The sequence below is a fragment of the Buteo buteo genome, chromosome 6 (genome assembly GCF_964188355.1).
Source record: "Buteo buteo chromosome 6, bButBut1.hap1.1, whole genome shotgun sequence".
Lineage (NCBI taxonomy): Eukaryota > Metazoa > Chordata > Aves > Accipitriformes > Accipitridae > Buteo > Buteo buteo.
In genome coordinates, this window is record NC_134176.1 from 7,883,340 (window position 1) to 7,954,826 (window position 71,487).

At 44.6% G+C, this 71,487-nt stretch overlaps 1 protein-coding gene across 2 annotated transcripts; it reads left to right on the plus strand.

The window, feature by feature from the left end:
* Nucleotides 1-9,288: 9,288 nt before the first annotated feature.
* On the plus strand, nucleotides 9,289-47,849 carry SYT16 (synaptotagmin 16). Of its 2 annotated transcripts, XM_075031043.1 has the most exons (6): nucleotides 9,289-9,844; nucleotides 23,074-23,286; nucleotides 28,744-29,000; nucleotides 33,567-34,010; nucleotides 35,085-35,274; nucleotides 47,335-47,849. In XM_075031043.1, the coding sequence occupies exons 1-6, from the start codon at nucleotides 9,289-9,291 to the stop codon at nucleotides 47,646-47,648; spliced, it is 1,974 nt and encodes a 657-aa protein (XP_074887144.1). In that variant the 3' UTR covers nucleotides 47,649-47,849. The 2 variants fall into 2 exon arrangements, with proteins under 2 accessions (XP_074887144.1, XP_074887145.1); XM_075031044.1 differs by lacking the exon at nucleotides 23,074-23,286.
* Nucleotides 47,850-71,487: the final 23,638 nt, after the last annotated feature.

Genomic DNA, 71,487 nt, shown 5'->3' on the forward strand with positions numbered 1-71,487 from the left:
TTTTTGCTTCTCCATATCTGGAATTAAGAGTGGTTAGAACATATCTGTCTGCTACGACTATCAGGTTTTAACTGTCTAAATAAATAAGAGAGAAGGCATTGTGCATTTTGATCCCTCTGGCATGACTATAATATCTACAATAGGATAAATCCCAATTTGCAACAGCATAGGTAAATGAAGGCTGTAGCCTGAGAAGGTGTGTGTAGGTTCAGTGCATGAGATGTTTCTCTTGTCTTTGGATCTAGTTGAGTTTTGAGTTATCTACTGATAAAAAAGAGAGTTGGTATAGAAACATAAGCAAATCTGTCTACTTTGCAGGTGCACAGGCTGACATTCAGAACATGTACTGTAAAGTGTCAATGTCTCTTTTTTGTTGTTTTTGCTTTTCTGTAGAGAGCCTGACCTCGGAATGAGGCAAGTGACAGAATGAAATAGGCATTTTCATCATCATGGCTTTAGGATACATCTGGCTGGTTTGTTCCTAATTTAATTTTAATTATACAGTTTGTGTCCTTATGAAAGGAACAAGGTAAGGGAAAGATCTTTGTGGAAATGAAGAATTAATTGAAAACCTTTCAGGAGACTCCAGGACAAAGTTTCTTAATTACTGGGACACAATGGATAACGTTTTTGTTACGTGAGGCTTTTGTGGATCCTATTCTTGACTGCTTCATTGACCTTAGTGAATGAGCCCATCTCTTGAGCAAGGATGTGCTGCTCTGATTGCCTCTCACTCAGCTGCAGGAGTCCATTCACTGGGGGGACTGGAGCTTATCTAGACACAGCCAGCCTGTATTTAGGATGGACTTGGCACTGCAAGGGAGAGCTCAGAGCAGGCTGCAAAGCTCGATAGAGAAGCTGGTAAAAACATAACCAATAGGAGGGTGGCACAGAGTTAACTTCACGCATATCAAGTTTGCTTGGCTATGCCCAAGCATGTGCAGAAGGAAGTGGTGGTGGCATGAAGTAGTCCTGAGCTGACTGGAGTGATGTAGAGCCTTGATGTAGGTCATGTGCAGAATTCCTTAGCAGGGGAAAGATTAACCACCACACCTTTGACCTTAATGGAGTCAGCTGGAGTGGTTCCTCACAGCATTGCTGATCTTTCAGGTGGTGGGGGAGTGTGTGTGGGAGTGAAATTTCCCCTTGGAGCATCCCCACACACAGGGAAGAAGGACTTTCCCTCAAACAAAGGCTTGACAGATGTCAGCGGAGTCTCGTGTGAGACCTTTTGATGCTGAGATGGTTTGGTGTCCCTTCCAGTAGTGTGAATTTCAGGACCAAAAGGTGGTGATGGTCTTCTTACGTATGGTGTTTATAGTGTTGCTGAGCCCTTTGCTTCAAAAGTTCATGGGTGAAATGAACTTCACAGAAACATGTGACAGTGCTGGGCAAACCTTTGTGTAAAGAGCTGTATCTAACCATGCGCTTCAGTGCTGTGACTCAAAAAAGAAAAGGGCCCTCTTTGTTCTATACTGTAATCTTTTTATAATGCTGTGACCTGAGACTGGGAAAGAAATTGTAGTTTCCTGACGGTGCTTTATACATCACATGTTGTGATGTTAAGGATGTACTCCTGGTATGTGAAATCAGCTTAAACATCATGAGGTTTGAAGAAACATTTTTTTTCCATTTTTCCTTTCTGTCTTGTCAGCCTTGAGAGTGCTTTCAGTTCATGTTCTCAACCTGTTCTGCACAGCCAATGCTCTAGCCTCTGGGGCTAGCAGCACACTTAAAATAAATAAACAGAGATGCAGTTCTTATATAAATTACTCATCTCCTGTAGCTGAGGCTTTAAGGAAAGCATCAACACCTGTAACACTCAACAAAGGCAGGAATGTTAACAGTGCTGCCTGGATGTCAACCTTGCTTTATCAGTGCAGCCCTGGGCCCAGCCAGGCACTGGGGACCCATCATGTGCAGCGTGTGGGACCGTCATATGCTAGCAGAGGCTTAGCTTCATGTTTAGAAACAAGTAACGTGGGTGAGTGTGACAGTACCAGTCTGGCGTGCGCAATAGACTGGCTTCCTCCCACGGTGTGGTAAGTCCTGGAAAGCCCAGGAATGTCCTTCTCCAAAGAAATACAATTGTGCTTGGTCTTTGTAACCCTGATGCTGAGTAACCAGTAGGTCTGTCGTCCTCGGTAAGGTGCAGATTGAAAATGAGTCTGGGGTTATTCATGTCATGTAGTTGAGGTATGTAGCATCAGCCAGGGTGTTAGGTTCCTTGACCAGCCAGTGACAGGAGGAAGAGGAGCTCTGGAAAGGGAAGTTTCTCAGTGCTCACCTGAAGCCGCTCTTCTACATTGCTTTTTCTCTCAATTGCTTCTATAGAGGCTCATAGGAAGAGTGGCTGGGCATGGGACAGTGTGACTGTTGCCACTGATGCCTGGCCTTGACATTAGAGAGCCTACTTTGTAATAAGGCTGAATTTAATGAAGGATAAGACTAGCTGAGGGAGCAGTTCCTAAGCTGGTAGGGACAACTGTCTGCTCGGATCTATGGTTCTGAATTCTTTTAAATAATTTGAAACTAGGTCTGGTTTTCCCAGTGACCCCTCAGCCTCCTAGCATGTCCAGCTGGACTGGTGGTTGACTTAGCAGAATTGAAATGAAGTGGGAGCTACAGACTTAGCCATGTGCAGACACAAAGATGGATAGCTAGGAATGGATAATCATCTACTGCATTTGCCACTTAGGGCTGTGGTTCCCAAACAGCACTGTCTGCACTGCTCGATGGTGGTCCATACAGAGCAATTTCCATAGGCTCTGTAACGATGGAGTGTGTGTGGGGGAAGAAAGAGTAACAGTAACTGGGTGACTCCTCAAAATGTTTTTCTAAAATATCTTCATTGTGTTAAACAGCTAGACATACTCTCCCACTGCTGATTTCCATGCAAGTAATTGCTCTGATTGACCCTGGCTTGTTCAGTTGCTGCAGACTGGGTAGCAGGATTGCAGGCGGGGTGGAGACTGGGTCTATTGGGTCTGCTCTATGCAACAGCTTGACAGCACAGGTGGGTGGGTTCGACTGATGGTGTAAATTGGTGTTTCTCCAGCCTTTTGAACTTGTGATTTCCTTTTGGCTCTTCTGTCTTCAGGCAAGCCGACGAACAACAGCAGCTCAATTACAGAATGTGCTGTAATTTCTGACTGCAGTTTTCTTCTTTCATTCCCCTAATCCAGTAATTACAGATGTTTCTCACTCCTTTACCTTGAAAGAGCACAGTTGCCACTACTAACACCACTTTTCTAATACGCCAATGATCTGTGACTTTCTTAATGCCCTTTCTGTAACCCTCAGTTTGAGAAGTATAAATAATTAAACTTATTCATTGCTTTTTTTTGTACTACCACTTGGCACAGAACTGTTACTTTTTTGTGCCTATGGTGACAAGAAGCAGCTCTTTGAATGCAAAGGATCTTATTTTGATTTGAAGGATGTGACTGGCTTCAGTGGAGTGACTCTGGACTTAACACCAGTGCCGAGGCAGAATCTGGCTCTCCAGTATATCCAGGGCAAATATTATGGTCAGGGTAGGTGTTTCCATTTTCTCCCTCCTTAAAATTCCCTCAAGTTTTGTATTAATATGTTGGTGGCAATAGTATCTATCTGTGCAGTCACAGATTCCCTGTTTTGTGAGCGCACTGGACTTAAATGAAATGAACACACTTCTGGGTTCAGGAGGTCTTACGGTCTAATCAAAACCAAAAGGTGTGAAGTGGTCAGCGTAGGAAATCGCCATCAGCTCCTCAGCCCCGTTGCTGGTGGAGCTTCTGAGCGCAACATTTGGATGCTGGTTTTCCAGGAGCATTTTTTTCCCTGAATTTATCACCATATACTCTATATGGTGGAGAGACCGGTTTTTTTTGAAAAAGGCTCCACGGTTTTGAACAATTAATGTCACATTTGCATAATTCCTTTTTTCTTCTATCCCTTTCCTCTTCTCCCCATCCCACTGAAACTGTGAGGATCAGTAACTGTTGCCGTTATTTTTGACAAAAGGAGAGCATGCAACAAAGGAATGGGAAGAAAGGAGGAGGCACCATGGGGCTAAATATCCCGATCAAAACCACTTCCGTCATTTGGGTATCAATTTTTACAACTAATTTGGCACAGCATCAGTAGTAGCAAGCTGCCTGCAAAGACATGAGATGACTTGGGAGTGAGGAATAAGTCTGCAGGCTTCCTCTGCGTAGGCTAAACTCCATGCAGCAGGGTGCATTGCTGTCTGTCTGATCTCATCTTTGTTTTCACTTCACCCTTTTGGGGCTTGCAGGACCAATGAGTTGCAGCAGTGGGTTTATTGGCTTGTTGATTTCTAACCCATGAAAGTTTCCAATGAAATGTGTGTAATTTATTGGCATAAACCATTAGATCTTCCTTGAATGCCCTGGAGTTTCTGAATCATTAGCTGAAAACTATTATTACAGAGCACATAATCACTTGGAAAGTGCCTCTGTCTTTTCTCTTTTTGTGTTAAATTCAGCTACATAAATAGCATTTTTATAGCACGTAGGCCAAAAAGGTACCGAGATGTTCTGTATTTCTGTTTTGTTTTACCTTAGGGAAACTTGGTCAGCAGTGACGCTTACAGCTGATGTGAACCTTGGGCACTGTCTGTGAACTTTCCTCATAACACTTCTGCAAGAGGCTCCAATCAACTGAACAGCTTCAAGTGCACAGGCTGGTTTTGGCACTGTGACAATTTTAACTGGAAATACAGTTTCCTCGTAGCAATGTTTGGTTATCCTTCACTGCAAGGATGGAAGGGCTTTGCTAACATCTTGTTAAACATGATTCTGGCAACTACAGGAGGAGCGAAGAGTCCAGATTTTTCCCATAACTAGGATAGAGGATTTCTTGGCCCAGTGTGGCTGCTGCCTGCCTTCAGCAGAGTACATTTCTAATCTCCCCCCTGCTATTTTACATGTGTGCTATTTGGGCTCCAGTCTAAAAGGAGGATCAGGCTCATTATAGTTTTCATTAGCTTAAAAAGAGTTATTGAATTGTCTTACCCCTCCAAGCCTTCCTTACTTCCTCCTTTCACGAACAGCAGAATGGCCTTGCCTTTTGCACAGACCTTTGAGGTTCTGGGCATCAGCTTCAATTCACACCGTGTTTTAGGTCTTCCCTCCTAAGCTTGGAGCAAGGCTTCATGGTGGATCTGTAACACTGCTTTTCCTAGGTGTCCTCGCAAATAAAGCTCCTGTCCATGGATATGATCCGTGGCATGCCAGCTGGGCATGAGGGGCTGATGGTCTCTGTGTGAGAACAGGCAATAAAGGTAAATCATTATCAGTGTCTTAATTAAAATTTCTGAGAAATGGGGAAGGCAGGAATTGTTCCTCTGAGTGCATGTAGAGTGGCTGTCTAAACTGGTGACCCAGCACAGTGCTCAAGAGTTTCAGTTGTGGACAGATGGATTCAGCAACTTGCCCAAATGGCTAAAAAAGCTTCTCGGTAGTGGCAAAAGAAGTGTATCCTTCTAAAACAGTGATGTGACAAAGATGTATTCTCATCTTTGGAAGCTGGTTTCCTCTTGTGTCTTTACATGGGACAGTATATTTCCAGGCAGAGAGGTGAGGCTGTGGATTTCTTTCTTGTCTAGTGTTTCAGAAATAAGCACTCACTTGAAAATTGTTCCGTTATTATATGCTGGGACACTATTTTCAACCTGTGGTCTACAAGCCTCCCTGCGAGGGAGGAGTTTGGTAGAAAACTTGCAAGGGCCACACAAAAAGTGACTGAAGAAAAGGAAATTTGTGTCTATGTTCTACAACAGCTTGAATAAGGGAAATTGTTGTAAGAAGCGCATGTCTGATGGCAATTTTTTAGGAGCCTGCATATCAAGAAGATTGAAAGACACTTTGCTAATATTACAAACTTCTGCCTTGTGGTAGTGTTTGAAATTCTGCTAATAGCCTTCTTTATTTAGCCATACAGTAATTGCACCTCTCAATGGGAATGCTACTCAGGAATAATGATCCTATCAAGACAAGGGAATATAGATTGTAGTAAAGGTTATGATGGTTTGTGTGAGATGCTTAACATTGATCCTTTTAGCTATCTGATTTTCCAAGAGGAAAAAAAACCAAAACCATCTTTAAGTTAAGCAGGCGATTCAGTGTGAAAATTCTTGTGGTTAGTTTTAGAAGATGGAACTTGAAGTGAATTTGCTAAACTGTTTTTTTTCTCTCTCTTTTTTGATGAATGCTTTTAAAAAGAAATGGATTTTTCTTTCCCACACATTTTAAATGCCCTTCTCGGTTCTTTTTTTTTTTTTTTTCCTTTCCTAATGCAAGTCAAAATTGTTAGAGAATTCAAAAGTAAAAATCCATTATGTTGAAAAGGCCATGTTGTGAAATATATCATAAACACCCTGTTAGAGCAGTGCCTGCTAATTAAGGTAGAGAGCTCCTGGGAAACAGCAAGCCTATAACAGACTCAGCCCCCTTTGATCCTTTGTTGAGTTTGTAGAAACATTGCCCGCCTAAACTTGTCTGCAGCTTGTTACACATTTTATCAATCTGCTGCAAGACCAAAAATACGCAATTTATAATTCAGCTGACCTCTAGTTGTTCAGCGCATCACTGACTGTGGAGTCTTCAGTAAGAGGGAGAGGATGGGAGGAAAAGCCAAGCAAAGGCTAAACAGAGTCAGGCACCCTGGAAATTGCATTGCTTTTGCCTGGAGGGATTATGTAGGCCCTGGATTGCAAGTCATACAGGTGTGTTGCTGGTGTTACTGCAAAGCGGTTCAGATATTTTGGGTGAAATACACTTCAGTGTCTATGCATTGTCTGTAAACTGAAATCAAGCCATTCGTTGGGGTTCTCTGGCTTTAATCCACACAAATTTTCAGGTCTTGGGTAGGAGTTGTGGATGTGTATATACGTGTGTCTATGGGTCATGTTTCCCCCCAGCCTACTTATAGCAAGATGATCGGGGCAACTACTTGGTCCATGAAAGATGCATGTTCAAGTCTTACCTGCCTCTTCGGATGACTGGGTGACCACATCCAAGCCCTGCAGGTCACTGTAGATCACTGCTTTAATTCCATGACTAAAGTAAAATCTCTCCTTGAAAAACTCCCTCTGTCTTTATGGTTGTGATACCAACCTCCCTAACGCAGAGTTTCTTGTGCAGGACCGTGATGTTTGCCTGAGCCGTGGTGCGATCAGCCACAGCATCCCGGAGAAGTGGGATGGCTCTGTTGGACCAATTGAGTGTTAGCTCTGAAATCTAATAACAAGAGAAGCTAATTATTCCCTATGCAAATATCACAAGTCTATGTTCTGTTGATTTTTAGAACAGATCAGTGCTTCATTTTAGCACCCATATGTTTTATCTGCGTTGGTTAGCTGTCACTCCTGGATGCCTGCATCCCTCCAAGGGCTACTGCTGTCATGTATCTTGCTGTTGAGATGGAGGCAGGGCGTTAGGAAGTTCTCCTTTCATCAGAAATCAGAGATTCATTGGCTGTTGCCTGTAAATAAAAGACAGGTTAAGAATGTATCCAGTACTTACCCAACCTAATTCATCTCCTTCCATGCCTGGGAGAATCTTGCTGTTTACAAGTACCATCTCCTCCCAGTGACTTTTCTGGTGCTGTGACTTACCAGTAGCAAGTCTGCATTGTGCTGAAAATGTGTTGTTTGGAGTGTGTAATCACTTTAGGTCTATGAGAAAATAAGTTGCACAAAGCAGTCAATGAAGGGAATAACTCACCTGAGAGATTACACCGTGACATTGTCTCTTCTTTGCCAAAGATTTAATGTGTGTCAGGGAACGTTACCTGGGTCCCAGCGGCTGAGCCTGGGGCCAGTGGTTGACAGGTGGGATACTGGGACAGTGTGTGCCCTGAGCCTGGAGAGTTTGTAACAGCCGTCAGCTTTTAAAATGGCTTTAGTAACCTACATTCATTTACTGCCCTTGTTAGGATTGTAATTCTTAGTACATACTGAAGCTGATAATAAACTTGTTGGAAGTGTGTGCAGTGTAAGTGAACATCAGTGAACAAAATTATTTGGCACGCGTGTTTCCAAAGGTAAAGACCTCTTTAAGTCATTGATCTCATCTGTAAAAAAGCTGCTCACCAAGCAAGGTGGGATCTCCTTAGTCTATGCTCCATTTAAAAATCCAGAACATTGGGTTTCCCACTACATATCTCTGGAGACCATTTCACAAAGTAATTCACATTGCTGCTGACTTTATTTTCTTGCTGCTTATACTGTATTTACCCTTTTATAGTTTGATTGCTCCTAGACCTCTAAATTCAGCAAGACACTGGTATTAATTTTTGAAGCTTCTTTTTGCTTCTTTTTAGTTGTCTTTTAGCCTAAAATCTGCAACTATTTAATTCTTTCTTTCTAAACCCATCATCCTATTTGTAGGTTTCTCCTTCTTCTTAGAGTTCCTAAAAGAATATCTGTCTTGTGATAATGTGGGAAGATGTGTATCAGGCAAAAAGGCACCTTAACTTTCTACAAGTTATGTTTTTATTTAGGGTTTAGATGAGTTTTGAGAAAACATATCACATCGACATGATACCAATGCTTTTGTTAACTTGCTTCTGTTCCCATCATTTCATACCTACAATATTCCACCTCCTGTGTTGTTTTGTTTTTTTTTTTCTTTCTGTGAAGGGCAAAAGAACTCTGGGTTGTGTTACTCTGTGGGCAGAGAGGGCTTCTTCAGAGCCTTTCTGGAGCAAAGCATTTGAGATAGTTTTCTGTCATGGGCTGGTTCTGTACGCTTTAGGCCTGTCACTTTAATCAATCAAAACGTAATTCTTCCCACATTCTCCACTCTTCAATTTTTCTATCTGGACATGCTAATGCTAAGGATGTGGTGGAAGTTGGGGCCAGGAGATTATTTGAGATTTTTGACTGCAGGTTGTTTTGTACTTTTTTTACCAGGTCTGTTGACAGACAGCTGTAACCAGAATGTGTGCACTTCAGAAAAAGTATTTCTGTTCTGATGTTCTATGTTTTTATTTTTATATAAGGTTTAGTAATTGAATGAAAGCTTTCCAGATCTCTGCAGGAATATGTGTAATTTGTCCATCATTTCTGGATTTCTAGTGGTATTCTCTATGGGTAGAAGTGCTTTTTCCATTTCTCCTCTCAGTTCTAGACATCTTACGTAGATAGTGTGTCGACAGGTGTTGATGGACAAGCAATTTACAGTAATCTCTTATGGTGCTTATTCTGTAGCTCCCTGAATTGTAAGTGACATGCTGGCAAAGCTGAACAACTGATCACCAGATACTGGCATAGTGTTAAACATGGCTTCTGAGGCTGCTCAGAATTTCCTTCAGCCACTGTCTTCTTGGATGTCTCAAATATACGAAGCTATCCAACAAGCAGGAGACTCTATATCTGCTTCACTGCTGAATTTGAGTGGAGTGGGTCGTAAGTCAGAAGAAGAGAGGAACCAGGACTTGGAGAATAATGGAGGAGTTTATGAGGATTATTCTGAGGAATCAGATGATGAACAACACCTGGACCTCTGGGATGAGGAATACTTATATCCTAGAGAAGATGTTCACATTGGGCGTCCTGATCTTGCTTCACAAGACCTCCCTCATGGCTCTGACATGGGTCAGCAGAGGCAAAACCAGGTTAAAAATATCAGAGGCTTACCAGAGCAGTGTGTTGAAAGCACCAGGTCTTTGACAGCCAATGGATCCTACTGGACAAATGAAGATCTCCAGCCACTTGATCAGCTTCCTCCCATCACTGAGGAAGAAGGTGAGCCCTCCGTGAAGATGGGAGGTCATCAGCACATCCTCAGCTTGGGTGGCTCCTTAAAAAGTAACAATGGCAAGGCAAGTTTTGCAGGTAAGCAGCTAAGCTAGCACGCACCCTGACAGTATTATCCAGACCCCTCTTTTCTGGTATTGATTTGATTTAGTTGCTAATCTGCTCATTATGTTCTATGTTGTCTTTGTTTCCCACAGCTAAAATAAAACTCCCCAAATCCCAAAGAAAAATCTAACCTTTCCTCTTCTGTGTCTAATCTTCCCTTATTCATGAGACTAATCTCACTAAAATAAGTGGAAATCTCCAGGGTGAAATACTGTCTATTAGAAGGCAATCAGGCCCTGTTGCTGTAGCAAGGAGTATTTTGCTCCCCCCATGTTTTGTTTCTGGTAGCAGGACCCTTCAAAGGGAGTGTTTAGCCTCAAGCCTTTGCTTTGAGAACCATCTGCCTTTGCGTCATTGCTATTAAAGATATATATAATCTCAAACCTTGTTTCTTTGTGCCAGGAATCTCAAGATGTTACTGTGCCATGTGCTGTGAAATGCTGTACTAAAAAGCCAGCCATATCTCATGATTTTATGGATGAAAGGCTCTCAAATCGCTTTCCTCCCCTCCCACCACTCCCACAAGCTTTTCAAACAAGACTGAAGAGGACAGCAGGCAGGAGATTATGGGAAGGAGAACTGAATTTGATATTTTCAGTTTTAAATAGGCCTAACTATGACTTCTGATCATTAAGTGACATGAACAGCTTTTCAGGCAATTGTGTTCAGGACTGAATTTCAGCCATGTGACTTGTACTCACTAAATATCACCGTAAATGTGGCTGGAAGTTACCTGGGTCACAGAGGACTGATGGAGATCTATGTCCCAACCACAAGCAGGAAAGCTACAGTCTTGCTGACACCATACTTGGGTCTTGCTGGGTTAAAGCTGCTCTTTACGAACATCCTAGGAAGGGGAATAAAGGAGGGAAGGGGAGGGGGGAGTGGGTCTACAATATGGAGCTTATGAAGAACATGAGACTCACTGAGGGTTTTCAGAATTTGGCTTCAAATATCTAAATTCCTTTTTTTGAAGCAGGCAGTAGATGCTCTTGAAAATGTTTGTTTTATAATGACCAAGAGCTTTTCAGCACTCTTGGCTTCTAGGGAAGTCTTACATATTTAGCCTTTTCTGTGCAGACTGCAGAAGATCAGCCTGTTTGTTTTCATATTTAATAGGAATATCAGACTGAGAGGGTGTAAACCTTGATGGTGTTCTTTAATGAATGTTAAAATTAGCTCTTTTCTTTATTACTATTCCTCACACTGTTATGGCCAGGGAGTAAATAATTAAAAAGAGCTTTCGGTCTAGCTGTTCTGTCTCCCAAACTGGGACTGCTTGTTTCATATTCCAAATGAATGATTGCCAATTCTCAGGTTAAGCACCCCAGGCTGTATCTCTTGGAGCCCAATCTCTAACCTGTACAGATCCCCTATCTCCTGGTACCCCTATACATTGCCTATGCGATACCCTGCCCACAGGGTTTGTTCACAGGCATGAAGTCAACGCTGCAGGGCTGGATTTACTGTGTCTGCTTGGATTATGTGTCCAGTGTGTGCACAGACGCCATGAAGCAGGGTATGTAGTGTCCTTCCAGGGAGTGCTGGGGCTATGGATCCTCCTGGACAAGTGCTATGCAGGGCACAAACTTGTCTTCTGCAGAGCCTGGAACCCTAAGAGGGGCTGTTAGAGTGATTCGTGGCAAATCCTGGGGCTCCTCAGAGTAGGCTGGGGAGCAGCCATGTACCAAATGCATTATTCTGATGGTGGCCACCAGATCTTTATCCTGTCTCTGGACTACACCCTTGCTCACAGTGGATGGGAGAAAAGGTGGTGAGGTCTCAGGGGAATGGGGGCCAGGAATGGGCTGCTGTGACTGTCAGAGCAGTTTGTCACCTGCATTCCTGTCTGCAGGGACATCTGAGAAAGAGGGTCCTTAGGAATGTGTGATGGACCAGATGAATTTTCCTGGCGAGAGACACATAGAGTGACAGTCAGATGTGAGAGTAACCCATCACTGCAGCTAAAGGAGAGGGTCACTCTGAACCTCTCTCCCAACTGAGAGCAGGTACTTAGCAAGTTGCTAATGGACTCTTTCTTAATATTTATTGGCTTTCCTTCTCAGTAAACTGTCTGGAGCCATTGTGGACTGGAAGGCTGGCCTTACAGAGCTCCCCAGCACCTACATTGCTGCTGCCTCAAGCTCTCTACTTCCACAAAAAGCACTTTAGAGGGCATTGCATAGCTTTTTACACCAGAGGGAATGTCACTGGAAATGCTCTCAAATAGTCTTCTATCTTTTAATCTCTGCAATGCACTGCACAAAGGGCCATCCAATAGTCTCAAGACTTTATAGTCATGAAGTTGGCTGTTTGAGAGTTGGAGGGCTGGGAGTTGATGCCTTTTTTTTTCAGAACTATCTATCTAAGTTGTATAATAGGAGAGGAAGTGCTGAACTGTGATTTGAAAATGTCTTCCACAAGATCTTTGATGTGGAAGAACTTGTTTTGCTCTGCTAAGTGACCCTTCACTTCCAAACCACACACATGCTCTTTGTATTTCATTTTTCAACTCTTTATTTCTTTTTTTTTCCTTTAGATTCATTCTCTAACATCAAGAGTATGAACTCTTCTGATGGTAACCTAGACATGCAGAGAGGCTGTAATACCCTGGCAACTTAAAATTTCAGTCATGGATTAAAATGATCAAGAGAAGATGTTTGAGGTATCCTTATTTCTGTTAGCTTTGTTACCTAACCCTAAGTGACAATGTAAGCGAGCATATGGACTTGCTGACATTCAGCAAAGGCGTTCAGTAGCATCAATATTAGCTTTGAACATTTCTCCTTCCATTTGGCATTTTTTCCTCCATTTCTGCAAAATACATGTTTCCTGTTTACCCTTATATTCTTTTCAGAAGATTGCATCTTGACTTTATTTCACTTAATGTACCATATTTCTCTCCACAATAGAATATTTTAAAGCTAAATTGGCACAAAACAGTAGCAATGCTGAATGCTTTTTGTTGCCATGGAAATATTTCTGGGCACTTACTGAAGACCTGGTTGCCAATAGTAATATAACAGAGAAAATAGATATGCTTCATTTAGCAGCCACTAGTGATTAAAGAGCCACAGAAACCCGTTACAAGGTCATTCCAATATATAGTTTATTGGGTTTAGGGGGAAGAAAACCGACCAACCCTAGATGAAAATCATTTTGTTTTAAAAAAGCTGCGAAAGAAAATCCAATAGTTGTTCCCCTCTCTTAAACTTAGAGCACACTTCTGAGATGAAATAAAATAAAATTACAGTTAAAAACCATCATTACCCCTTCTCCTTTTTATCAAATATGTTTTTGATCACACTTTTGCCTCCTAGGAAATGTTTCCTAGCTCCCAGAGTAGCTTTTCTGAGGTCCCTAAGCAGCACACACATTACTGAAAACCATTTTTAGGCTTAGGGATCTAATAAAGTGTTTGAGCAATGAAATTCTTGGGTTCTTAAGTCAAACGTCTGTTAGATACTGTGAGGCATGCTAATCAGCAGGGTGTAGGTTCGGTTGCCGCTGAGTCCTGGTCTGTACTTGAATGATGCTAGTAATGTTGTGCCAAGGTTTCAAACAAATGCAGGGAAAAGTTTTTCACTTTGGATGCTTTTGATCCACAGTTTAAAAATGAGGAGGTAGTTGAGCAGGAAATATTGCAACAGCAGGTGTTTGGTTTAAGAGGTTAATGATGGGAAGGCAGACCCTTCTATGCATGCAGATCCCTGCCACCATTTGCAAATCATGTCATTGTAAATTTTGCAAATACAGATGAACTTACTCTTGCAGCTTCCTTGAGACCCTCCCTCATTGTCTAACCTCGGTGTTTCTGATAGAGAAACTGTCTCCTATGGCAGAACGGGGACAGAACAGCCTTTGCATCCCCCCGCGGCTAAGATACCGCTGCTCAGCTGACTGGGGGTGGCTGGCAAGAGTGTGGCTGCCAAATCCATCATTGCACATTTGGCTTAAGAATTGAAAAAAAGCAGTGGAGCAATAAGCCACTTCTAAAAGTAGTGCACTGCAAGCAGAGGGGTAGAGCTGGCCAGTCCATCTGCTTCCCAGCCCGAATCTACAGAGAAAAAAAAGTAGTAACGAAAAAGGTGAAGAGCAGCAATAATTGTGCCATGGATGTAATGGCTTTAGCCCACTTCTTCCTCAGGGCCCATGTCCTTTGCAAACAAAAAGTCAAAGTGACCATTAAGTTAGCAGTTTCAGCAGACACTGCTCTGAAAAAGGCATGGGGACAGACACACCAGCAGAGCTGAGTCTTCTGAATCAGAGCTGAACTATTTTTGCACAGTGAGTTCTGTGATTGAAGAGTCTCCTGAGCTGTCTGACACTGTGTTCATAATACTAGTGTAATATATAGGTGAGCATTACACTTAAACTGCGTAAAGTCTTTGGAGATGTTTTCCCATCAATTAGACAATCTCAATGCTAGCTAAAGATTGCATTTCAGTTGCACTAAAATAAATTTTTTGGCCTTGGAATGCAAGGAAGTTTGACATCCTAATAGGAATCTTGTCTAGATAGCTAGATAGTTATCCTCAATACACGTGTAAGGGGAGGCACGCCTCTGAGGCTCTGGGAGTTTTTAAAATGCACTATTGCATTTACTTACCTTGGCCTCCAGCTTAACAGGGATCATTGATTTTTGCCAGTAATTGCTGTGGTAGAGGAAATTATTCTTTCTGCTGTATATGATCACTCCTGACCTCAGTAAATGACCCTTCATACGGCCAGGAATTCCTAGGCAAGAAGTGAGTTTTCATTAGGTCCTGTAAACCCATATAGGAAAACATTTCCTGTAACAAAAAGATGCTATTTGTTATTCTGTGATAAATAAAACTTCTGCTTGAACCTGAGACTAAAATAGATAGATGGCCAGTTTCCATGTAAAAATCCTAAGTGTTTATGAATTTTATCACTTGTCTGGCTACAGAGCCAGCCAGTGCTCTAGCCAGAATGTAGCCTTATAAAAATCAGTGCCTGTACTCAAAGCAGGACAAATAAAGAGGCTACACTGAATCAATAGCACCACTAGGACTGAGTGAAGGAAAGCAAAGACAGACGGTGGAAAAAAGCACTTCACAGAAAATACTCCTGGCTGCTTGAGTGGGAGAAAGCACTAACGTGACTGGGGATATGCATCTGGTCTCTGAAGAATGTGGTACGAGTCCACAGCTCTCTGAAATGAAGTGCAGACGTGAGTTTGCATTGAATGTTTTCTCTTTGGGAAATTCAGAACCACTCAGAAAGTGTTTGTGCACAGACTTTTGTCCTTGTGAAGGTGGTACCATGTTCCTTTTAAAATATAAAGTACTCTTTTGCTGTTCTGTCTTTTCAAAGTTTCAAATGATAAGGGATCTTCATCCGTGATGCCAAAAGTAAGTGGTGATGAGAGTATGCAATAGCCCTGAAAGGAGAGTGGATTGCGGTATGTCAGCTTTACAGCTGGGGGAATGAAGCCAAAGAAAGAGTGGTTCAAAACACAAGCTTTCAAAGGTGCTACCATTGCAGGCTCTGTCTTAGGCCTGTCAACACTGCTGTTCATCCTCATTTGGTGATTTTAGACACAGTGTCTTTGTAAGCCCACAGTGGATCAGTGGTTTGGGTTTTCACCAAGTTCCTTGTCTAGTGGGCAGAGCTTCCTTGTGCTTACCTCCCTAGGGGGCATGAGGAAGGACGTTCAGGAGTACTTGTCATATGCCCTTGCCACCTAGAAGGTTGCATAAGCTGTATGGAGAAGGATGTATTTGAGAGGAAGAAATGGATTTTGCCATTCAGCGCATTTACAGAACAAATCGTGTGTGTGAGCGTGTGTGTGTGCATGTATTTTCTGATCCACTTTTGCTAAGTGGCATCCTCTTCCCACTCCCCATATGGCAGTTGCGACTCTATCTTCCTCTGGGAAGGTTGTTTAGGACTCAGGAGGCTTCATTTACCAATAAACAGCATCTTGGCAGCATCTGGGAAGTGCTGCCTCTCTCCTAGAAACCCTGCCTCCTCACCTTCCATCTCCTACTACAGGCGAGGCAGGTGTGAATGATCTCATTGTGTTGTGGTGGAGGTTACGTGCAGGCATACTAGCAGCACTCTGCAGAGCTGGAACATAGTATTTCTGTGTGCTGATACAATGATACAAACAGTAGAACTTTTGTTGTTGTTGTTGTTACAGTTGTTGCTGGCTTGGCCTGCTTTGTAGAAGGCTACTCATGCAAACCCATGATGGCAAGCAAATGCTTGCAGAAAGGAATGACCATTAGGACTTTTGGAAGCATGGATAATTCACCTCCATTTCCTCCTAGCCTCTTTGCATTGCTTAACAGCACAAAAACCACTAGCGTAAGCTTATATGAGATGGGATCACTCTGCCAAAAGGTGGGCTGGTGTTGGTCCTTACCTCTTGCCAGATAGGGGTATGGATATGCCTTCCTTGTGCCCAGTTCATTTCTGGCTGTTGCAATGACCTGCTGGAGCAGCCATCATTTTGAGTGGCCTCATAGACTCCTGAAACAGTTTTAGTAACCATGGGGAAAGACTGCAATGAAAGAAAAGAGGGAGATTACAGTCATGGAGGAAAAAAATGTGCTGTTTTATAGACAGTGAATGGGCTTTGTTGGGCTGTGTGGGTCTTCCAGGTAGTGAGGAACATATGGTTGGGCTGTATCTTTGCAGATGCTGTTTGAGTGATTCTCATTGCAGTTTCCTCAGACTGAGTTAGGGAGGCTTCATCAGTACCTATTTGTAGGCCAACATGAATGACTTAGGTTGAATCTTAAACCAGTCCCTAGCAAAATCTGTAGAAAATCCCTTCTAATGACCATGAAAATAGCTGATGCTCTCATGGCTTCATCACCCTACCTAAAAGTTCCCTGATGTTCAGACAGTTGCTCCCCTGTCTAGAGAGCTCAGTATCCATGTGAGATGAAGCATCCCTGGAGGGACTCATTGGACTGGGCATGAGTGCTTGCCCATGCAAGCTGGGTACTTGGAGGGATTTTTCTGCTCAGGCTGAGAGAGATTCAAGCCCATACGGTCTAAATGTAGCAGCATAATCTGTGTGGGAGTATTTTCCAGCAAATAGTATAAGAGTGGTAGTGCTGGAGAGAAAGCCCTGAATTTGGATTAATGAGAGCACTGAGGTTTGCTGGAGCGCTGTGTCGCAGGGTCAATTTTAGGGTCTAGGCTTATTGCCGTAAATAATGTAGCTATAAAACCCTTGGGCCTGAGGGTGCCGTTTTACAATTGTCAGTAGCTGATGTAAAACTGCAGCTGAGGTATATTGTCCATCTCCGATCACACGGTTGTGCTACTTTCCGTGTCTGGCCTTACAAGCATGCTACTGTGTGGTGAACCGGACCAGCTTGTTGCTTCAGCTGAGAGTTACCAGCCCCTTCCCTATTACTTTTGAATCAGGTGAGTTGGCCACATGATCACTAAAACTGAAACAAGGGGAAGAGGGGAAGGGGAAGGGAAAGAGGACAGGATTGTCCCTTTCGGGTGACAGCTTTGGTCCTGAACACATATGAGTCTTGTTGCACCACATCCTCACCCACTGCTGCTGCTGTAGTCTGTGATTTTCTCAGGAGTGCCATGGAAACGGTGGTGTTACAGCGGTGGTAAAGGGGGGCTGTGGTGAATCAACCCTCTGGTAGCAAACAGAAAGTTTCAATTAGCAAAATCAGTGGGAAAATAAATATCTGCCTTCCTGCAATGCAGTTGTTATCTGTAGCAACCCCAAACAAATATCTTCGTGAGGGAGTTGATTTCCACCCTGTTAATCAGCAAACAAAGACTTGTGGGTGTGAAGCTAACGGTTACAGCATTGGGTGCTATGAATGGTATGTAATTGGCATGCGTACGCTGGGTCTTGCAGCTTGTGAGTGTGGCATAGTAAAACTGCTTTAAAGAGGAGCAAGAGTCAGTGTCGTGGGTTTCCTGAGCATTTCCTTGGCCAGTTTGATTTCTGCTAGGTGGAAGGCCATTTTCTGTAGCGGAGAGAGCTTACAGAGTGGCTCCCTTGCGTTAGAAGGAGAAGTGCGTATCCAAGCCAAGGAAACAAGTTGAAGAGGCAATTGATGGGGAGCCTGAAGGAATTGAACCCATTGTGGTACGAGAGCTACCAGGAAAACTTTCATTAAAATAATGCTTATAAACTGAACGTTATTTTTTGTTGGAAGGAAAGGGCAGTGTTTTCTAACTCATCGGCCATTGGGATCCAGCAGTTTGTTTATTTTCCAAGTCCATGAGCATTTGCAGCCCCACACCCCAGAGCATACACAGGTATGCCTGTGCCCTGCAGTGTCCCCAGCGTAGACACAGCATCTGCCGACAGAAGGTGCTTTTCTGCCTCTGCAGCTGCCTGTTTTCTTCAAGCAACTTAACCTGGGCTGGCAAAGGGGTGTAGGCTGACTCACGGATGTAACTGCATCCACACCAGGGGTTTTCCTGGCTTGGCGGTGTTTCCTACAGTGTGTAATCTCTTTTTTCTTCCACTTCTCCACAAAACCTGGGCCTGTGCTAATAAAACCAGTAGCATAAATGAAGCCTGATGCATGCTTACTCCACATGTAAAATGTAAACTAGGTGATTGGGAAAATCAGGGATGATTGTGCTTCTGCTTCTTGGCTGCCATTTCCCTTACCTATGGAAGAACCTTAGGCAGCAAAGTGAGAGTTTGAAGCTGAATCCCATGTTCCTATTTTTAAAATCCAAGTTTGGGAGTAGGAAAAAAGCAAGAGGAAAATATGTTGATTTTCATGCTGTTTTCTGTGGGCAGTTCTCTATTTCTCTGCACAGCAGTGTGCAGAATTGGAGTCTATTACTCTGACTGCTGTATTGTTCGGCTATAGAGGTGCTTGATGGTCAGAGCGAAATAATGTCTTGTTTCTGATTACTCTCTGACTTTTTTTGTTTCCTTTTATTTCTTTTTGTTGGAAATGTCCCCTGGTATGAAAGCTGCCAAGTTGTGATTCTCTCTGCCTGCACGGCATACAACCACCCACATGTGTTCGCCTTGGAGAGCTTCCCAGTCGGTGCGGTCATGGCGTGAGGACAGATGAAGAGGTAGAGACTGAGGCGTTGCAAAAGCAGGACACTGTCGCTTGACACCCAGAAAAGAGGGGTGGACCTTACCTTTAACACTGGGCACCAAATGGTTCCCTGCTTGGTATACCGACCAGAAAGGGACAAAACCACATAGGTCGGGGTGCAAGGAGAATGCCCAGCTGAAGGCTGCCTTCTGTTCGTTAGTAAACGACCAGTCAGTGTTAGTCAGTGGTACATGGTCACTGTGCACAATCTCTTTGTCCGTAATGGCACGTGTAGAAGTGTGGGTTTACTGTATCACAGCACATTCTCCATCAATTTTAAATACATTTGAGGTCTGGGTGGATGTTTTGGATTTTGTTTCTGTTTTATAAAAAGAAAGTTGTTTGGTGGCAAGATTGTATGTCCAAATAGTTTTGAGCATAAGTGAAGCTATGGGGTGCTCTCCTCCTTAGTCAAGCCCCTAAATCAGGTAGTTGTGTTACTTTGTACTTCTGTTTGAACTTCTAGTTCAAGTGGTTGACAGCAAGAGCAAGAATAAGACTCCAGGTTGAAGACAGTTCAAACCAGAGCTGGAGTTGCATAGGAATTGGTAGTAGCAACTCTACGTGTGTTGTTCCCTTTACAGAATGTTCCTCCTTTTTTCTGAGAAGCTTTACTAAATCCCTTGTTTGCAGCAGACCTTTCCAGTTTTCCAAAAGAAAAGCCCTTTCTTTCTGTGTGCAGTTCTGGGTTTTGCTGAGTTAGGAGCCATTGCAGATCACTGTTCCTCTCTGTCATCCTGATCATGAAAATTTTAAGGCCAGGGCTATGTGACTGCTTCTATAATAGCAAAGAACATGGCACAGAGCACTCCTGGGATCCTCTGAGTATATGCATTATGCATAGATATACTGATATTGTCTTTGGTTATGTGATCAGATACATTTTTTTTTTGTATAGTACTTTTGCTTCCTTCAGGGCTTGCTGATGCTCCCATTGACACTTCCACTGACTTCCGTAAAGCAGAATCAAAATCTTTAAGAAGAAGGTGGACGCACAAGGGCAGCATTAGGTGTACAGGAAAGCAGAAGTTTGGCATTTGCAAACTTTTCATTGTTCAGCCAAAATGATTGTTGTTTGTTGGTTTTTTTTTTTAACGTGCAGGCAGACAGGAGACATGCAGTACATCTATATTTTACACCTACACTATGTATTTTATTTGGTAATTTTTTTTTTCTTGGATAAGCTTTGAGCAAATGATAAGTTATTCTTTATACTTGGTAATACTGCAGAGTATTCTTGAATTATTTATTTCATGCATTTTAGTTTAGTGTACTTGGATGCCTGTAAGCTAACTTTGTAACTGATTGGGTGTTTGAAATTTCTGAATAAATAGTGGTAGTTTGAAATATCTTGCCAGAAAAAGAGGTCACTCTTCTTCCTCCCCACTGTCTCCTCTGGGGAAAAAAAAAAAAAATCCCACATGCCTCCTTATGAGTGGTGGGAAGTTGATTTGTAAAACAGATGCTGCATGGAAGTAATTGACTTGAAGTTGCTAGAAATATGTGTATGCTACACAACATCTGCAGATCTCAAGATGTATTCATTATCTTTCCAGAATTTAGATTGTAATTATGGGTCCTTTATTTAAGTTTCCATGGTGATACAGAAAATGTTTCCCCCTTGTCCTTTCCTAATCAGGACACTTGTATATTTGAATGGCGAACGTTTTTCTCTCCCCTGGGTAAAGTTAGTTTTATTAATACAGAGATATTAAGTTGACATGGAGCTGTCTGCCGCTCAGGCAGAGAGATTCAGCAGCAGACATATCAAGCATTTGCTACAGATTCCCCAGTGCCACCATTTAATTAGCCTGTATGTTTCCAAATGCTAGTAAGAAATAGCATCCAGTGTCATAACAAGTGATGCAGTCATGCTTTGGGGATTGGTAAAATTGAAGTCAAAGTCAAGCGGCCAATAATATATCCAAGTGGGCCAAACTCCTCCCCTCCGTCCCTTCACCCATCCCCTTTTGTCTTAGAAAAAGGGCTCTGCTCCATTTTGCAGGGAGTTGAATGCAGGCCACCCAAGGAGTGCCCTTACACGAGTGGTCCAGGAGTGCTGCATCCACACGGCCTTTGTGAAATTTCTTGTAATAACCAGAATTGTACGCTATGTTAATGCATATTTATTTAAGTACACAGCCTTGTGCCTATGGGGTCAGGAATTTAATGTTACAGTTGTTTTAGAAGATGGCAAAAGATGTGGCTTAATTACTAAAGGTGATGTTTTATTCAGGATTTTTGGCAGGCTCTTTGAGTGAAAAGTGGACTTTTGTTTAAACTGGAATATTTTTTATTTTTTATCTTAAATAGCCAAAAGATATACACGTATAAATAGAACTTACTAGCATTTGCTGAGCATTTAAATTAATTTTGTAGATGTTGCATGAGCTGCAGATAGTGAATTGACAACACAGTTGACTGAAAAGGAATGTTTAGTTTTATGTGTTTTGATTATTTGGATAGATCGTAGCACATTTAGGCCATAGGGTTGTTACAGCTTGAAATAATTTTTATTTTAAAAAATTTCAAGGAAACTTATTTTTAACAGCTTACAGAAAAATAATCAATTTTTATGATAGCTGGTCACTAACCATTTACGAACTAATGTCTAAAGCCTTTTTCATTTTTATCAGAGTAGGAACACTTAGCTTTTTCCTCCAATTGAGAGCAATTTTCTAGAAGGAACAGCAGGCTTATTGTCAAACTGTGGCAAATCAGACCAGAGGGTCAATTCTACCAGCGTGGCAGCATGGAAGAAGCCAGCTTCTGCTGGGCTGGTGATGGGAGCAGTTTGCTTTGGTACTGCTGGCTTCCTTGCTCTGTCCTCTCTGCCCAGGGAGTCAAGTGCCATCTTCTGTGCAGCAGCAGGTAAATTTATGGAGCAGAGAGAGCAGTTGTCATTAAGTTTATACTGCACATTTTTAATAGACCTAACACAGTGTGTAAAAGCAGGATCTGGTTTCCCCACCTGTAGCCGCATGGTTGATGTAAGTGAGATTTGAGGTGAAAAAAGGTGCTTTCCCTCCCAAAGCAGGCAGTGTCACTGAGAAAGCTGCCCTCCACCTGTTTATCTGCAATGCCCTTTTCTTCAGCTGCTTGGCTTTGCCATAGTGATTATCAAAGCAAGTCTCGGCAACCCTATCGTATACTTCATGCCCAATAGCAAGCAGCAGACCCACCGCACTTGACAGCTGGCTTGTTCACACGCGTGTACGCAAACGTGCACGTACACAAACATGCACGTACACACCGACCGCCTGTTGTCCCCCCCGCTCCCTTCTCTGTGCACGGTGGTGGATCAAAACGTCCCGCTGTTGTGTTTCCTCAATGCTGGTGGCAGGGAGCTCAGCAAAATTTCTTTGTGTTTTCATCCTGACAAAGCAAGGCCAAGTATATATAGTATGTAGTGAACCCTCCTTCCCCCATCTGGCGGATATTCACGCACTAATGAGGGTGCAGTCATCTCATATTCAAAGCACGTTTGGTAGCAGGAGGGGAAGGGCACTCACAGGGACGTGCTCAAATGCGTATCTTCACTTTTAAAGGTTACAATTTACATCGGTCTCCCGAGTTCCTCTGCTGCTGGCAGATGGAGTCAGCAGTGCCTGTTAGCCACGTGCCGTATTTATGTGTTCATGATATTACCCAGAGCAGGTTACGTCTGAGTTGCTTTTTCTGCACAAAAGAAGTTCCCTCTCCACCTTAGCAGAAGGTGCAGGGGAATAGAAGCATGAATAAGTTTTCAAGTCCTTTGCTTACTACTTTGTCTTTGCACATGCTGATGATTTTACAAGTGGTTCTCTATGTGTGTTGTGTCTTACTTTGTGTTCTGCTCTGTTAAATATCTTAATTTTTTTTAAAAAAAGAGAGTAGTGTGCAGAGTTGAGCAAGGTATAATAATATGTAAATGTTGCTGATACCATATGATATCCACAGGCTTTCCAGAATTTTGAAGAAGCAGGTGATTCTCAAGTTCATTCCCCAGTCCTCCCTAAACCCTTGGTCCCCTTTTTCTCCCCAGAAGGTCCATCTGAGAGCTAGAAGTGTGCCGTGTCATCTGGCTTCTTGGCCCAGGGCAGCAGACTGTCTAAAGCCCAAGTTGTGTTTTTCTCCCAGCAAACAGTTACGGGGAGGATGAAGAACAGACAGCATCTTCAGGCAGCAGTGATGAGGTGATTAAGCAGTTTGAGATCTCTGTGTCATGCTCACAAAGTTTTCGATCAGGAGTATCTGAAAAAGCAACACCAGCAGGTGTGGAGCATAGACCCAAATTCAGCTGTTTGCTCTCCAGCCATGAGGAGTACAGTACAGAGTTATCTGAAGGCAAAGGTACTGTTTGCGTGAAATAAGATTAAAGTTGAAGTCTAAGATCTGTAGCCTCAACATGGAGAGGTTCTTTTGTTGTGGAGAACAAGTCCTGAATCTTGCTTTCTCTTTTACTAAACCTGGTTACCTGCAGCTCATTTCTAAAATACTTAGAGGGGAGAGTCTGGATCCAAGCCCTGCTGAAGTCCATGAAGATGTTTCCATTAACTGTATATGGCTTTTGAATTCTGGCTCCTAATCTACAGGGATTTTCATGGATTTTATTGCTAATTTTGCCAGAGTAAAGACTGCAGGACTTCGTTCTAATTATTTTTGATCTGTGCCACTTAAGTCATTTCTTTAGCAAGCCTTTTAGCAGAAGTTGAACGTCTCCTTTTGTAACAGCTTTGCAAACACAAGGTGAACAGTGAATGAATTATGCTGTATGATTTGCCAGTGCATACGCCAAATGTCAGGCAATGACAGAAACTAAAAATTTATGGCACAGAAGGGAAGAATTTTATGATCTTCTATGGACTAATGTAATGACTCTTTTATACAAACAGAGATGAAATGCATTTAAAAACGTAGCTACTTAGAAAATTGGCCTGAACACATTCTAAAATCTGGAGAAGTTCATTAGAAGGAAGAGCTGTGAAAGTGCCCTTTGTTTTTAGTTCTGTAGAATGTTTTAATTTTGAAATACAATTGCCTGATTTTAATGCACCCTCTGATTAGAGCGATCATTTCACAATATGGCTCTCCATTGAACTCTTCTTCCGGCACAACATGGTGCAGAGTTGCTTTTGCTTTTCTTTTCAGAGGTAATATTGATATTGTTTAAATAGCTGTTCAGAAACTAGATGAAACCAGCTGTTAAAGCCTGCTTTCACTATGACATTCCTTTCTCTGCTCCATTCCTCACTAAGCTCAAGATCAGACCCTTCATTACGAACAAATGGCTATAAACTAATCCTTGGGTATGTCAGGTCTCCTTCAAACCCAAAGAGGCTTCTGAGGCATGTAAAGCTGCTGTTACTGGGTGTACACCAATAGTTGCACACACCCACGGCTCCCCATGTAAGATGTTTATCTGGGAGGAAAACTGAGTGGTTGGGGTAAATCCTAGATAACCCCATGCCCTGCTACCCCCCAGTTGCTGGTCCAAGAATTCCATGTGTGTGTGAGAGTCCATTTTGGCTCCTAGCTGGTGCCGTGATCACAAAACACAGAAAGGCTTGTGGGTGTAAAGCCATTATTGTGCCCTGGGGGTGTATCAAACACTGTTTCAGCTGAGCAGATCCTCTGGATCTTTCCAGGCAGGAGGGATGAAGGATCTTTCAAAAGTGCTGAGTCCAGATTGGGATCATGGCACTTTCAGACCTTCCTTAGACTCTGCCCAAGATTTCTCTTCTCCTTGTGTTCTCTTCACAGACCTTTTGCTCACATAGCTCGTGGTTTTCTGTTCCTACAGAATCAGAAATCTATAACAAACTTAGGCATACAGCAAAGTTGAGCATCTCGGAGAGCCCTGAATAGCTTCTCTCCCACTCAGCCTTGACATATGGCAAAGTCTTCTCATACCATGTTCTTACATGAGATTTTCCTTGACCCTCTGTTATTGTTATCAATGTCATGACAGTCTGCACTTTGGACTCATTTAGCTTTAACTTTTCACCTGTTAAAAATCTTTGTAGTAACCTGAATAGAGCTTGGAAAGAGGAGTGCACACCACAGGAAGGAAGTGTTTGGAGGATGCTCTGGGGAGCTGAATGGCTTGAATGCCAGCTTTGCCCACAGCCTCTCTGCAAATCACCCTGTTAATAAAGAGCCTATTTTAGTTCTGGAAACATGGAGTCTTCTCAGGCTATTACCCAGCATGTGGTAAATTAAACAATCTTGGCCTGATTGCATAATGTCACTTGAAATTTAAGATCCTTTTTCTCTTTAACCCCTAAAATTTACAAGCCATTTTTGTTTAGATTTATTGTAATTAGATAACGATTCTGCTCCTTTGAGGCTCTTCTAGGGAGTTTTTTAGCACTTTTTGATGGCTCATCTCAAAATAACCAAGGTCAGGAGCACGGCTCGGTCTCCCTGCATCTGGTTTGGTTCAGTGCGAGGGAGCACATGGTGCTGGGGTACTGCAGAGTGATTTGGAACTGGGGCTGTAGCAAGGGCCGGGCAAGAGGATTTACTGCTGTATGAGGACAAATATGCCTCAGTCCCACTAACTCATATCTCAGCTGCTGTTACTGTCTTTCAGGAAGAGGAGTTTGAAAATCACTGCTAGTAGCTAGGAGGATTTCAAGTCCAAAAGTATCTATTTCCATACTGAAATCCTTTCCTCCTCTGGACCATATTTAAACAGGTTCTTAACTTTCAGCATGTGTTTAAATAGAGACTAGAAGAAGGGATCAAACTTCTTTCATTTTGGAAAATCACAAAGAAAAGACATGCTTTTTCTTGTAAAAGCACAGTGATTCACTGCAGTCCACAGAGCAAACATCACCTCTGTCAGCACAGGTAACATGCACACATTAAACTCTTCATGTCAGTGTTTCTTGCTGGTCAATGAACTATGTGGTGTTAATTTAGCAAGATCTACTAGGCTTCATCTTTTAACTCAGGAATTGTGTTTTAGGAAGTGATGAGGCCTCTCAGGACATTTCTTTGGCATATTGTAATGCTTCATAGAACTGAGAGATTGTGTATGATTGAAAAAGAAGACACTGTAGGTTAACCAGGCCATTTACCTGCCAGTGTAAGGGGGGGACTTCATAGTATTTTCCAGCCTGATTTTCAGTGTTTGATCTGCTGAGCTTTCCCTGGATCTTTGGAGAGATGCTTCCATATCCCAGTACCTGTTAGAATTCTATTTGGAGGTGATGCTTATCCTTTCATCTGACAAAAGTCACGGTTTCTTCACAGCCAGTGCTCCAACCTTGATTACAGACTTTCCTGATTTATTGGTGATTTCTGCTCCCCAGTATTCCCCTTACCTCCTTCCTGGCTTGTGAACACGTGACACAACAAGGAAAGTTTGGGGGGCAGGACTGAAAAAAAAAAAATCACAGTCTTTTGCTGTACAGTACTCTCTGCCCTTAATTTTAGAATTGGCTGCTATTGCTCTGCAGGGACTCTTGGCTAATTAAAGTTCAGATAGTTAGATAATGCTGTCTCAACGTATATCCCTGATGCTGTGCTGTTTATTCATGTCAGGTATTCCTAAGACAGTTGACATTTTCTTCCTTAAAGATCTCTCAGGTAAATTACAGGCATTTTACTGCTCTGACCTTTTCCTTTTCATGAAGAACTTCTGTTTTCACCATTTTTTGTGAATATAATGTTAGAATGGATGTAATTGGAGAGGTGTAGTTGTTCTAGTCTGTATAGTTAGGCTATTACCTGTAATGATCCTCTAATACTGGTATCGATAAGCGGTTCTCTCTTACCAAACTACTTTAAATTTAAAGAAAAAGCCAGACTGTTTCACTAAATGGTTTTGGTGAATCACCTTTTCCCTTCCTTTCCCTGAATACTACCTTTGCTTTCCTAACACATTTATTTTGTGCCTGAGTCTTAGGGAGATGCCTTGCTCTATTAATATATTTCTGGAGTTCTCCTGTTATGAATAGCCTTTTATGGCTTTAATGTAGTTTTTGAAAATTCCTCTATTATTGATCTAGATATTATCCCAGCAGGAGTCAAAACCACAAGACAATTGTGTGAGGATAATTTCTTACTACAGTAGCATTTTATTCTGAAAGCCTGCTGTGTGGTGTGTGCTTTGATGGATGACCCACTGTTTAAAAAGTGTATTAGGCATTGGCTTGCTAATTAAATGCCTTAAGGAGTGCCTGTACCCATTCAGTCTCAGTAAATTTGTGGAATTTCTGTTATTTTATTTCTTGCTTCCATTCTTATGTTTACTTATTTCTGTTTTCTGACTTTGTAGAGAAGAATGGGAGTAATGGCAAAAAAATCTAATTATTTTCTCTCTTAGTCAAGAGTCTCAGCTCAGGGCAGAGGCGAAACAATGATGGCTCTCGGTTTCAGGACCAGGTCTGCCAGATGGGAGGATGAGGAGGGGAAGAGGTGGGTTTTGCATTTCAGAAGGGAGTGAGAAGAGCACTCACCTGGAATTTGAGGGATCTGAATTTGGATCCCTCTTTCCTCCTGAAAGTTATTCTCCTAATCTCTGAGCTGTTAAATTGAAAGAGTAGCCAAGGAGAGGGGCAGGGACTTCTGCACAGCACCAGGAAATGTTTCCTGAGTGTAATCCCCATTCCACTTGTTGGATTTTATTTTTTTTTTATTATTTTTTATTGTGAAGCAGGTATGAGTTGGAAACAGCATATTTGCTCCTAAGGCCAAACATAGAATTTCTTCTACTCAGAAATATTTGGGCTTTTTGTTGTAGACAGAGGGATGTGTAGAGAATCATAGAATGGCTTGGGCTGGAAGGGACTTTTAAAGGTCATCTAGTCCAACTCCCCTACCATGATCAGGTTGCTCAAAGCCCTGTCCAACCTGACTTTGAACATTTCCAATGATGGGACATCCACAACTTCTATGGGCACCCTGTTCCAGTGTCTCACCACCTCATAGTAAAGAATTTCTTCCTTATATCCAATCTAAATCTTCCCTCTTTCAGTTTAAAACCATTACCCCTTGTCCTATTACTACAGGCCCTGGTAAAAACATCTTATAAGCCTCCATTAAGTATTGAAAAGCAGCAATAAGGTCTTCTCCAGGCTGAACAACCCCAATTATCTCAGCCTGTCTTCACAGAAAAGGTGTTCCATCCCTCTGACCATTTTTGTGGCCCTCCTTTGAACCTGCTCCAACAGGTCCATGTCTTTCCTGAGCTGAGGACTCCAGAGCTGGACACAGTACTCCAGGTGGGGTCTCATGAGAGTGGAGTAGAGGGCCAGAATCATCTCCCTCGACCTTCTGTGGAAGGAGTGGAAGCTCCTTTCCTCACCAGCACCATCCCCTTGAGGGCAATGCTAACTCCTGTCCTTTCCTCCTCCTTCTCCTCCTGCATAGAAGGAAATTGCTGATACCTGTTCGTCAGGCCTATGCTGTGCTTTTCTGTAATTTGTCTGACCTGTGTTTTCATGGAAGCTATTGTTTTGGGGCCACAAAACAGCCCCAAGGCACTTGAATATCACAGACATTTCATTGATAATTGCATCTGGTGGTTAACTTCTTCATGTAAAGGCAACCGGTTTCTCAGTTCAGGATGGCATGAGAAACAGCCACATCCACTCCATCAAATACTGATTTATACAGGTTTTGTTATTTTATAAGTTTGGTGCTGCAGTACTGAGAAGTAGAAAATGTCTCTTGAATACACTGGAGATAAGGGGGGGGAAAAAAAAGAAAAGAAAGGAGAGAAAGGCACATTTTGGGAGGTAGAGGGGGAGGATTTTATTCTAATCCCTCTGAAATTATTTTCTTGCTGAAAATTTTTAGATCTGGATGGACTAAGCCAACTGAGTTACCAAGACAACCTATCCTGTCGTGAAGATGACCATGTATCTGTTGATTCAACAACAACAACTGAGAGTAGGGGCACTGGGCAGCGTAAAGGGCCTAGGATGGAGTCTGTTGTTGCCGATGGCATTAGCCAGCAAGCCGCAGAAGGATGTTCGGAAATGGAGACAGCATTTACCAACCAGGGACTTGAAGTAAATGATGCTACTGACAGCTCATCGGCTTGGAGCCCTGAGGTATGGTGAATTGTCATTTATTACACACTGTGTAAGCTTTTGAAGGATATTGGGGGCCAAAAAATGTTAGAGGAGAAGTGAAGTGAAAAATTGATCAGCACAGCACAAGATAATGGTACTCCTGTGTGTGTGTGTGCATGAACATACACCCCTCTCTATGCGTTTCCTCTTTTTCTGGTATTTTACCTCTTGCTACTAACACTCATTCAGAGAAGCTGTTTTATTGCTTGATTTCTGACTGCAATCTCTGAACTGAAATTGGAGCCATTAGCTGCCTGACAGCATTTACTACCATTTAGCAAAGAGCACTCTGTGGTGGCCCCGGGCTTTGTTACTGGCTGTATGCGCAGGGTGTGTGTCTAGGGTCAGGGTGTGTGGTCACTGGGTCTTAGACCTGTGCCTCTTTTTCCAGGTGGTTTCTATGGCTTAGAGAATGGGAAGCATCTGGAAAGCTGGAGGCAGCTGGTGGGGGTGGCCTCTGACTTGGCCAAGTGACCATCACTCTGGTCCCCATTGATACCAGGCATCCTTCCAGGGAAGAAGAGAGCCTGAGGTTGGAGCTCCTCTGCTTTCCCTTAGTTCTGCACCTTTATTTTGAAGCCTTAAGAAAACATGACAGATTTTAAGGCATTGTAAACACCTGATGACTTAGCATCCCCCTTTTCTTTCATAATCTTTCTCCGTGATGTGTTGGTTTTCATAATTATTTTACCACAAGATTAAATTTGTGAAAAAATACCAGCCTGCATCAGACATATTAAAAGAACAGCACAAAGGTCACATCTTCTGCCTGAGTTAAAGGAGGCTGTTCTTCAGCTGTGGAAATTAATACCTCCGTCACACACTGAGCAACAAGGCTTTGAGGAAAAGATTCCTCTCCTCAGACCATGCTGCCTGCAGCCAGTTAAAGAGATGGAAAGCAGCTCCTCGGTGCATATGCTGCAGCCCTAAGGGGTGTTTTGAGCAGTATTTTGGTTTGCTGCACAATCCAGTCCCACAAAATACTACGCAACACATGGGAACTCCACACGGCAGCAGCCCTGCCCTCTCTTTGCTGTGTGCCTCTGACACATACTGTTTGTCTGCCCATCTGAGGCTCATTTCTCCTTTTCCCCATTTGATGTACATTGTCATGGTTCACACGTGCCACAATGTCTCCAGTGTCCTCTTGCATTTCTTTGGAATGCATCACTCGTTTTGCTCCTGGTATCTACATTTTAAAAATGCAAAGAATGGTTATAGCATCAGGGGGCAGATATGCCCAAGTCCCAGTTTATCTACTACAAGCAGCTTCTCATCCAAAGGTATTGTGTGGATTAATGAAAGGCTTTTTATTGCAGGAACTAAATGTTCTGACATGCCAGAAATGTCTGAGTGCTATTATACTCCACTCAAAGGACCTCTCTTTAGAGACAAAAATGATAATTTTATGCCCCTGCAGTGGAACCACAAGTACCATTTCAAGCCTTGTCCATAATTAGCTGCTCCTTCAGGTTTCTCTGGCAGAAATGGACTTATTTTACCTAGTGAAGTGGGTATTGGCTGTTCTGAGTGACCAGGTTAGACATACAGTATCAATCAGTATACTTGGCTTGACCTCTAAACAACTGTGCTGGGAAGAGGGAAAGAAAGAAATTCAGATGAAGTATTTAAAACCCACGCTTCCCTTGGATTCCAGTTTAAGTGTCTGTATAACCAATACATTCAGAAAGGACTCATAGTCCTAGCTGAGCTCTGAAAGCCAAGGGGAATTCTGTCAATGACTTCCACAGAAAAAAGACTGAGCGTCCTTAAGCTTTGTCTGCTGAAAACCTGTGCAGGGGTGAGTCCCAAATAGCACAGTGCTTTCTGAAAGGGTCAGCCCATGAGGTCTCTAAAGCCTAGTTGCCCACAGAAATGTCACTGCCACAGAGTTTGGCATTTTTCTCTCCTTCTCTGCCTACAGTTCCTGCAGTGGTTGTGGCCACAGCTAAAGTAGCGCAATTTGAGATATCCTGAAATCCAGATCCTTTCTAGCTGTTCTGTCAAAAAACAAGTATCTGACCTTCGGTCTGCCCCACATGCTGCCAGAAGATGAGATACTCAGCCCTGTTGGGGCAGGAAAGTACCTCCTGGATCTTTGTACCTGCGGGTTTATGATGGTGCACGGGAGTTCACGTTCTCCAGCTCAGACATGTAGATGAAAGCAAAGTTATGCCGCAAGCACAGTTGTCTCCACACTTTAGCAGCAGTTCTCAAATGCGCCTTGATTCCATCTCCTCAATAGCAAATGCACAGATGAAAGTGGGGAGGGATGAACATGTGGAGGGAAACATGAATCAAGCGCAACCCCATTACGTTTCCTTCTTAAATATTATTTCATCAACCAGACTGAAATAACTTGACAGCTACACAGCAGTACTTAACATTTGCATAACATCACGTTCTCTCCAGGCAACCTGGCCTGCCTTGCATTTTTGTCTTTGCAGCCTGCTGTCGTACAGAAAGGCATTTTTATGGGCAACCAAGTCATTTTGTGTGCTGTCCAAGTGGTGATTTTTCTCTCTTTGACATGACTTCCGCAAGACATAGGATAGCAGGTCTCCATCACTCATGTGCACACACGGACTTTTGTATTCACGTGCAGGAATCTTAAAACGCCTATGAAAATCCAAAAAGCTGGAGTTTTGCACATCATGGCAGATGAATCTGAGCAACTTGAAAAGTAGATTGACAGGAAGTAGACATAAATGTTGAGGTTTGTCTGAGCTCTTGTTTGAGACATACGACTCTAGACACTTCTGAAGAGAATTACATCAGAAGTCCTATGGCCCATCATCTGTACTCTAAACAATGAGATTCCTATCTTGAAAAGAAGTGTAACTTGAAATGCGAAAGAAGATAAATGTTTGAGGAGGAGGGTGACTCAGACTGCTAGTGACAGGCCTTAATTCACCTTCTGGCTATTAACTGAAAATCTTTCCCTAGTACAGTGTATACTCATGTTTAAATACAAATTGATCACTATAGCAACCTCTTTATCACATGAAGCACATTCTAGCTCTAAGATAAAAAAGCACTTTTGAACAGAAACGCCCACGCCCACTCATCAAAAGGTAAGGTGAGCATCCATGTTTTTTATCTCGTTTTATGAAGGTGATTTTTGTTTTAAAATTAGGTAAAAGATTGTGTGTGAATTGGTCTGCCCATGTTTTGATTATTTATTTTGAATTTTTATTCTGAATGTATTAGTATCCAAACTGAACAGAAGGAACAGATGCTTCTCTTGGGAGATTTGAAAAGGGAATAAAAAATCAATATGTATTTAATCAGACTGTTTTTCTCGATTATCATTGCTTTAGCTGTAGGAAAAGTATTGAATTATAAGGTAGCTTCTAGAAATGGAATTTCCATTTGGCAAGAAATTCTGACATGGTGATTTCCCCTCCCTCAAATTAAACACAGTGCTTAATTTTTTTAATTTCCAGCAGAACAAAATATCCAAAAAGTTAGCAGGTTTGACTGAATTGTTTGATTTCGTGTGCTGGTTTTGGCTGGGATAGAGTTAATATACTTCATAATAGCCAGTATGAGGCTACGTTTTGGATTTGTGCTGGAAACAGTCTTGATAATACAGAGATGTTTTCATTACTGCTGAGCAGTGCTTACACAGAGACAAGGCCTTTTCTGCTTCTCACCCCACCAGCGAGTAGGCTGGGGGTGCAGAACAAGTTGGGAGGGGACACAGCTGAGACAGCTGACCCCAGCTGACCAAGGAGATATTCCATACCAAATGACATCATGCTCTCCATACAAAACTTTGGGAAGAAGAAGGAAGGGGGAGATGTTCGGAGTGATGGCATTTGTCTTCCCAAGTAACCGTTAGGTGTGATGGAGCCCTGCTCTTCTTGAGATGGCTGAACACCTGCCTGCCCATGGGAAGTAGTGAATGAATTCCTTGTTTTGCTTTGCTTGCACGCACAGCTTTTGCTTTGCCTATTAAACTGTCTTTGTCTCAACCCACGAGTTTTCTCACTTTTACTCTTCCAATTCTCTCCCCCATCCCACCGGGGGGGAGTTGAGCGAGCAGCTGTGTGGTGCTTAGTTGATGGCTGGGGTTAAACCATGACATTTCTGTAATGTAAAAAAATCCATTTTGAAAATATTCCAGTGTATGTTCAAAGTAATAGGTTAAGTTGATTTTTTAACCAAATGAAACCAAAAAGTGTTGTTAATGCCTCAAATTTGATGTGAATGAAATTTAAAAAACCCCTTTGTTTAGTTTTTCCCTATGTAGATTTTTTGCAAAATTAATAGTCTCCTGAGAAACATTTAAATATTGGTGAAACTTTTTGTTGGAAATGTTTCAACAAGTGCTGTTGCTTACTTGATTGTATGGGGAATATTACATAAAACCAGGCAATTGACTGTCACTGGCCTTTCAAGAAACAGTGGGATCCTTATTTTTCAGAGCAACTGCCTACACTTTTCAGCACAAGTGAGGAGAACAATTTCTTTTAAATAGAGTTGGGATCACAGAAGCAGTTGAACTCCAATGGAGGTTTTACTTCTTCCTTCTCTTTGCAGGAACATAATGAAGTGAACAGTGTACCAGCTCATCATGGTGCTCATGAGCCTATCTGTAAATGTGGTGATCTAGAGGTCATCTTCAACTATAAAGCCTCAAGTCAAAAGCTAGTAGTTACTGTCTTGGAGGCCAGGGATATCCCAGACAAAGACCGCAGTGGTGTGAACACCTGGCAAGTGCACACAGTCCTGATGCCTAGCAAGAAACAGAGGGGTAAGACAAGTGTTCAGAGAGGACCCATCCCCATGTTCAAGGATAAAATTACCTTCAGTAAGCTGGAGCCGGAGGAGTTAAGCAGCCACGCCATTCGTTTCCGCCTCTATGCGGTGCACAAGATGGTTGGAGAGAAGATGATGGGAGAGCAGTTGTTCTACCTGAGCAACATCAGCCAGGAAGGGGAAGCGAAGGTGACATTGGTCTTGGAGCCAAGGAGTAACCTGAGCGTAAGTTTGATGAAAGAAATATGGAGTCTGTAAAATTTTTCATCTGGTGACTGGGGACCAGCTGTACCTGATATCTTTCATTCAGGGCTGTTAGGATGCAACTGGTGGATCTGTCCTACTGTCACTTAAAAAGTTATCAGTAAGGGGAAACACAGGGCTTGTCTTCCCTACACAAAGATGTGCCTTATTAACAATGGCTCAGCTAGCAAGCTTACACAAAATCACGTAGACGTACTACATCTATGCAAGTCATCAAATGCTGTGCCATGCAGAAATAGTAGGTTGGTCTCAGAACCACCAAGGCTAATTACGTCTTAATTTCAACAAGTACAGTAGTTCTTGTGCACTGTTAGGTTGGTGGACCTGTACTACTGCCAGTGCAAGAGCTGCCTTATTTGACACTAGCTACTGGCTTGTGGATCTCTGCGATGTCCAGTTTCCATGTTACCAGAAATGCTTAGTAATGTTCCTTTTCATGACAGATGGAAATGGAGAGGTGGGTAATGTGAGGAAGAACTGGCTGTGCTGCTTCATAGTCTTCCATGCACATCACAGTTGTATCCAGCTCTGGCTATGCCAATCAATTGGCGTAGATGAGGTCTATCATGATTCACTGGCTACAAAAAACTCAGTGAGAGGTTGTGCACATGAAATGAATAAAACATACTGCAGGTGAAGAGGGGGTAGAGAGAGCATCATGGTAGCAAGGAAAGTAAGTAAGAAAATACACAGTACATGACCAAAAAAACCCAAACTGTAAAATTTATTCCATCCAAAAGCCATTGTCAAGGAGATTTACTGTGCATTTTATGTAGTAGGATGTATGCTTATCTCAGAGGCTTTGATTTACACTAGTGATAACACATTACGCAGAGTTCCTCATCTTTAAAGAGAAAGTTCAGAGATGTGTTTTAGTAAAAGTGATGCTTTGATTCTTCTGGTGCCCCATCATAATTCTTTCTTAGTCATTGTCATTTCTTAAGAGAGATCTTACTAAACAAGGCTACAAGATATAAATTAAGGGAGGGTGGTGGTGAATGTCCTGATGAGACTTTCAGTGCTCTTTCCCTGCAGAGTGCAGACTCTCAGCTTAGTCTGTCAGCAATCTCTCACAGTGATAGCGCTTCTTCAACACAGTCCCTGTCGCATGGAGGGGTGCCAGAGCTGCTCGTGGGATTGTCGTACAATGCCACTACGGGGCGGCTGTCAGTGGAGATGATCAAAGGCAGTCATTTCCGAAACCTCGCAATTAATAGGCCACCTGGTAAGTACTTTCACTGCTATTAAATAACACCATTGACTCAAAATTTGCTTTTTATTTTCTTCTTCAAGATATTCAATTATGTCATTTCTGAGCTGGGTTTCCTTGCAGAGTATCTGATTGAAAATTAAAAGCGTTATTTCAAATACATGTGCTGGTAAATTTTGCAATGTAATTGGAGGCAATCATATGAAGACACAGCTGACGGGACAGTAATACCTGAATGTCTCTTTTACTGCTTATACCTATACAACATCTGATGATGGCAAGAGTGCTATTATACCCAAAGCACAGAGTAATTCTCAGCAAATCCATAAAAAGAAGGAAGTGCTTTTCAAGTTATTATATGTTACCATGTGACCGACAGAGACCCTGCCTAGTGCCATTAAGTGTTTCCCAGGGCTATACTTTGTTTGGTCCCCATGCTGTGCTGCTGAGTGCTAGGTGACCTGGTGCTTTTGGCCCTTTGGAAATCCTGCTGCTGTGAATTCCCTGCTACCGCACAAAAAATTTTTCTGCAGAAAGATTTGAAAGTTGTTCTTCTGGTTGACAACAGTTGAATTCCCTTCTGCCGATATCTAAAGTCAAAAATGGAAATTGCTTTACAGCAGGTTTAGTTAGTCCCTGAGCTGTAGTTAGTTCTTAAGATGGATAGTGGATGGATGGTGCTAATGGCCACAATATGGATGGGGTCATGCAGCCATAGTGCATGGTGTTATCTGCTTTGCTGGTGGTCTGCCTCATTCAGCGGTTGAATGGCAGGGCTGTATTCATCTCATATTGTCCTTTTGCCTCCTGTCTGAAACCAGCAGCTAATGGCAATGTGAAATAACTTTTTTTTGTTTGTTGGCGTGTTTGCTTTTTCTGATGCGGTTGCCTGTCTGTCAAAGGTAATAACCTTTGACAGTTCCTTGCATTCACTGGATTTGACATAGTATCTCCAGCTTGCAGAATGCTAAGATTGCTTTTGCAAGTTGCTGTGCTCTTTGGCCCAGAGATAGCAAAGTATTTATTTAATATTTCTGTATATGAATGTAAAAACTTAAGTTTCCACTAAACTGTACTCCAGTATATTACAGAAATAATCTGTTGTCAGTCAGTCCCTCAAAAATTAAGGGCAAGTCTATGCAACAGTAAAACACGACCCCAGTCTGTGTAGCCCCAGCTAGTCTTATAGTAGCTGTGGCAACACAGGTCTCCATGTGAGTTACTTAAAGACATGTTCTTGTTTGCATGTAGATGTTTTATTAAAAGGTTTCAAGTTGGGACCTTTTTACTAATTTAAAGCAAAGGTAGACTAAGACCAGAGTCTACCCACATGCTCTAGCAAGCAAGCTCACTTGTGTTTATATCTGCTGCAGTGTAGATACATCCTAAAGTTTTATTCTTAGAAATGAAATTAAAGTAGTCCCAATATAGGTCCGAGTTAATTTGCTGCAATTTTCTGGCATGTTTTCATGTATCTACCTGTGGTATTGGAGTTTTTTCTCTTAGCTGCCTGAAGATGAGGATTATGCTGCAGTTCTGTTCTTAAATCAGGCCCTGCACAAGTTGTCTTGTATCTGGCTGGGTCAGGCATCTGTAATGCCCCACTCTTTTCCCATAAATGAAACATCTTCACTGCAGAGAACTCAAATAATTGCCTTCCAGCTTACTACCTGCAATATCATGACCAAATTAGTGACATTTTTTGGTATTCTTCTAACAAATGTCTTTTTGGGTGCATGTTGTATAGCTCTGTGTGTTGCAGTAAGGTGAGCAACCCTATAACTCATTGTCTGTGAGTTGCTGGGGAGTTGTGTCTGTCCTGGACCTCTGGTGGGATGAGGTTTGGCAGATTAGCTGTGGGTGCACAGGTCAGCTTTCAGCATGGGAAAGTTTAGCTGCCTTGATTAGACATCCCATACACCTTTTTAGCTGGTAGGCACACAGGAGTGCAGTAGCTTGGTTGGCAGCATCTTTAAACCTGAGAAGCATTTTGTGTTTGTTGGTGAGATGAGAACGGGGCAGGATATGAGAAAAAAAGGCATTCCTTTAGGGAGCTTTCATTTTAAATTCTACCTGAATTTTCTATTTCAGTGCTTGTAGGGCTTCAGATAAACTTAGTTAAATGGGGTTTGATAAGCTAGCCAAAGTCTTCTGCCATCTAAACCTAATAGTCCTGACATTGTTTCATAACAGTTCTTCCATCTTTGCTGTTAAGGCTATCTTGACTTGTTTCTTCGCATCCTTTCTGTATCCAGTTCAACGTTAGCATTGTCAGACCAGTATTTCTCAGTGTTAGATCAGTTATTAGGTGAAACATGGAAATACATAAATGATTACAGGCAAATTCCAAACCTATCACAATCTGCTTCTTTTATTCCAAGTCACATTGTTTCTTCTGCATTCTGCATTGTTCTTCTGCACCTATAAAGTTCCCAGTAGTGTGGTGAGAAAAGGAAAACCCAGTGAAGCAGAAATTTAATGAAGTTAAAAGGAAAGAAGAAAACAAGAGCTTGTCTCAGATGCTGGAGTAGGATTTCACTGATAACTCCTGCAGGCACTGCAGAGGAGTGCTGTGAGGTCTGATCGTTACTGTCTGAAACGTGCTGGTGGCTGAATGAGATGCTCAATAAGTCCTTCGCTAGGTGAAAACTAAAACTGCTATCTCCCTTTCTGGAGGGGGAGCAAATAGGCCTTGTGTTTTCTCAAATACGCCCTATCTGCGGTTCTGTTGTTTGAGGCTCAGAGGGAGTGATTTATTTCCTTAAAGTATCATGGGGATTTCAGACATAATAGTGCTTCAGGACAATTAAATACCAAGCCCAAACTGCTATTCAGGGCAGCCATTTATGGTAAGACTGAGAGAAGTCAATGAGCAGAATCCATCTCCATTCCCAGGTCTCCATGCACAGAGCCTGTACAGTATCCATATGTGGTCCTGTCGCAGCCCAGTGGTTTTAGTATTGGCCGATGATGATAGCTGCAGCTATGGGGAATGACAGGAGAGTCTTGCATGACAGCAAATTCTCCAGTTGTGCTTTTTGCCCACCTTGACCCTCTCTCTTCTCTGCCACCTGGGGTCCTGCCCAGGTGAGCTCAGCATCTCCTGCAGCGTGCGTGCTCCCTCCTTGGCATCCTTGCATGGGGATTCCTCTGCATGCAGAAGAAGGAACTGGACTGGGTTATCGGTGATTTTAGGTGTTAAAGACTGCAGAGGCTAAAACAGATGGTTTTCTGGAGAAGGAAAGGAAGATTGTGCACGTCTCACTTTTTCCTGGGCACGTCTTTTCCTTCACTTAAACCTTTAAATGGGATGCAGAGAGTTAAACTGAGTCAGGTAAATATCAAAGTCATGGGTGCTTACATGGGTAATAACTGGGTTAGAAAAGAGCTGGGCAGCTTACAGAGACGTAAATCTTGCAGGCAGTGTCTTTTCCTTGGCTCACATGTGTGGAGTTTAAGGATAGTTTGGTTGAGGATTAGTGCCCAGGTATTGTTCTGGGGAACATGCTGAGTTATAGACCTGAGTCTACAATCCCTGATCATGCAAATAGATCCATTATCACTCAAAACACTTAAGAGCACTCAGGAGTATGGCTGCAGCATTGGACTGTAAATTATCAGCGCGTGCCAAAAAGCCTCATGCAGAAAAACATCTACCGTTTTGTCAGATGTGGACACCCTAGGTATTTTAGTGCTAATGGTTTGTGTGCTGTGCACCTTATTCCCTTTGGTTCTTGTAAAAATCATTAACCTGTGCTAGCATTTTGTATGGGTTCATATTTTGGCCTGTGGTATCTTCTTAGAACAAAACCTAGTGTGTTTAAAGAATGTTTACTAAAAAAAAAACTAACGAGAGAAGCCTACAGCACCGACAGACATGTCTTTAAAAATTTATAACCAGTTGCATACTATGTCCATGGTAGTAGTACCTTGGGATTGTAGTGATGCACCAGGAATCATTTGTGCTAGTCAGTGTATAAACATGCAACAGAGAGATGGTCTCTGCCCACATGATATTTAACCTTCATCAGCTGCTCTGCTGGGTGCAGTTCTCCTCTAATCCAGCCTTCGTTCTTTCCCCTTTTGCATTTCTTTTGGGGTTTATGTCTGTGTGTAATGCAATTTGAGAAGGACTATTGTAAAGAAATTCCCTCAGCTAAGAAAAGTCCTCCAAGCTTTTCAGCAGCTGTGGAATTAATCACACATAATAATTACATCCATACATGATCATTATTATACCAGCAGCATATTAACTCCATTGAACAAATACAATAGCATTAACGCTAGAAAAGACAGGAGGGAGAGAACAAGCTATCAGGATTTCTATTTGGAACAGGAGAAATTCCTGAAGTAAAGACTTGTCTGAAAACAAACATCTACCTGAGCCACAGATAACAACGCCAAGAATTACGGAAGGTGCTCCCATAGAAAAATTAGGATCCTTACATGGTATTTGTTGCTCTGGTATCAGAGTGCTTGAAAGCCATCAGTGGATTTTATTTTATCAACTTGTTTGTGAGGGAAGGAAAGTTATTATCCCTGTTTCATTCCTGGAGAACTAGGGCACAGGTTAATTTCCTTAATTGCTCCCAATCAGACCAGGAAGCTGAATAAAAAAAATAACTTTTAACCTGCATATCTTGCTCTGAACAGGGAGCTTGCATGAGCTCCTAAAGCTTTGTAATTCATGCTTCCATCTCATCAGTAATAGAAGGGGTATCTGTACCAGGACAAGCTGGGGTGGATTCAGTCCTCCAGAGACGTTGGTTAACAGAGCAGTAGAGGTGCTGGGCAGCTACTTGCTGCTGCGTACTAGCCAGTCGGTCACAGTAAGCTTGTACAAGACCACCTCTCCTGCATCTTTTTGTTGCCCATCCTTGAATATAGCTTGAATAAACTTACTATTGTAAGTTTGTTTATCTTATAAGATCAGCTGAGAAAGTTTTGGTCAAAGGGGTAAAGAAGAGGCCAGCTGCGAGGAGCCCCAGAAGGATGTCTAGTAATGAGCAGCTGGGCAGTGAGGTGGAAGATGAAGTGTGGATGAATGTAAGGTATCGCATGGTGGCAGGGGGGGAATTCAGACTTAATCTGGATGGACTCGGAGCCACTTGGGAGTGAAATACTAGGCTTATAGTAAATAGCTCCAGGAAAATGTCCACTCAGGGATCAGCAGCAGTAGTGAAAAAAACAAATGTTAGAAATACACAGAGGGAAAAAAGAAAAATTGATACTTGACTATGAATATACAGTTACCAGTGTAATGAATACCGTGTAGAGTTTTGGCTCCCTCCATTCAAATAGAATATGGCAGAACTGGAAAGATGTGGTGAGGAGTGCCAGAGACAATGGGGGGTATGGGAACAGCTTCCAGTGAGCTGCAGGTGAATAGACTGCACCTCCTACGATGCTGCAACGAAGGGAGATGGGGGAAGATTTCACGGAGGTTTATGAAATCATAAGTGTTGTTGAGAAAGTGAGTTGGCAACAGTTATTCATTGTCTGTCCTGATACAAAACCAAAGGATCATAAAATGAAGCAACGAGATAGTGGGTCCTGAAGAGGAGACAGCTCTTCACTTACGCTATTGAGTTCCTCACTGCAGAATGTTGTGGATGCTGGAAGTCTACTTGAGTGTGGTACAACACAGGACAAATTCACGAAGAAAGCTCCGCTGAGCACCATTAAGTACGAAGACTCAGTCAGAGGAAACTCTTGAGTCACAAATCACCAGAGACTGAGAGAGTATTTGGGAGAGAAACAGCATATGCCATATTTGCCATATTTTTATAGACTTACTAAAGCATGTGGTATTGCATACTGTTGGGTGGATGGACTGGCTTGGTACAGCTCTTCCCACCACATGTGAAACCTGGGACTGATTAGGCTCAGAAAAGTGAGTCACAGAATAATGGACTTTTAAGGAGTGATTGTGAGATTTTTGTGGGGGAAGTTCCATGATAATTAGACATCTAGTGATAGTGTGCAGTTATCCAGTAATGTTTTCAATAGTTTTATATTTCTAAAATGCCTATGGAAAATATAATCCATGTTACGCTTTCTGCGTATAAAAATGAAGATATTTCTGAATCAAAGGAGTACATCTGAAGTGGAATGTATGGCGATGCCTCTCCCACTCCCATAGCTGTGAACAAGAAAATAAAATTTTTTTTTTTCTCCCCTCCCAAAACAAGTAGAAGACAAAGCCATTGCTTCCGGGGTAGAACTCTCCTAATTCCAAATTTCAGTTGGAGCTGAATGTTTAGTACAAGTCTGCAGTGACTCTACAGAGCAGTGTTTGCAGGAGATCTGATGACAGGCTGTATAATAAAGTCATGCCTGTGGGCACCACCGCTAGAGGTGAGAAAAGCCAGGCTGAAGCATCCTTCCATCATGCTGCTACCATTGCTGTTGCCGAGAAGGCGTGCGTTCATGCTTTCTGATAACGCTCTTGGTTGAAGTTCCCACCCCTTCTCTGAGGCAGCAGCAATGCATAAAGCCCAGTGTTCTTTGTGGAAAGTGTTGAAATGCCCTTATTACAGGAAAGGCACCGTGTGCGTCTGGCGAGGTGTCTGTGTTATGCTGTAGCTGTGTCAGACTGGACTAAGGCTGCACCTACTCAGGGCTGGAGAGTACAGGGAGGTGGTAAGCTGCTCCGCAGCCCGACACGTGTCCCAGGTGAGGGCTGGCACTGTAAAATGGAGTGGGCATGGGGTGTTGTGACAGCAGAAGAGGATCACCAAGGAACTGGGCTCGGAGGCTCTCTGGAAGCAGCTTTCCTTCCCAAGAGACCTGGGCATTGCTTCCAGGCAGCCCTCACCTCCTGCCCCTCTGCAGCCCGTCTCCTTGCATGAAACAAGTCACTGATGCTGGCAATTCCCTCCCGTCAGGCCAAACAGCGCTTCCAGGCAGCAGTGCACTCTTTTCTGCTGCGTTTTAAATTAAAGGCACCGCTGGTCAGTTCTCTAACGACTCGCGTGTCGTGAAGGTTGCCAGATCCCAGCCTCTCCCTTGCATGAGAGCTGCCAGCTGCGGGAAGGGGGACCTGCGCAGCAGAGGCTTGGTGGAACAGGGGAAGAAAAGTTGGCTTCTCAGTAACATAGCAGGCAGCTCTCAGCTCTTGTATGATTTACAGAGTAGGCCACAAGCTGCCTCTGGCCTAACTAGACTTTCCTGATGTGGGGTTGGGAACAAAAGCTTGGGTCTAATTCTCCTCCCTGCTTTTTTCCCAGCTGCGGTGAGCCAGGTTCAGAGTTTTTCTGCCCCACTGGTGGTTTAATGGGGAGATAAAGCCGTGACTAATGGAGCAGTAGTCTTCTGGGTCTCAAACTGAGACCTCGCGTTGAGCTGCACGGTACAGAGTAGCACAGAGTCGAGCTCTGGGGCTGCTTTGCCACACAATGCTGCCATTTATTGTGTAGGCTAGGAACGTGGGCCTGCCAGCTGGGTGAAATTAAGCTCTAGGCCCAAGGCTTTATTTTACTGCGGCTGTTATTAGTCTGGATTGCAGCATGCTGACATGGTTATAATGCTTTTGGAAATGAGCTAGCTTGCCTGGAGCACAGGTGGGAAAGTCTGTACGGCACTGTGTTGTACGCTGCAGTCCACAGACCCAAGGGGTCAGGAGTCTTTGGTTGTTTATTTCCTTTCTAAATATAAATTCAAGCAGGGGGTTAGCCGCTTTTGTATGTGCAGTGTTTTTGTTCACGGGTCAGCTTTATTAATAGTGGTGGAGCTTAGGGTAAATGAAAGCAGAATGCACGCTATGGTCCCTGCTCCAAAAACAGGAACGTATAAATTATAGTTGATTATTCCCCTGAGCTGTCGTTATCGGTTAGTTCGCTTAGAAGGATGATGACAGAAATGGGTCATTAGAAGAATCGCGGATAAACTGATTGCCTTTGCAGATGAGCTCTCAAGAGATGTTTTATGGTTGGGGCAGCGTTGATGGAGACAGAGCAGTTTGCACGAGGAGAGGTTTGGCCAAACCTCTGGAGTAAGATTATGCAGCACTAGCCCAAAATGTGTCTGGGTTCTTGCAGCATTCCTTGATTTAGTGCTTTTCACTCTGGTATTAGATGCAGAGGTGTTGATATTTTATGTATACGTGAACGTTGTTCAATCCACTCATAGCAGACACGAAAGATGAGTTTAGAGTAAAAATTATCTGTAGCAAGAACTTCTGTTCCAAAGCCTATATGGAAAGGAGAGCCTGGTGGATGCGGTGCTAAAATTGGTCTCGGCAAAATTAGACTTTGTTCTTGCTTCTTCACAGACTTCTGTGTAACCGTGGGCAAGCTGCAGTCTCAGACACTCCAAGATATTAAAAGGTCACGCTTTTCTTCATGACAGTGAGATAGGTGCCAAAATAGAAGGTGAGCACTTAGGCATTTTAAAGAATGTAAGCCTTAATCTCTCTTCTCCTTTTGTGCTTGACAGAGGTGGCATGAAAGTAAATACACTGAAGAGCGTAGAGTGCTGAGATACCACAGTAATGAGGCCATTACTGAATCTGAGCATGTAATTAGATGGAAAATATTTGCTTTCATAATGAATAGATGCTCTCACACATACATTCCTCAGTAAATTTTCAAGTTCATCCTTGCTGTAGTTCCACTAATTTCACTGGGTATCTGGGGATGGATTTTATTTGGCAAAGCCAACCAGAGGGGAGAGCTTTCCATCTCAGAGGTCTAGACTGGACCACAAGGAGAACTAGGAAGTGTTTCCTGATAAGATGACTAAAAAGATGCTGCAAGGAACACAATGCAGTAAGGGCAAACCACAATCTTAAAATGTAGTTAGTGAAGCAGAATAACAGCGCAGCCTTATACGTACCAGCTCTGCAAAGCAAATTTCAGATGCTAAATATATTATCCACACCTACTCTTTTATTTCTGTTCAGGCAAGATTGATTCTTTTGGCTGGTAAAATACACCCAGTGGAATAAATTTGAGAAGAATTAGCAACCTGATTTAGTTGTCACTTGCACTGGTTTTGTGCCTGTGTTTACATGGGGATGAATAGGGCTCCTGGTATTAGCTCTGCCCTGAGCGTAGTCTCCTTCCAGTCTGCACGTTCTCACCTGATCCAGACGATACGTGCAGAATCCCTACCAACCTTAGTACTGTATAGACAGGGCCTTGGTGCAGAATTATGTAGCAGATCTGATGTGTATTGAAGAAAAAGCCTAATTTTCTGACTTTGATCTCTGTTAAGTTTAAGTCATTGGTCGTGCAAAGCTCATTTTTCTTTAAAGCCAGCTATATTACTCCTCACTTGCAGAAGTCGCGGCCTCAGTCAGGGGTGTGATATCCTAGAGTTTATGACTGCAAGAAACTCATCTATTCATTGCCTGCAAAATTAACTGGAACATCCTGAAAAAGCACCCTATGAGGTGTTTTAGCCATGGCACTTGCTTTAGTGTTAAAACCTAAATCATTTGTAATGGTAGCATTGTCTACTAGATTGCTGCTGAATTATGCCATATGCTTCTTTGGTGGTATCGATTATAAATTGGTTGACTCCTTTGGGGACTGCTAAAATGAATGTGCCTGCAGTTAGGTGTGATGAATCCCACCTGAGCTGCCAATACGGGTGGCAGTAAGAAGGAAGGATGATAGCAAGGTTTACTGAGAGGAAAATCTAGACCTCAGTCCTGTCCCTGTCTTTTCAGAAAAAGAGATACGGGCATGTGTGGGTGACCTTTCCCTCAAGTAGCATGGGAAGATAAGCTAAAAAAGTACTTAATCTGCTGTTAGTTACGCCACACATTGCCATGCTCAGGTGGGATAGCAATGAGGGTGTTTGTAGCAGTCCTTGGCTGCATACTGCTTCTCCGCTCTGCCCATCCCCTGCCCCAGTACAGCCGGCAAAACCCTCCCAGCAGCTGCCAAGGGGTCCAGGGTAGGACCTTTCCACTGCTGCTCCATGCCCCAGGTCTGCCCTTGCTGACCGTTCCCAGCCCCTCCTGTGATCCCAATCAAAAGCCCTCACCCTCAGCAAAGCAGTTCTCAGACAGTAGTGGGGAAAGCGATATGACACCAAGGACATACCTAGAGAAATATGGAGGTATTGGGCCAAGAGCAAATAGAGAGGGTCTCCTCTCCATGAATTCCGAGGTCTCAGCACTCACCTCTCTTGTGTGTCAGCAGAAACGAGCCCCTTCGGCTTTCTGCCTGTAAATGGGATTGTTTTGGAAAATGCACTGAAATTATGTAGAAAATGTAAGCTTTCAATTTGAAAGAAAGAAAAATTTTAAAATTCGAACAGGGAATTGTACTCATTAGCTGCTTGTTTGTACTTAAAAATCAGCCTAGTGGAGATTTTTCACTGTTTTGAAATCCCCTCCTAACAAAAAAAAGGGTGAATACATCAAAAAAATCTGTAAAACTCCTACTCCCCACTTACCTTTATTTCCAGGGAGTTCCCTGCAGCCTCAGACCAGCAACCAGGACTTCCACATGAGGAATGCTTTAGTGCATGTTATGGTTTGTCAGTGCAAAGCAAAGTGACATCTCTACGAGTACTGCAAGAGATTGTGTCTGGTAGTTATCTTGCGTTGTTTCACACTGAGTCGAGCCAGAAGAGAGAGTCCTCTCTTGGGCATTGTGTTTCTGATGGGTCTGAAGTTGTTACAGATTTCAGTCCCTCAGCACCACCAACATTGAATACTATTGTGGGAATTAGTCAACCTCTTGATAAAGCAGTTCCTTCCTTCCCAGATAAAATCAGGAAACTATTTCATGTCAGAGCTCTGCTTTTCTGTCTAACGAGTAGGTCTTTGTTGGCAAGATCTTCTTCATCTCCGATGTTACACTGGGAGCCAAGCTGGCACCCCCAACTAATGATTGGACTGAACTTTCCCCGCAGTAACTTGATAGCTGTACAGCTGTGCAGGCTCACAATTTGCTCCTCGATTGTCAGTCTCCTGACAGCTTTTTCAGTGGAACAGTTTGAGAGGAGCGGAAAGCCCTGCTTTGGAGACACAGAAGTGTTTTCACACCTGAAGTGTAATTTCACACCTTGTGTTGCTCAGTAGATAAGTGCGTAAAATAGCACATCAAACGGGAACAGAAGAGGATAGACATGCTGTAGACAAGAGACGGAGGCTTGTTATTTATTTCCTATCTTCAGCACACTCTGAAATAATACTTGCAGAAACCCAGGCACAGATTACGAAGGGTTTAGGAGGGGACTTTTCTAGCCAAGTGATCTGTTATTGTCACGTGCAGAGTGAGGTGAAAACTTACACTGAGCTGGGTCTGTGGAGCACTGGGACCACAGAGCTCCGCCTGAGACCACAGTATTAGCGACCACATAACAGAGGTGAACTAATTAATACAGGGGGCAGCAAGAGTTTTAGGGGTGGATTTACAGGAGCACTGACTTGGACCATCCCTTCCCTGTATCTACTAAGCATTTTTCCTCCTTCTATTGACTTAAACAGTGAATAAAATTGACCTCAAGTCCACCAAAAAAGTAAGATGAGAATTTGGAAAAAGCCTTGAAACTATCATGCGAGATCAAGTCATTTCACTGTGTATGCAGGTTTCCTTTTCTTCTTTTTCAGGACCCTTTGTGTTTGCTATCTATCTCAAATAATAGGTCATAGAGGCATTCTTCCAAAGAAGAGTGGTGGAGAGGCAAGTGCAGCCAGGGGAAGCCCTGGTAAGACAGCCCGAATGAAGCTTGATTGTGAGGGAGAAGAAGGGAAGGTGAAGACACACCATTTGATGTGGAGAATCCACAGAGATGCTCATAGTTTCAATTAGTCTTAGGTTTGCTAGGCTTGGGCACCAGATTTCCTGCTCTTTCCAAGAGAGCATGGCTGAAACATTCATCAGTTTCCTTCCTTTTTCTCCCCAGCTGAATATGAGGAAATCCAAGAGGTGCTTGCACCTGCTGCTTCTCACCCCATGGATTTTACTAAAGAGTGCAGTCCAGCCCTCATCTGTTATTCACTGCAGACAAAGCTGGTCTATTTGGAGGGTTTTTTGGTGGGTTTTTTGACCGCTTGGGGCTTTCATTTAGTCTGTCACCTGTGCCAAACATATTATTTCCTCTTTTTTGTCCTAGACACCTATGGAAAGCTCTGCCTGCGCAACTCTGTGGGTCAGGAGATGTCTCGCTGCAAGACCTCCATCCGTCGAGGACAGCCCAATCCTGTCTACAAGGAAACTTTCATCTTCCAGGTTGCCCTCTTCCAGCTCTCTGATGTCACGCTAATGATCTCCATATACAACAGACGCAGCATGAAGCGCAAAGAGATGATCGGCTGGATTTCCATGGGTCAGAACAGCAGTGGAGAAGAAGAGCAAAGTCATTGGCAGGAAATGAAGGAATCGAAAGGGACGCAGGTCTGCAGGTGGCACACACTACTGGAGTCCTAGTGGTTACCAGGGCAGCCTGAGGGTCCTGGGACTATGGGCTGTCTTCCCTTGTTCTCAGTCAGCAGAAAATGGCTATCCCATGGCAAGCACTGTGCTCTGACAGGTCACGTATGCTTTAACCTGACTTCGGTGTCAGCAGTCATGGGTATTAAAGGTGGAAAGGCCTCAGAAGCAAGTTTAGTTCCCATCTTTCCAGGTTGTCCTGCATTTTCTACATTCAAATAATTAACCCTGGGGAGAAGGAATGGGAATACCTACAAAATCCTTTCCTTGGTTAGTGTCTTGCTCATTTGGTCATAGGCTTAATCATCACAGACTGATTTTGATGCTGCTTTCTTCTGGGGTAAACTCTCTCCTCCCTCCCTCCTCTTATTTATATTAATGAAGTTTGCAAATATTCTTGACACGCAGATAGCTCCCAGAAAGGCTAACCTGCATGCAGATCACATTCTCTCCCTTTTATTATTGTGTTTCTAAGTCCTAGAAATAAGCATTTGATACCACTGTAGACTGGATGATATATTTTTCAGGCAGCATGGGAAAGCACTCTTGAATTCTCTGTCAACTTTTAAGTGCCTAGACATTACTACTGTTCTCCTGTACTAACAATTGATATTAGGACTAAACACTACCAGTATTTTTAATTAGGCATCCTGTGCACTTGTTAGCCTGCGTTGCCATAGGTTTGCACGAGGGATAACTAGCATCAGTTTTATATTACAATTATACAGTGCATGTTTAGATGCTTAATTGAAGTTCATGGCTTCTGTCATCATGAATACCAAAAAAGACCAGAACAAGCTGCACATCCACCTTTGTGCCTGAATCACTCTTTTCTGCACCATTGTTTTGCCCATGTGTTACTTTGTTTTTTAAAAGTGAGGTCCATTCAGAAAAGCATTTCTGTGAGCATTACACAGGAAAGATTTAGATCTGTGATTTCTCTGCGATTCAGTTAAGCACAACTCCGTTTGCTGAGGGCTCTTCTTCAAATGTGCTATCCTGTAGTATCTTCTTGGGCTCTGAAAGGGGACCGTTTTTGGCACACTGAGCAGTAGAGAATGCCAGACCATGTCACCTCATCTTCGGGGCGAGCTCTCCTGCAGGCAAGGAGTAGGATCCGGGGGACCCCCCTAGAGGAGCTGCTGGCTCTGCTGAACTAACATCAGAGAAAAATATTACGCTTCCTGCCTCTAACGGAAAACAATGCAAGGAGCAGGCTTGCTGGATGAGGTGATGACACTTTTATGTAGTTACTTTTCAGAGTATATTGTCATTTCCCATTTTAATCTTTTTTCCTGTCTCTGCGAGTTGAATAGGGGCCATGTCTTTGTCTGCTACTTGACTACTGAAAGTTTAGCAGTTGTTAACTGTTGCGATGCTGTACGTGACACAGCAGAGGATGTTAATTGTCTAGTATAGTGATGGTACGTAGGCAGTAGGGTGCTGAGATCTTCCAATACTATCAGCTGCCCAGTCTCCTGTTCCCCACGCGCTCTAAGAGAGAACTGGCATTTCCCCATTCCTGCAAGACACGGGAAATATTTTCCTGAAAAGGTTTGTCTGTACTGAATCACTTCATGTTTTGTTTTTGTCATTTACTGAGACCTGGCACCAAATTCTGCCTCCTGTTGCACCACAGCTGTCTCCTTCCCTTCAATGGTGCTCTGCAAAACTAACTAGTGCATATTTCGGCACTGGCTGTTTGACCAAAATTGAACCTCAGTGCTGGTTTGCATCACATCCAGGCTAGCCAGACCCTGCGGGGCAGTGGTGTGATACACACAGGTTATCACTTGGTGTCATACACACAGGCTTTGTCTGTCCTCATGAGGCAGACAGAATAATCTGCATGTAGAAGGACTTCTGGTATAGGTGATACAAATTATTCTACAGGCCATGGTTTTATATATTCTTATCACTTACCTGTCTGAGCATCATTTTTCCGGTGAGACTGATGGGTATCCTATGCAGGACGGATGTCCTCCACTGCCTAGATAAGCTGGAATAATATCTGCTTTGCACTACTGGGGCTTTGTATCACAAAGCAGGATCTAACCCAAATGCAGCTCAGCAAACAAATACAGTTTTGACTGCACTGTTAATGCTGCTGTATTACCAATGCAAGAGAAAATGAGTATTTGAGTGGTAACCAGCAGAATAGAAATGTTTTTTTATTATGTACTTTTCTTCTGGAAAAGAAGTAAAGGAAACAGCCCAATTCAAAACGTGCATTTGCTGATTTCAGTTGTTTTCAATTCTCTGCATCTTTTTTCCTGAACTGCATAAAATGTATATACAAGTGTTTCTAAGTAATTTTATTATCTGGGATGTCTATGTATAATAAGCTTACTGAGATTCTCTTCATAATTTCTTGAACCTGCAAAGTGTTGCTTATGCTTACTGATTAGCTAAGGGAAAAGTGTAAGTTGATAATATGTTTCAGCAGTGAGCTGAAGATAACCTAGCTTTATAATAGTGTGATAAAAAAAAAAATCCTTGGAAAAGATAGTTTTAAAAAGCAATGAAGTAAACTGGTTTTGGACTTCCATGCTGTTCTCACATCAAGATCTTTTCTGAACATACAGCATTAAGGGAATTGAATTTTAATATATAATTTCAGTGTAGCGTATTGAGAGTCAGAGGAAAGCAAGTGAAAATAGCTTACTTGGAGTAAGTTAATATCTGAGCACATGTTAAAACTTTGCACTCTGATGGGAGCAGGTTGTTGCATCCTTGCCACAACATTTTGGCTTGATGTTTTACCAGAAGAATTTGGAGGGAAGGGAAAAGGGATGAAGCGAGGGGAGCACTGGGGTTTTGCAGCTGCTGCTAAACCTGTTGGCACATCCGTGCCTCGAGCAGTGCATTTGTGGGGTTCATTAAGTTCCTACTGAAGCAATGGAGGAATTTAGGAATCTTGGGATGAACACAGTGCTGGAGGTGCTCATGCTTGCTACCTGTATTTTGGGATTTTTTTTTTGCTTTTGTGCTTTATTTTTCTTTTCAGTATTGACTGTCTGTTCAATGAAGGCTTTGCAGCAGCTCTCCCAGATTTCAGAGCTCCTGTAATTCTTCCCATTGACAGATTGAATTAGTCATTGCTAATATTGATACAAGCTGGGCTTGTGCTCATGGTCTTTCTTATGTAAATACCACTGCCCTTTCAGTCACTGCTTTAACCCCTTGTTTCCTTGGGAAGTGGCTGACAAGACTGAATTTCCAGAAAGGTTTCCATTCCTTGGGAATCTTGACTTGCAGTTGGCTCTCAGTTGGCAGTGATCAGTAGGCTTGGGGCCCTGTGCTCCACTGGCCTCCATCCACGTGGATGCTAATGCTGATGCCTGATCTCAGCTTCTGTGGGGCTCCAAGTGGGGAGAAGAGCTGTGGGAAGGCCATGACAAGTTCAGCAAAAGGAAAGGAACAGCTGACCTGGTTCTGAGAATGCTCGGGCACTTGCAAGTCCAGATTATGGAGGTTTCCTAATGCACTCATGTTTTCTAAGATAATTCATCCCTTTTTGACAACACTGTCTGGGATCCCCTTATAGCTTATTTGAATTTTCTTCTCTTAGAAAAACAAACAAAAAAAAGCCTGAAAACCCACAAAACCATTGTGTGGGAAGGAACTAACTACACTGGCGTAAGCCCAGAATATTGTGGGCAACTGGATACATCTCTGTATCTCGAAGAGTGGTGTTCAGCTAGTTGCAGTCTGTTCCTTCCTTGGTCTCTCTCCAGCCAGCACGCCCCTGTCCTGCTAGGCTCTCTGCTGTTATTTTATTTTTTTGTTTTTAATGTGTATCGACAACAGAACAGAATGATCTCACCACGTTTATATTCCCTGTAATAATGCTGACTTTCAACTGATGCCCACAGAAATGAGTACCTCTTTTAGCCCACTGAGCTACAGCTATAGCTTACTGAAGTGCCCATTTGTAGAGGCTTTATCTGGATGGTCTGCTACATCATTTGATTTGTTTAGGTTTCCTTTTTACCAGTGTCATTAATTACCTGGACCCTGCTGTTGCCTGCTTGCTCCTGTCCCTCTGGCTTGTCTGCGTTTCCCTTGCAGGGTAATGTGGGTTGTGCTGGGATACACGGACAATACTTGGACATACTTTTAGCGGCTGCAGATCCCAAGAAGATATTTGGTGCTTTACATAGTCGACTGATCTTCAGTCATGAGTGTCTTTAGATGTTCTTGGATGCACAGAACCAAAGGCTGCCAGCTGCTATTGATCATTTATCTAGCATAAAGCCTAAGGTGGCAGCTTGGCAGGAGAGCAGGCATTTCCTCTGGTGGCAGTTCATTTTCTCCTTCAGTTGAAGCTGGCGATGACCTTGAAGCTAGTGTGCCTGCAGAGCTTTCTTTCCACTCCCATATTTATCATCATCTTTAATCTGTATGATCACTGCACTTCATCTCTCTGCCTCTCAGCTGCCTTCTGCCCTTCAGCACGAAAGGTGGTGGACAGAAAGGCTGAGCAAAGAATATGGCCTTCCCTATTGCATTATCCCCGGGCTCAAGGGGAGCTGACTCCTGGAGGGGTCACCTTAAAGTTATGATGCTCACGATCAAGACCTTGCCTTCCTGCTCTCTAGTGCACTTGTGGAGTTTGAAGCTTGTTGGTTGGGCTGTGATACTTTAATAATTACAAAGTAGTGACACCCGTTCACCTCAGTATGGACCGAGTTAATGACAGAGGAAACAACCTGTTCTGTACTGGCTTGCTTCTTTTTTTTGTAGGCATCCTGTTCTGTAAAAGGACAACAGAGCCTGAAGGAATTAGTATGCAGGAGCATCCGCTTTCCATTTAAAATGCACTAAGTGTGATGTTTGCAACTATGGTTTGAGGGGGAAAAAAAGCAGCCAGGGCTTGTAGAAGAGCTCACACTTTGAATGAGGCAGGTTTTCCCTTCAGCGTGCACTACCCCAGCAAATACATTCACATACCCCAGGCACTGATGCTGGCTCCCAGCTGATCTGCTTCTGTGATAAAAGCAGCCAGAAGCTGACAGATCCTAAAGCTTGGAAAGACATACAGGATAATCCAACATAGCTGGTTTATGTGTTTATTTGGAATCTGGTGCAGATTTAACAAGCTGTCATGCAAGAAATGAAAACTCCAAGCCGTGGCCGGGAAGCCGGTGGGGAGGGAAGGCTCTCGGTGTGCTTGTGCTGCCGTAGACCTGGGACTTTGCTCGCTCTGTACTCCAGAAAGCAGCACAGCCGGGCTGCAGTGGCATCAAGCTTTAGCTGAAACCCAGTTTCTCTGTGTGATTCCTTAGCTCCAGATCTGCTGAAGGCATACAAGTTGGGTTTTCTTCTTTTTTTTTGGTGCAGAGTGAGCTCGTGTCTTCCTGCAGCCTACGCTGTAGGCCTGAAGAAATGAATGTGTAAATATTTTGTCTCTCACAGCAGCCCAAGGTCATCTTTCTGGAACGGCAAGCAGGCACAGAATCCAAAGAAGATCAGTCTGTCATGTGAGTAAGGTTAGCATCTGCACTTACAAATGACAAAGGCTATTAATCCTTATGCTGTAATCCCCAAGCTGTTTGCCAGCTGGCAGCAGGAAGATGTTCCTGCTCAACCCACACAGCTATCCATGTTTTTTCACCTTTATGAAGCAGATATAGGTCAATACTGACTGTAGCCTGGATAAAGAACTTGGTAGATACCATTCATCTCTTCTAGCGTTACAATCCCTCTCTTCTCCACACAAGCCATCTGTACAAATGAGGCTGTAAGAGGAGAGCTGTGCGCTGGGCTCTCCCTGTGCTACTCCCTCAAAATAGAAGGCTGAAGGTGAGATTTTTTTTTTTCCCCTTCTGCTCCTGACTTTGTCATGGGAGGATGAATTTTGAGATCTTGCTGCAGAGCTGAACAGCCTGAGCAAAGCTCTGTCACTAGAGAGGTCTTTACACACAGAGCAGGGAAAACTCGGTGCTTGTAGAAGGCAGATAAAAGTCCAGTGTTGAGACTTTTTTGATCCTAATTTGGGAACCTGCATGGGATTTCGGTATTGGCCATCACAGGGACATAAAAACCTGAATCCTACGAGTTGAAACCACTGTTGAAGCAGGAGGAAGTCTGCTGCTTGGCAGCGATGCAGGTAGGCTGTGGTAGTCTGTATGATCTTGCATAACAACAAACTGTATGGTCACCATGTTGCATCCAGTGAGCATTAGGCAGCTAAGGTTGGAAAAAGTTGAAGAGACCCGAAAGCCACATGGGAGCTATGAAGCTCCATTCAGACCTGTTAGTTGCTCATCTCTTTAGAAAATTGGAAAGCACATCGTTGGGTTTTACTTAACAAAAGTGGTTTAACAGAAGTCACAGCTCCTTGGGCAGCTGCAGGTGCAAGGAAGTGAGGACATCACCTCCTGGCTATTGAGTTTCCTCCTGGCTGTAATAGGTGACCATCAAATAGATACCAAATACTCTGGAAGTGTCTATCCCCTGTAACATCATATCCAGCGTGGGATGGTCTCATTGAGTAACAAGAGATGAAAAGCTGATCTTGGCCATGGGTGAAGAACGAGAAGGATTCAGGATTCAGACAAAAGCTAAATTCTTTCCTGAGTCCCACCACCATTAATTAGCCTTGACCTCCAGGGAGGGCATTTTATTGTGCCAAATACTTCCCTCTCCCTTCATTTCTCAGACTTAGAACATTGCAAATTTCTCTCTTCATTAGCAGCTGGGAAAAGTCATATAATTTTGCCAGCTTTCCTCATCCCTGTTGTGTCTTGTTAACACTTTCCAGGTGCTTTTCCTTCACACCATCTCCACCATCGCATCTCCCATCCTGTCATTAATTTCTATAGAGGTCTGCTCCAAGTCAGGTCCACGCCTGGTAGCAATATTTTATGTTCATGGTGCTCAGGATAAAACCTGTCCTCCAATCTCTTGCTGTCACTACGTGGCACCTCAAGCACAAGTTTTCCAATTAAACAGGTACCGCATCTCTCCCGTAGTCCTCTGCTGGCACTGCTGTGGTTTTTGTCTTGCTGGGCTTGTATTCTCAGCTGTAACTTCATTGACTTTTTCCCAGCAGAGGGTTTTGTTTGTCAAGAAGAGTAAATGAAGTAATCATTTGGTAGACTTAGCATTTAAATACTGCGTGGCATTTATATGTGTATATATAAAAATGGTTTTTTTGTGGTAGAGTGCCCCCAGGCATTTGCATGAAGCACATCTCAGTGTATATTTGGCTGTTGATTTAAATATACTGTATGTAATAAGTCATTTTTAGTGTGTATTGGCTTCTTTCTATATTGGAATGATATACCATTTCTGGCAGGTACAGGTTTTTGTCATCTCACTGCTGCACTCACAGCTGGACAGTGGCCGAGGTGGGTGTGCAGCTCCTCTTTCCTCCACACGCCCTGTGACATGGTAGTCTTTCCCTCCACCAGCTTTGTGGGTGGACATCCGTCGCTGCTGGGGTACGTTGCCGCAGGACAACATTGTAAGCCTACTTACTGCATCTCCCTCCTGGTAGGGGTTTAGTAAAATAATCCGCCTTTAAGGTTTTTTTTCCTTTCGTTGCTGTCATATCCTCAGCACAGACCATGGGCAGGGAGCAAGCTGGTTGGTATTCTGCGTAATTCAGCCCTGTGGCTGAGGGTGCATCAGGAGAAATAAAGATCTCAGCTCTCCTTTCCCAGCATGAAATGCACAAGCACAAAATTTATCTATAAATCGATCACTCTAAATAATAACAATACAGACAAATTAATAAAAATACCAGGTCCCTAACTTCTGTCAGTGCAAAAGCAAGTCTTCTCGAGCTTGAATTTATTGCTGAATTATTTTTATGATAAATACATCTATAAAAGGAGAATTGTTCATATTGTGAAGCTTATAAGAAACAAATTCCTGTACCCTTTTCACTTTTGTAAAGTTCAAAGATTTGCACTGAAAATTGTACCTTCATTCTAGTTAATAAATGGCTGATACTGACTGGTGAGGCCACCAGAATGGTATGAGCATCATTTCGCTTGCTGTGTGTGTGATTGAAAGAGATATCTGAAGTGCAAAACCATGATAAAAAAGATGAAAAATACGATGAAAAGATGTTTGGATATTCAACAGGAAGAGTGGTACGGGTTTATTCTTAGCTTTTCATGTACTTGACAATGAAACATTTTTATTCTACTTAAGTGCTAACGTGCATGATCATACAATATATTGCCTCTCGCTAATTATATGCTGCGTTAGGAATACTAATGTCTAGATGATATCTGACTGGGAAAAAAAGCATTAAACCCAGCTTCTGCAGAATTCTGGGCTGAAATTATTCACACACACATACAACCATCCACACCTTAGAAACAGTCTTATTTTGTTATGGTGAACGCTGTTGTTACAGGTTTTTATCAATAAAATAGAAGCAGATGGCTCATGTACACATGCAAAACCGGCGTATCTTCCTTTTTGTTCGTGATGTGGCAGAACCGAGTGAATATGCATCTAGGAGAGGTGGACGTGTTTTGCTCAGAACAAAGATGCAGGTGTCCAGTGCATAATGCATAACTGGGAGGAATGGGAAATATCCCCCCTCCTCGGTCCCCCTGTCCATCCGCATGGACAGAGGGGCCCTGCAGCAGCAGGCGGAGGCTGCTGGGGGCCTTGGGGGGACTGAAGAGGTTCCCGTGCCCCCCTGTGTCTGCCTCCACCTGTATACCACCTTTCAGCCACCTCTCCGTGGGGAAGGAAAAGTGCTGGCTATGCGTTCGGTGTCTGCTGCTCCCCAGTCTCTCACCCAGCCCCCGGCAGGAGTTGGGGGAGCAGCCCCTCGCACCCAGCTCTGCGGTGGTCCCCCAGCCGTCGTTTCTCCTGTACGCCCGTGGATGTGTTGGTACCTCCACCAGGGCACGTGTGGGTCTGTGTCACCAATGTCTCCTGTGCGTAGATACCAGCTTTGTTGGCATCCTGGCGGTATGTGTGGGACGCTGAGGGATGCCCACGTAGCGGTTGGGGTGGCCACGGGGTGGATGCGTTTCGCTTTGGCAACAGGAGTAAGAGCTCAAGCGTTGGGCTGGAGACCTGAAACTGGGCTGATGGGAGGCCAGGCCCAGCGCTGCAGCAGTGAGGGGTATGGCTTTATCTGGTGGCCACTTACGCTTGCGTGTACCTTTGATCATGATGTATTTGTGCGTGTGGTATACTTCTGCCGGGTCGCAGTTGTAGTCTATGCCTATGTTAAGACAGAGAAAGACAGAAGCTAAAAAAAATTTCCAAAACGGTGATTTTGAACTGGGGGTAGTTTGTTCCTCTCAGAATAGCAGTGCCGTCTTTGAGGGAGACATGAGAAACCACGATTTCTGAATCCCTGCTGGCATCCGCAGGGCTGGCTTTCCAGGACCAGCCCAGAAATAGAGTTTCTTTTTCTGGTGACAGTTGGTAGCTTCAGTCCCTGGAAGTCTCAGCAACGGTGGCTGATATAAGCCGCCCCTGGGTACACGGGAAACCCAGTGGAGCCCTTCATCGGAAACACGGTGGGGAACTGGGGTATGCTGGGAGGCTCAGAGAGACACGAGGGAGTTCAGAAAATATCACCCTCCTTGGTGCAAACTGGTGATGAAATATGTGTTTTGCTGAGGACTAACGTTGGTGGGACAACCAGGCTTAGCTGAGAGGGGTGGGGGTGGGAAAGTGCTGGGGAAGTTTTACATTTTTGGAGACCTCGGCAGCAGGGCTGGCTGCAGAGGGGGGGCTGGGGGTTTGCTCTGGGCTGCGCTCAGCCCCCCGGCAGCTCTTCTGGGCTCAGAAGGGGATCTGCAGAACCAGACGCTGTCTGCGAGCCGCTCTGGGCTTTGGGAGCTTGGGTGGGCGCTGCTGCCGAGGCGGTGGCATGGCCCAAGTCAGTACCATGGCCCAAGTTGGTACCAGGGCAGCGCTTTCCTGGCCTGATTATTCCTGACATTGGTTTCACCCCATGCGTTTTTTGAAAACCACTTAAAAATTCACCCTGCCCATCAACCGGCCTCAGTTCCCCTGCCAGCTCCACCCTATTTCTCCCATGTAAACCCAACACCGAGGGGTACCGGCAATTACTCCAAAGGACATGGGCACCGCTGGGGACACCGCGCTGGCTTCACGATGTCCTTGTGGGGACATCCTTGGCCAATGTGTGGTGACAAAGGAGCCGGCGGTATTTTCGCAGTGGGTGGGTTTTCTCAGACTGATCACCAGCACAGGGCTAACCAGAGCGGGTTTTGTTTTATTCCTCCGGGCAGACTTGCCTGTGTCCCCATGCAAGCTTGGCACACGCTATGGTGAAGTTGCTGGCACTGAACTCGGGGAGAGCAGGGAATAGGCCACGTGTCTTGGTGCCAAGATTTGGGCAGCGCAGCTCATAAAATTGGTGGTAAAATACTCAGGCTTTCTACATGCTTGGTGTACAACACCGCCGTGCAAATACGGTGGTGGGCTTAGCAATCCACTTGTTGCTGCTCTTGCTGGGACGCCTGCTGTTCAGCATGAGCACGTGTGGGTCTCGCTGGGCTCCCGGCTCTGTTTTGTTTTACTGTTTTGATTATCCTATTCTTCCTCCAGCTGCATTTTAATTCCTTACTCAGAGCAGCTTCATTCCTTGGCGAAGCACCAAGTATTGTTTTGCCAAGACATCCCTGATGTCATCCTAATTTTGACCAGTTGGAAAAGTCACATTTTTAATGTCGGGAAACTAAGTTTTGAATTTCAGCAAAAGAGTGATATCATTTTTCATGAGAGTGAAAGCATTCCCACTTCTCAATCAGCTCAGTTGAGGCTAAAGAAGCTGAGCTGTCTGCCATCTGTCTCCTCACCAGTCTGTCCCCCACCATCGTCGTTTTTGAACAGGTTGGCCAATTTCAATCACATTTGAAAGAGGGTAACTGTCTCAAAGGCAATTAGGCTTCTACAAATGTTGTCACCCAGCAGAGGATCATTTACAGAGAAGCAGAAAGATGTAGGTTTGATGGCCAAGGGTCGGTCAGCTGGACTATCATGATGGCATGCAGCTCCGGAGCGGTGACAGCGTGTGCTGCCTCTTGTGCTGTCTCTGATTGAGTTGGACGTGTCCCAGGGGACGTGGTGGAATTTGGTTGGTGGTGGTGGGGAGGGTGGAGGGGATAAAGAGCACAAATTTGTAGGAAAACGGGCTTCATTAGTTCTGCTCTTACTCAGCTTGTTTCCGAAGCTTTTTTAAAAGTAAAAATGACAAAAAAAAACCAAACAAATTTTAAAATACTGACAAATTTTCTTGTACAATGAATTGGAAGATAGAGCAGAAAAATAGAGTTCTAGTACAGGAAAAACAGAAAGAGAAAGAACCGGTGTTTTATGATGAAATGCAAAGGCTGCATTTTAGGCGCAGGCAGGATTAGCCTCCCAAGTCATCCGGTCCCTCCAAGGTTGGCCACCCCTTGGGAGACATGAACAGGGTCCAGAAACTGGAGCTGCTTGTCTCCGTTTGCTGTGAGAAGCCCACGGCTGGGAAAGCCTTTGAGGGACTTTGTCTGTTGGAGGCAGCTGAGCAGGCCAGACCAGAGATAAAAATTGGTCCAGGATGTAAATCCTCACATCTGAAACTGCTCAGCATTTCAGGTACAAATGCTAAACATTTCAGGTATGTTTTATCTTTTGAAAATACCTTCTCATGCTATGTTTAGAAATATAGCATGTGTGTAGGTATATGCTGCCTAGAGGACTGGTGCTTTTATACTTCTTCTATACATCTTCTGAATGTTTGGTGCTTAAATTCAAAAGGGCACATTAATTTAATTCATTTTTCTTTAACAGTTGGCTTGAGGAGATGTAACTGCTTTGAAATGAAGGAACTGATTTTTTTCTAATTCTGTGAGGCAGTTAAAGTAAAGTAAATGCTAATGTTCTGGGGTTTTATATTCCCAATTGCTCTAAACCATTTAAAAACATATATTTATTACAGCACTGACTATGCTAGGCAATCTTGCTTTCAAAAGACTAAAAAAAAAAAAAAAAAAAAAAAAAAAGATAAGCTACTCTTCTATTGTCTGCCTGTCCAGGTTTTATCTTGTGCAGTACACATTTAAAGTCTTATCTTTTCAAATAATATCACTGTCAATAGAGACTTTGGTCCCAGTTCACAGTTCTGTTTAATTTCCATTGCATTAAAACATCGTGTGCTCCAGCTGGGCAGTGATTCCTGACCAGCATCCCTGGCAGAGGGGAAAGCTCCTCTTTGGATGGGGGGGGGGAATGTGATCTCTCGTGCTCCCATGTCAAGAGGAAGGGGATGAGTTGGGGTGGGGTTGGGTGGGGTAGGGTGGGATGGAGCATCTGCTGTTCATCTTGATGGAGGTCCCTTTCAGCCAGCAGAGCAATGCTGGTTTATACTGGCAAGGGATCCCTTTCCCTGTGTTCTCTGCCCCCTCAGAAAGGGGACAAAGAAAAGCAGCTAGACTTGGATTGCAGAAGAATTTGCTCTGGGCTGATCAAGGGATGGAGATGCTTCTTCTTGGAGCCAACTGGGGAAAGATTAGCTGACCTTTTGGCTGTAAATTATTGCCAGCTAGTAAGTCCTACTTGTGGGCTGACAGGAGAGGGGAAGATGTGTCTTTGCAGCAGGAATTGTGTTGGAAGTTAGAAAAAAATACAATCAGTTTCAGGAAGACCAGAGTAAGTAAGCCTCTTGTTCATTCAGCTCTTAGACTCAGAGTAGGTGCTTCTGTGTCTTCCTTTTCTCTCTCTGCTTACAGAAGTGATATTACTGAATTAATTATGACATCTTTGTGAAGAGCTGAAGAATCGCTCAAGTCCTCTATTCAGCAGCAGAGAAATGTCAGATTCATCTCACAGTAAATTTAAAATTACACCAACCTGAACTATCGCTACTGGCAGCATAATAATAAGGCAGGTAATCAAAATCAATTAAATTCCAGTGCCTTCCTATTGTCCTAGAAAATTCAAATTTGAAATTAGTTTGAGTTCATTTGGCTTCTCAATAAAAGAAGCAGAGCTTCAGAGATAATTTGAAATAAGTATATGGCTGTGACTGATCTTTTCTCAAACTGCAAAGACCAAGAGGAGCTGTGTGCATGCACGTGCGTGCCAGTGCATACTGAGTACCAAATACAACCAGCTACTGAAAGTCAATGGAGTGACTGGTTTGAGGCTGCTGTGTTGATGTATGTTAGCTGGGACTCAGGCCTGCCAAGACCCAGTTTGTTAAAATCTGGAGGAGATATTGATCGTGTGAATGCCAAATGAAGTGTGCCTTCATTCCCACTGTGTAAGAGAGAGGAGGACTAAGCCTGGTGCATGCTGCTCTGCAGAACCTTCACAGAGACCATGGAGCAACCAGAGGGAGGAGAGCTCTGTGTGTCCCACCAGCAAGGACATGCCCAGGTACGACGTGTGTGAGGCACCCATCTTCCAAATCACAAGAGAACAGGGGATTGCCCAGGAGCTTCAGATGCTTCCAAAATGAACATGTTCCCATAGCACCTTGCTTTGGTTTTGGCACTGGCTGAGTGTTTGAGTCACCTTCAGGAGTAGGATAGGATAGGATAGCCCCTTTTCCAAGTCTAGAAGTGGCACACTTCTTCCAGAGAAGACCCCTACGCATAGCTGGCTGGAGAAACTGGTTTTAAAAACACTTTCTTGTTGTTGTAATCTCACATCTGCCAGTGTCTACCTACAGAGATAAGATCTTTGGGAAAGGGATTTCCCTTCTTTGTGCACACTGCCTTATGCAGGTAAGATTTTACTCACTTTTAAGCTTTTTCTGAGCCTTGCTGGCTGGACCATTGGTTGTGAGGGTAGGCTGAGTCTGATATCCCACCTATTTATTGCCATAAGGAGGGTGCTCAGCAGTAAAATCCCCCTGTCTGGCTGAGATGCTGGAGCTGCCCCACTCCACGGTGACCTGCTGTTTTGTTTGGGAGGAGGATTGAGTTGTTTCGCTGCGCGGCTTCTATTCCTGCAGCAATCCCAATTTCTGTCCATGGGGTTTCAGAGTGCTGTGGTGCCTCTTTGGGGTCATGGGTGTATGTCCCAGGGTACAACCCAGGGCACTGTGCCGGGGCATCCCAAAGGCTCAGGGGAAAAACAGTATGGCAAGATGTGGTGGTGGGCATGGGGGAAGGAGGGAGCAACCTAAGTCGTGGGGGAAAAGAAATGTGACCCAGAGAGAGAGCAGAGGAGCTCGGCTCTCAGCTCTTACTGCCAGGGGACTCACGGCTCCCTCCAGCCTTTCCAGGCACAGGGTTATGTTTCTCCCAACCTTGCCCTGAAGCGGGCAGAGCTCTCGCCCTCTCCCCGTGCTGCGGCGGGCACCCAGCACCCCTGCAGCTGCCGCTGCGCTCCGTACCTCCTTCAGCCTGCCCTGACGGGAAGTTTTATGCCCCCCCCAGCCAACCCCGAGGCTCGAAGTAGGGCTGACCCCCCCCCCCAAGCTTTGGCGTTTCACATCCCCATCCCCTACCGCGATGCCCCAGGCGGCTCCTCACCGCCGTTCCAGCTCAGAGCCACAGCATCAGCTCCATCCTCCGGCTCACCGGGCAGCCCGGCATCCCACCTGCCCCTGTCCCGTCCCATCCCGTCCTGCCGCGGAACATCCCGGTGGCGGGACCTCCATCCTTCCCTCCATCCTTCCATCTCTCCATCCCTCCATCCTTCCCTCCATCCCTCCATCCCTCCCTCCCTCCTTCCATCCTTCCCTCCATCCCTCAATCCTTCCCTCCATCCCTCCCTCTATCCCTCCCTCCCTCCCTCCTTCCATCCTTCCCTCCATCCTTCCCTCCCTCCCTCCCTCTCTCCCTCCTTCCATCCTTCCCTCCATCCCTCCATCCTTCCCTCCATCCCTCCCTCTATCCCTCCCTCCCTCCTTCCATCCTTCCCTCCCCCCTCTCTCCTTCCCTCCCTCCCTCCCTCCCTCCTTCCATCCTTCCCTCCCTCCTTCCATCCTTCCCTCCCTCCCTCTCTCCTTCCCTCCCTCCCTCCCTCCCTCCTTCCCCGCGGCCTCGAGTCGCGCCAGTGCCGGAGAGAGCGTCACCGTCTCCTAGCAACGCCCCTAGCAACGCTCCTAGCAACCGGCCAACATCTGCTCCCGCTGGACCAATCCGCGCCGGGAACATCTGGGCACCCACCTCCGCGGGCTGCGGCCGGGAGGTGATGCGCTCCTCAGTGCCTGCAGGGACCCGCAGGAGCTGCCACCTCCACCGCCACCTCCTCCTCCTCCTCCTCCTCTTCCTCCTCCTCCTCCTCCAGGAGCGGCGGGCAGCGAGGGAAGGACGAAGGACGGGGAGCAGCCCTCCCTCCGGAGCTGGGGCTCGCCGGGTGAGTGCCATTGAGCTGGTGGCCGTTGGCCGGGGACAGCGAGCCGAGCCGTGGGGTTGTCCGGGACAGCGAGCCGGCGTGGGGCTCTGGTCGCTGGGATCTGCCCAAACGGCTTTAGCCGGTGGGTGTTGGCGCGGAGTAAGTTTGGTGTTTGTTTGTGAGCTTTGCTGCCTGGTGGAAGAGGGCAAAGGGCTGGGAGGGCGGCTCGCCGCTCGTCCTGCGGGGCTGGGGGCAGAGGTGCCTGCAGCTCTGCCGGACTCTAGCATGCTCTCCAAAAGGGCGTTTTAATCGGTCGTCTTTTTACGGTCAAAGCTGAACTCTGGAAAGTAACCACAGCTACTCTTTCATTGCCTGTTAATGAAGTATCATCCTCTGGGATGAGACAACTATCTAAATATAGTTGCCTTATAGCTGCGAGACGTGAATACGCACGCATACATGCTCTCTTTTTCTTTCTCTCTTGCAGGATTTAGACCTGTTTGTTTTCATTCATGCACATAAAAAGTGCGAGTGTCTCTGCACACACATGTAAGAGCGCAGAGTTTGGGTATGCGCATGCATACCCGTGATTGTTTTTCCCCTGGGGTGGGAAATATTCTTACCACAGCGTGCCAGATACTCCCCCCAGAAGGCAAGGCATCAGCCGGATGCTGCTGCAGCTACTTGCAGCCTGGAAACTATACCGTATTTAAGGCAAACACTGAAACATGCACGCTGCAATAATTCTGTTAAATAAAAACGGTAATCTGACTTTTCCCAGATCTGTATTACTCTGCAGGCAGCGTGGGTGTGTATGTGCGTGTGTGATCGGAAATTAATGCTACTACTCAAAATAATGGCGTGGTTCTAATAGTACCCCTTCAGCTTTCCTCTGAGGCTGACAAGAATTAATGGAGAAAATAATGTGCCGTTTTGAGAGGTGGTGTTCAGGGCAGTAATCATGTTCTAGCTCAGGAAACTTCCGGATATTTGGAAGAGCAAGCTGTATTTTTGCAGCATTTGCTCTGAGAGGGTTACAGCTATGCCACTGAGAGACTGAAATGATTTTTCTTAATGTTTTATTTTACTTTCCCGACATTTGAAAGAGAGTCCAAGAAGCAAGGTCAAAGTTAGAGAATTGGATGTGACATCAGAACTCTTATTTTTCTTGTTACTAAGCCTTGTGGGGCTACCGAAAGAGCACTTTCCTCTCTTGCGGTCCAGCTCCTTTCCATGTAGGTCCTACTTTGCCACCTGAACCCTGTGTGTTTCTCCTTGATCCACCACGGCAGGTAACCCTTCAGCAGTGCTGTGCTGCCAGAAATGCTCGCTGAGCCCGTGCGAGGAGGAAATCTTACCAGAACTGCTGAGATTATCCCAGAAAGACCCTTTGCAGATTGACTCCGCATCCTCAGGTAACTAAAAAGTTTGCAGACTTCAGCTGGTCGGGCTTGCCTTCAGAGTGAGGGAAATTACTTGGATTAGCGTTGAAAGGGGGTTAAGCTGGAAATACGATTTTATTCTATCTATAAAAGCAGTGGCACTACAAGGAGCGAGGCAGGAATAGTCACTCTGTCATTAAGTCTCGTGCCTCCGTGCGCTCATGAGAGCTATTCAGATGCTTGTGCCTTGCACACACGTGTGCCCAGGGACAACCTGCAATTAGGGAGAGCAAAGCAATTAGCAAACTAAAAGAAAGGCAGCTTTAAAATGCAAAGCCAGCAGCTCCAGCAAGCAGACAACAGCACTGCTGTGGGTCGCTACCTTTCCGCGGGTCAATTAAAAGGGGCTCTCTCTGCCTGAGTGAGGAATTAGACTCAATACTCTGGAAGGACTGCAATCGATTGGCAGTCCGTGTGAAATCCTGGGGCTGGCATGTGTTTTTGATCCACATGTTCATCTGCCTGTGGTCTGGTAGCTTTGCATTATCAATTGGGAATCCCACAGTGGGACCAGCTGCTTTTTCTGCCTCCGAAGAGGGGAAATGCAGCAGCGTAGCATGTGAAATCAGAGGAAGGTTTCAGCTGAGCACTCCCTAATTGCAAGTGCTGCTAAGGTTAGAGACGGGGGAATTTATCACTGCAGTTTGACAGCAGTCGCAAGGACATGATGATATTTCCTGCCATGTCAAAGTCATGTCTCCTGCTGATAATAAATGCCAGTTTCTGTGCGCTCAGAAGCCTCAGGTTTTCTATTTGTGCATGCAAGCGATGCTCAGAAATGGTTTCCGTCTCAGCCAGCTTTAGCTTGCATATTGATTATCCTCCCTTACGCTGCGAGAGGAAACCCTGCAGGGCACTGGCACATTTGACTCACCACCTTCGGCGCGCAGCGTCGGCAGGTCTGGCTTGGCCAGCGACCGCTCTGCTTACCTCCTGCGGACGTCTGCATCGACAAGCCAATAGTACCTGCTTGTACAACCCCTTTCACTGCAGCACCGGGCAGGCAGGGATGAATTTTCTTCCCGAGGAAAGGTGGGAGAGGTGGAGGCACAGGCAGGTGTGGGAACGCTCCCAAGGTCTCACGTACGAGCTCTGGGGCAGAGCTGCTGCGGACACCTGGGGCTTGCAGATCCCTCTCTGTTGCCTGAGATGGAAAAGCACAAGCTTTGGGTTTTTTTTTTCCTGGCTGTTCAATCGTTTGTTAAATCCCGTCTTGTCTCCTGTCTGGGCTAGCTTGCAGCCCTGTGGAAATCACCCGGCACTAATTCGTGCCACATAGGGGCTCCTGTCACTGGGGTGAGGCGGGAGCACAGGGGCCAGATGAAGAGAATTTCTTGCAATTTGCAGTTCAACTGTGAAGTTGCCGTGCTATAAATCTATTTCCAATCCAATTTAGATAAGATAACCTTCTGTCCAAACATGCCTAATAACTGTGCAGGTACCATGCCATAGAGCACTGTCATTATTCCCGGAGAAATAAATAGGAGCAGGCACATTTTGCTCTTTTGAAAGTACAATTAAAGCCCTTGCGAAGCTGCGTTTGAGAGATCCAGGCTTGAGACAGAGGCGTCTATTCCCTCACTGCCGCGTGCGGGATTTATGTTTCAAACTTCCATTAGCATTAATGGCAGCTATAGCCGCCGTGCTCCGATGTGCTGTGCATTCAGAGCAGGCACGCACCGGCGGGGTGTAAACACTAGCCAGCATGAGCAGGCAGCGCCTGCCCTGGGGCTCCTGAGCCCTGGCAGCCCTTGCCCGCTATTGCAAATTTTTACTGAGTCCTTGGCTACTAGCAGAGGGCTTGCAGCTGAACGCTGGTGGGATGTTGAATGTGCTTTTCTGGGGTTCATCCAGGCTGGAAGGACAAACCTCACACTCAGGACTCAGCGCTACGCTAGTTAGTCCCTGGGGGGAAATTTGGCCCTGTGCCTTGACTTGTGGTGTAGTGCTGAAAAAAAATGTAATGTGATTAAGATGTATCTGTCTCTGAGCTTGACTGAGGCAGAGGCAGTGACTCATACCACCTTGCTGTAACTGTCAAAACACTTGGCTCGCGAGAATAGCCTTCTACACAAAAAGCACTGATTCAATATGTTTATATTTAAACAAAACACTAAGGGTCTGATTCACTGCGGCATTACTACAGCCTTGTGTGCCTGTAACCCCAGCCAAGCAGCTCTTAGGCACGCACAGAGCCAGTCCGCTCTGACTTTCAGGGTAAGTGTTAGAGAAAGGCTTGGTCCTTGCAAGCCCCCTGCAGGGAGAGGTGCCCCTCGCAGGCTTCAGCATCGGTGCTGGTGTTGAGGGCACAGTGCAAGGGCACAATTCATGCTCTTTGTTCCCCTGCACCTGCAGACAAGATGCGTGGCTGTCACCACAAAAGATGATGGTGGCAATGACACGGGTGGTGGTGGGATGGCAGCTGTGCTGCGCACAAGAGCAGACCCTGAGCTTCTGCGGAGCAGCCCTGTGACGGGACTCGCTTGCCTTCGGTTCACTTTCTCATCCTGTAGCTGCAGGTGGAGGTAGAAGTTGAGCCTTCTACCTCCGGAGAGCAGAGGTTGAAGTTGAGCCACGTGTGACAACCTGTGGGAGCTGCTGGGCTGGGGAAGTGGGTGCCCCAAGCCCTGCAGATTTGGAATTGTTGGAATTTGCTAATGGCTAGCATGGTGTCAAGCAGCTTGTGGCTACTTTGCACTTAGAGTGTAGCCTTTCACAAGCGGGAACATGCTTAAAACCAACCTTACAGCCCAGAGGTGCTCTTGGTATTCATTTGCTGGTTGTTTCCCTTCCTTGCTACTAAACCAGGTTATGGTGGTTTGTTGTAGCTTTGCTGCTTTGTCTGATGTAAGGTCTTTAGGAATTTAAATACAGCCAACGACTTTGCACCCAAGGGGTATGTTCCAGGCTGGTGCTGAACGTAACCCCAGAAAGGGGGGGGTGCCAGCTGGATGCTCGATGAACCCACTGCCAGGATGGTCATATGCATCCCTCTGCAAAATACAATTCTTTCTGTCTGCTTCTGCCAGCCAGCCCCAGCCCCCGGCATGCACTAAACCACAGCCCTCCCTCCGCTCCAGCGGCTCCTTGCCTTGTCCCAGTTCCCTGCTGTTGCTGGTGTCTCCAGGACCACCCGTGGTCAGGGGACACTGAAAATCCCACTGTCACCCTCCATCTCTGGGGCAGGGAGAGGAATTCCTGTGGCCGGGAGCAACAAAGGGGAGGTTTGCACGGAGCTGGTGGAGCTGAAGGCCCGAGCTGTGATGCTGTGCACGCTGTGGTTGTCTGTCTTGCCCCTGCGCTCGGGCTGATTTTCTGCTTGCACTGCACACAGGCAGTGCTAGGTCTGTGCTTCCAGCCTTTTCACTGAAAACTGCTAGGGAGCAAATTTTAGCATTTAGAAGCTTGGTTTGAAGGGGAAGGATGGGCTCATGGTTGGCTCATCAACCTGTACGCTGAATTTGGCTCCTTTCCCAGTCCTGACAACCTGGGTGACCCCAGGAACGCCACTTCATCTTTCTGTACCTTTGTCTTCCTCAGAGTAGCGTGAGGAAAACTAACTTTCTCCCATCCCATGGCGCTGGGAGGATAAATGTGTGTGTTTGTGATTGTGCTCAGATAACACAGCAGTGGGGTTTTCACTTAGGAGAACCTAATATCAGAGTAATTAAATTTCCAGGATGGCCAGGCTCTGGTGTAATCCAAATACTAGAACAAAACCTGCAAGCAGTGAAGGTTGCTGCATCTGAATTTAAACCAGTGTTTGCAGCTACTCAGTGCTAACAGAGCAGTGCAGACTGCAGCGGTACCCTCGCCCCTGAGAGCTGAGGTTGGTGCACGTAATGTCTCTGGTGTGTGCAGTGGTCCAGGCTGACTAAAAGGTAGCGTTGTCCCACTGTAAGAGCGATGGTTCCTCTCCTGGGGAAGTGCTGCTGTTCCGTGCAGTCCGTGTCAGGCCGGGTCCCAGAGCAGGGCTGTGGGTCTTGGCTCCGAATGGGGTGTTAATCCACCAGTCAGGAGTTTTCTGCCCCGATTTGTAACATTCTTTATGGGAAGCCTCCATCCTCACAGACTTGAAATTCAGGGAGACAACACAAGAAGGTTCTCTTACGAGGGGATTTCTTCTTTAGCCCCCTGTGGGGTTTTGATGTAGAGGAAGGAAGGGAGAACACATTATTCCTTCCTGCCAGTGAAGGAGGGATGCCACCAGTCCCTGAAATAGTTGTGTGGGTATCTTTTCACTCCCACCTGCAGCTAAAGCTCAAGGAGCCCCCCGTGGCAGGATCCTTCCAGTGACATGAGGTCTGTGTTTTGGTTGTGCAATACCTTTTGGCTTTTCTACTGTGGCAGAGAAGCAGTCCAGAACCAAGTCCTTTATTTCCTCAGAAAACCTAGTTTTAAATGGCTCCATTTGGGGGAAGAAAACATATCCCACAGGACCTGACTGAGTTATTCTAAAAAGTGGCTCTGGATACTTTCTTTCCCTGGACGGCCTTTAAATGTCAGCGTAGTAAGTTTTTTAAAAACGGTACATTTAGAGGCAAACAACAGAAATTTCTTACAAAAGAGAGGGTTTGATGATGCCACCCACAAATGCACATGCCTCCTCGTACTCGCTAGTGAATAGAAAAGCAAAACCCCGTCCTGTATCTCACAGGGCCCCAGTGTTCACCAGACTGAATACCACTGAAGTTACAGATCCCATTAAGGTGCTGAATTAGCACCACGTCACCTCTCCGTAGAGCTCAGAGCGGGCGGGCAGGCCCAGCTGCGGGTGTGCAGAGAGCACTGGTTCCTCTGCAGGGCTCTGCTCTGGGGGAGCAGACCTCCGCTGGGCTCTCGCCATAGCACAAAAGCCCAACAGTCCCTTCTCTTAGCCCAAAGGCTGAGCCTCCCTCCTCCGTGCCCCGAAAAACTGAAGCAACCCAGGGACCAAACCAGCTCTATCACCCTCCCACCGAGCTGGAGCTCTCCTGCTTCTCTGGGATGATACTACCATCTAGTGAATATGCTCTGTATTGGTTTTCCAAGGAAGCCGCAGGGCTCCGGGTGTGGTGTGCAGAAATTAAACCCCAATCCCTTGTCCCTCACAGACCCCAGCGTGGTGCAGGGACCCCTGTTCTGCAGACGGGTGGCCCCATCCCGGTCCCTCCAGCAATGCACGGAGACCTTCCCGGCTTGGGCATCTGCCTTGCCCCGCTCTGCGATGCCTTGGCTGGCCAGGGGTACCCGCTCAGCTGTAGGACCTGGAGACCCTCCCCGGCGGTGGCAGCGTGTGTCCGGTGCTGCGGTTGTCACTCCGGAGCAGGGTTTGCTGGACTGGCGAGCCTCAGGGTAGTGGCTCAGAAATGCCTCCTTCACATTTGCTGGCCTCTCAATTCTTTTTCCAGTGGGTCGAGGGCTGCAGGTGGAGGCTGAGTGTCGTCCGGGCTGCATCCCACCTCTGGAGCCCTCCTTCCCCTGCACACCTCGGACTGTGACGTTACAGCCACCGTGGCCGTAAGCCTTACCGAGCCTCTTTTTTCTTCTTTTGCGCAGAGCTGATCTGATCGGGGCCTACCAAAGACATTAACGACGTCGAAAGTAGCCTACTTTAAGAGAAAATATGCAGAAGAAGAACATTTACATCAAGATTACCATGAGTATTGTCCAAAAGTGAGTAGCTCTCTCGTTCCAGACCCCATCCTCCCCCGGTTTCATTCCTCGATGCTAAAGACCCATTTACTTGCTCTTTACTCCCCAGCACCTGATACTACCCGAGGACCGGACTTGTATTCTAAAACTTTCTCTCCAGAAACTCCGATTCCTGGACGACCCTGAAGCCTATCTCCGTAGGTCTGTATTAATTAACAATCTGTTGAGGAAGATTCACCTAGAGACAGAGAGGGAGAGCTATGAATACTTTAAGGAGGCTCCGTGTTATAGGACTGCTTACTCTGATGCACGAAAACGGCTGAAGTTTATGGTACAGGAGTGCTGTTCCCAGTCGCTCTATTATGAAGAGCTGCATTCGTATCGCATCGTGCCTTACTCTGCAGAGAACGCCGTTTACGGAATGGGCTACACGAGCAGCCACTTGGAGCAAAATTCTCAATTGCTTATTTATAAAATGAATTAAAGTAGCTGTTAGACCCACTGATGTTTGTTTCTGAATGCTTGAACTGCTTATTGAGATGGTAAGATGAGGCACTAATTGCAGATATACTTGTGATCAAAGGCGGATATGTTCAGAGCTGAGTGGGAGGTACTTTGAATAATGCTCTGCAGTTCCCGCTGTTAACCCCCTGGTTATGAAGTACCTTGACATACACACAGAGCTGGTGCAATACGGAGGTCCTTATCCGCAGAGACTGCGTGCAATGTGTTTTGTAGAAGCAAAGCTGCATTTAAGTTACCTGTGTGTAGATACAGACGTTCAAAATCACTTTGCAGTTAAATTATGCCATCCCCGGTGAAAGGGGAGCCCCCAAAGCAGTGGAGTAGTCTAACAGTGAGGAGTAAAATGCAAGTTATTTTCTGTAAAGGTAGAGAGAGAAAGTTTCTTTGAGAAATGCTTTGACCGTGAAGGAGTCAGTGCCAAAGGAAACAGCCTTTTTGCTTAGGATTTTCAGAGACTTAACTCGCTTGCTACTTACAAGACACTCTATACTGAGATTTGCAAGGGTTTGGTTTTTTAAAAAAATAATTGCATTCACCTTTTACTTATATTATCTCTTAGCTGGTATCTGCTTTGCTATTTTAATGCAAACCAGTATGACTCACAGGAAAGATTGTTTCTTCAGCCCATCATCCGTGTTTCCTTAACTTCATTTGATTCTTTCCCTAGCTGTTCCCCTGATACTTCTTTGCATGCTAATTTGCTGTTTGGCCAGAGGTTCGCATTGGTGCTAGGGAATAGACAGTAATTTCTTTTTAAGTGGAATATAAAAGGCAGAAAAACAATGATAACTCTCAGAGAATGAATGTATCTGACAGATGCTAGTAAAACCTCAGAGGTTCTCCTGATGAAACTGCTCAGCATTAGTAATAGTGTTTCAGGTTAAGTGAAATGTCTAATTTTGATCTGGGAATTAACCTTAGAATATGTAAATATATATTTCACAAGC

Coding starts and splice junctions, on each gene's coding strand:
- SYT16 (XM_075031043.1), top strand. CDS start 9,289: ATGGCTTCTGAGGCTGCTCAGAATTTCCTTCAGCCACTGTCTTCTTGG. Junction 23,287..28,743: donor AGAGTTATCTGAAGGCAAAG/GTACTGTTTGCG, acceptor GAAAATTTTTAG/ATCTGGATGGACTAAGCCAA. Junction 35,275..47,334: donor CGCAATTAATAGGCCACCTG/GTAAGTACTTTC, acceptor TTTTTGTCCTAG/ACACCTATGGAAAGCTCTGC.